Below are 72,089 nucleotides of genomic sequence, written 5' to 3'. Positions count from 1 at the left end.
CAAAATAAAACAAGCAAAGACTCATATCATACAAGACGCTCCAAGCAAAACACATAGTATGTGACGAATAAAAATGTAGCTTCGAGTAAAATACCGATGGTCGTTAGAAGAAAGAGGGGATGCCACTCGGGGGCATCCCCAAGCTTAGTTGGTTGCTCATTTTTGGATAATAGCTTAGGATGCCTGGGCATCCCCAAGCTTAGGCTCTTCTACTCCTTATTCGTTCATCCATCGTAAGATAACCCAAAACTTGAAAACTTCAATCACACAAAACTCAACAAAACCTTTGTGAGATCCGTTAGTATCAGAATAATAAATCACTACTATAAGTGTTGTATCAAACCAATTAATATTTTGTTCTTGCATTATATCTACTGTATTCTAACTTTTCTATGGCAAAACCTCATCAAAGAAAACCATAGAGCCATCAAAATAAGCACACAACACAAAGAAAACAGAATCTATCAAAATAGAACAGTCTGTAGGAATCTGACTATTTCGAATACTTCTGTAACTCCAAAAATTCTGGAAAATTAGGATGACCTGAGTAATTTGTATATTGATCTACTGCAACTGGAATGGGTATTTTATCGCTCTCTAGTTAAAAATAAGAATTATTTTTGTGAGCGCAAAAGATTATGTTTTTCAGCAAGATCAAACAACTATCACCCAAGAAGATCCTAAAGGCTTTACTTGGCACAAACACTAATTAAAACATAAAAAACACAATCATAAAAGTTGCATAATTGTTCTAACACTCAAGAACAGAAAGCAAAAATAAAAAATAAATTTTATTCATTGGTTTGCCTCCCAACGAGCGGTATCATTTTAGCCCCTAGCTAGGCATAATATTTCAATGATGCTCACACGAAAGATAATAATTGAAACACAAAGAGAGCATCATGAAACATGTGACAAACACATTTAAGTCTAACATACTTCCTATGCATAGGAATTTTATAGGAAAACAAATTATCTAGCATATGCAAAGGAGAGGAATAAAACATTGACAATCTCAACATAACGAGCGGAAATTTAATAACATGATAATTTCTACAACCATATTTTCCTCACTCATAATAATTACATGTAGGATCATACTCAAACTCAACAATATAGGAATCATATAAAATTTTCTTTTCATGATCCACATGCATAAAAGTCTTATAATCTTCCAAGATAGTGGGATTAATATCAACTAAAGTCGTGACCTCTCCGAACCCACTTTCGTCAAAAAATTCATAAGATTGAACACTCCCCAAATATGTGGTATTATTTTTACCTAAAGTTGATGCTCTTCCAAACCCACTTTCGATATTATTGCAGGCATTATTATCAATATCATATTCATCGTGAGGCTTAAATAAATTTTCAAGATCATAAGAAAAATCACCCCAATCATGATCATTACAATAAGTAGCGGGCATAGCAAAATTAGCATCCCCAAGCTTGGGGTTTTGCATATTATTAGAACAATTGGCATTAATAGAATTTATAGTAAAATTATTGCAATCATGCTTTTCATTCAAGGAGCTACCATGAATCACTTCATAAATTTCTTCATCACAATTTTTAGATTCATGAATCACAAGCAAAACTTCATAAAGATAATCTAGTGCACTCAACTCACTAGCAATTGGTTCATCATGATTGGATCTTATAAAAATATTAGCAAGTGGATGAGGATAAATATCAATAGATTTTTAGCAAGTAAAGATGCAATCATATAGAAGGCACATGGCAACACAAGCAAACAAAAGATCTGACGAGAAAAAGGCGAACAAAAAGAGGGCGAATAAAACGGCAAATTTTGGTGAAGTGGGGGAGAGGAAAACGAGAGGCAAATGACAAATAATGTAAATTTCGAGGAGATGAGATTTGTGATTAGGAGCCTGGTATATGTTGAAGATCCCCCCCCCCCGGCAACGGCGCCAGAAATTCCTTTTGATGTCGTTTGAAGCTACGTCTATTTTTCCCCAAAGAGGACGGGATGATGTAGCACAGCGGTGGTAGGTATTTTCCTTAGATATGAAACCAAGGTTATCAAACCAGTAGGAGAACCAAGCAACACAACGTAAACAACACCTGCACACAAATAACAACTTCTCGCAACCCGACGTGTTAAAGGGGTTGTCAATCCCTTCCGGGGTACGGCGCCTCAAGGTAGGCAAACGGACGTGAGGTAAATTTGTAGTAGATTGATAGATTGAACACAAAATAAAATAAATAAGAATAAATTGCAGCAAGGTATTTTTGGGTTTTTGGATTAATAGAGCTGAAAATAAATGCAAAGGAAAAGTAGATCGCAAAGGAAAACATATGAGAAAGAGACCCGGGGGCCGTAGGTTTCACTAGTGGCTTCTCTCAAGAAAAATAGCAAACGGTGGGTGAACAAATTACTGTTGGGAAATTGATAGAACTTCAAATACTCATGACGATATCCAGGCAATGATCATTACATAGGCATCACGTCCAAGATTAGTAGACCGAGTCCTGCCTGCATCTACTACTATTACTCCACACATCGATCACTATCTAGCATGCATCTAGTGTAGTAAGTTCATGGGGAAACGGAGTAATGCAATAAGAACAATGACATGATGTAGACAAGATCTATCTATGTAGAGATAGATCCCATCGTTTTATCCTTAGTAGCAACGATACATACATGTCGATTCCCTTTCTGTCACTGGGATCAAGCATCGTAAGACCGAACCCACTACAAAGCACCTCTTCCCATTGCAAGATAAATAGATCAAGTTGGCCAAACAAAACACAAATGTCGGAGAAGAAATACAAGGCTATAAGAGATCATGCATAAAAGAGATCAAAGAAACTCAAATACTTTCATGTATATAAAAAGATAGATCTGATCATAAATTCAAAGTTCATCGATCCCAACAAACACAGCACAAAAGAGTTACATCATATGGATCTCCAAGAGACCATTGTGTTGAGAATCAAGAGAGAGAGAGAGAGAGGAAGCCATATAGCTACTAACTACGGACCCGAAGGTCTACAAAGAACTACTCACGCGTCATCAGAGAGGCACCAATGGAGGTGGTGAACCCCATCCGAGATGGTGTCTACATTGGATCTGGTGGTTCTGGACTCTGCAGCGGCTGGATGAATATTTTGTCTACTCCCCTAGGGTTTTGGGAATATTGGGGTATTTATAGAGCAAAGAGGTGGTCCGGGGGGCACCCGAGGTGGGCACAACCCACCAGTGCGCGCCTGGGCCTCCTGGTGCGCCCTGGTGGGTTGTGCTCCCCTCAAGGCACCCCCAGGCGCAACCAGGGCCCATTGTGTTCCTTCTAGCCCATAAAAAATCTCTGTAAAGTTTCGTGGCATTTGGACTCTGTTTGATATTAATTTTCTGTGATGTAAAGGAACATGGAAAAAACAACAACTGGCACTTGGCACTACGTCAATAGGTTAGTACCAAAAAATGATATAAAATGATTATTAAACATCCAAGATTGATAATATAACAACATGGAACAAGCAAAAATTATAGATACGTTGGAGACGTATGACACTTCACAAAAATTTGCCGTTTTATTCGCCCTCTTTTTCATTCACCGTTTTCTTGCCGGATTTGTTTTTGAGTGCAATCTTGTTGCGTAGTCACCATGACTCACGAGAACACCAAGTTGTGTGATTTCTCAAATACCAACAACAATTATTTTATTGGCACTCCGATTGCTCCCACCACTAGTGCGGAATCTTGTGATATTAATACTGCTTTGCTGAATCTTGTTATGAAAGATCAATTTTCCGGTACTCCTAATGAGGATTTCGGGTCCCATCTTAACACATTCATGGAATTATGTGATATGCAAAAGAAAAAAGATGTGGACAATGATGTTGTGAAGATGAAATTGTTTCCGTTTTCTTTGCGTGATTCTGCAAAAATTTGGTTTTCTTCTTTGCCTTGCTATAGTATCGATTCTTGGAATAAGTGAAAAGATGCCTTTATCACTAAGTATTTTCCTCCCGCAAAAATTATTTCCCTTAGAACCCAGATCATGAATTTCAAGCAACTTGAACATGAGCATGTTGCACAATCTTGGGAAAGGATGAAAATGATGCTAAGGAATTGCCCAACTCATGGGTTAAATCTTTGGATGATCATACAAAAAATTTATGCGGGGTTGAATTTTGTTTCTCATAATCTTTTAGATTCCGCCGTGGGTGGTACTTTTATGGAAATTACTCTGGGTGAAGCAACCAAATTGCTTGATAATATTATGGCAAATTATTCACAATGGCATACCGAAAGAGCTCCTACCAGTAAAAAAGTTAATTCGGTTGAAGAAATTTCTTCCTTAAGTGAAAAAGTTGATGCTCTTATGAAATTGGTTGCTAGTAAAAGTGCTCCTGTTGATTTGAATGATATGCCTTTGTCTACTTTTATTGAGCAAAATAGTGATCCTGTAGATGTGAATTTTATCTCGCGAAATCATTTCAGTAACAATGCTTATAGAGGTAATTTTAATCCTAGGTCTTTTCCTAGTAATTCCTCTAATAATTATGGTAATTCCTATGGAAATCCTTCTTAAAATAATAATAGGAACAACTCTGATCTTGAGAATAATATTAAGAAAAGTTATCAACACTCAAAAAGTTTTCAATACTACAATAGAAGAAAAGTTGAATAAGATTGATGATTTGTCTAGAAGTGTTGATAGAATTTCTCATGGTGTAGAAAATCTCAAGATGAAATTTTTTGTGCCTAAGGTTGAAGAATCAATTAAAGCTCTTTATGTTTCTATGGATGAAAGTAAGAAAAGTACCGCTATGCTTAGAGCTAAAAGAGAATTTTTAGAAAAAACGTTTTCTAGTGATTATTTTCATAAAAGTGATGAAGATCTTAAAATTATTGGTGTTTCTTCTATTGATTCCTTGTTTAGTAAAATTAAGATTAATGATAAAGGGACCGGATAAGAGTCAACTTTATCTAGAAGGCGTCCCGATAATTCGGAGGGTGGAAATCTTGTTGAGAAAATTGATAAAAGTGGGTTTGAAGAGGACAAAACTTTAACTAGTGATGTGCCCACTCTTTTGGATTACAAAGACTTCAATTATGATAGTTACTCTTTGATTGATTGTATTTCTTTGTGTGCAATCCATGATAAATTCACCCCATGCTTATGAACAAAATAAAGCTTTTACTAAGCATATTGTTGATGCTATGATGAAAGCTTTTGAAGAAAAGTTGGAATTAGAAGTTCCAATCCTAGAAAATTATATGATGAATGGGAACCTACTATCAAAGTCAAGATTAAAAATTATGAGTGTTTTGCTTTATGTGACTTGGGTGCTAGTGTTTCTACAATTCTGAAATCTTTATGTGATGTGCTTGGTCTTACCGATATTGCAGAGTGTTCTTTAAATTTGCACTTGGTGTATTCTACTATTAAAAAGCCTATGGGAAGCATTAATGATGTTCTTATTCTTGCAAATAGGAATTATGTGCCCATAGCTTTTATTGTTCTTGATATTGATTGCAATCCATCTTGTCCAATTATTCTTGGTAGACCTTTTTTACGCACTATCAGTGCCGTGATTGATATGAAAGAAGGCAATATTAAATTTCAATTTCCATTAAGGAAGGGTATGGAACACTTTCCTAGAACAAAAATTAGGCCATCATATGAATCAATCATGAGGGAACCTTATGGATCTAAGAAGAAGGATGACAAAACTTAGATCCTTGCTTTATGCCTAGCTAGGGGCGTGAAACAATAGCACTTGTTGGGAGGCAACCCAATGACTAAAATTTATTTTTGCTTTTTGCTTCCTGTTCTTGAGTGTTAGCACAATTATGCTACTGTTATGATTGTGTTTTTTGTGTTTTAATTAGTGTTTGTTCCAAGTAAAGCCTTTAGGATCTTATTGGGTGATAGTTGTTTGATCTTGCTGAAAAACAAAAACTTTTGTGCTCACAAAAATAATTTTTATTTTTAACCAGAGCGTAATAAAATATCACTTATTTTTGCAGAAGATTTATGTACAAATTTCTCAGGTCGTCCTAATTTTTCAGAGTTTTTGGAGTTATAAAAGCATTAGAAATATCCAGATTGCTACAGACTGTTCTGTTTTTGACAGATTCTGTTTTCTTTGCGTTGTGTGCTTGTTTTGATGGTTCTATAGTTTTGTTTGAAGAGTTTTTGCCATAGAGAAGTTGGAATACAGTAGATATAATGCAATAATAAAATATGAATTGGTTTGCAACAGCACTTATAGTAGTGATTTTTTTTCTTATACTAACGGATCTCACGAAGGTTTTGTTGAGTTTTGTGTGATTGAAGTTTTCAAGTTTTGGGTTATCTTACGATGGATGAAGGAATAAGGAGTAAGAAGAGCCTAAGCTTGGGGATTCCCATGGCATCCGAAGCTATTATCCAAAGAGAAGCAAGCAACTAAGCTTGAAGATGCCCCGAGTGGCATCCCCTCTTTCTTCTAACGACCATCGGTATTTAACTCGAAGCTATATTTTTATTCGTCGCATACTATGAGTTTTTCTTGGAGTGTCTTGTATGATAAGAGTCTTTGCTTATTTTGCTTTGTGTTTTAAGTCATGAATCCTTTCTGGACACACATATTTGAGAGATCCAAAATTATGCCATGACTTGTTAGAATTGCTCTCTATGCTTCACTTAAATCTATGAGCTATGGAATTGCTCTAGTGCTTCACTTATATCTTTTTGAGCACGGTGTGCTTTAGTATTTTTCAAGAAATTCTCTCTTGCTTCACTTAAATTAGTTTGAGAGACAGAAATATTATGCTCATGATCTTCACTTATATTTGTTTGAGCTTATCAAAAGCAACACATGAAAATTAGTCCCAAAGTGATAGATATCCAAGAAGGATATAATAAAAACTTTCATGAAGATCATTAAATAAACTTGATTCTTTGTAATAGTTTTAAGATATGATGATGAGATATGTGAGTCATGTTGATGAGTAATTGTGCTTTAGTAAGAATATTGGTGTTAAGGTTTGTGATTCCCTATGCAAGCACGAAAGTCAATAGTCATGCAATGAAATTACATCCTACTTGTGGTGCATTATTCGGTGTTAATTATGCTTAATGCTCGCTTATGAGATTATTCATTTCTTGGTTGGTCGCTTCTCAATCTTTTGCTAGCCTTCATTTTTCACTAAGTATGATCACTACTTGTGCATCCAAAATCCTTTTAACCAATTTTTCCACATGAGTCCACTATACCTACCTATATGCGGTATTCTTTTGCCGTTCTAAGCAAATTTGTATGTGCCATCTCTAATATTCAAAATAAATTTCTCTTTTGTGTTGTCGTACTGCTCGCGAGGCGGTGAGGGGTGGATAATATTTTCCATGCTAGATGTGTTATTCTCACGATGAGTGCTTATTCACTTGTCATTGCATGAGAGTAAGGCAAAGGTATTAGGGATGCCCAGTCTCGAAATGAAAAATGAATTTACTTTATGTTGTCAAATAATAAATTCCTTGGAAAGTGTTGGTATGGAAGGCACCCGTGGATATGGTTAGCCATGGAAAGTGAAAGTATGGTGGAAAAAGGAATAAACATTATTTTCTGTTTGGGAACCGCCTATGATATATCTAGCATGGAAAGTGTTGGGAACTCTAAGTCATTTTCGTTGGTGGGAAAAGTATGCCTCTCAAAATGTTTTTTCTCTTAATTTTCGCTTTGAGCTCTGGCACCTCTACACATCCCTACTTCCCTATGCAAAGGGACTTTCTTTTAATTTATGCAATTTTTATTTTTAATTTGAGTCTCCATCTTCTCTTATAGAGCACCAACTAGGGGGCACTATGATCGTACTTGAGCATTGGGTGTAGTTAATATGCGAGTGTGTTTCATGAATGGATCAATGATTGAGCATGATGGGCTAGGGATAACTTTTTCTAGCGTTGATATTATTAAAGACATGGTTGCTTGTTGGTATGCTTGAGTATTTAAGTCTCATGTCAAAACTAGACTATTGCTTTGAATCGTATAAAAGTCCAAATGTCCATGCTATAAAGAAAAGAATATGAGATGACATGTTAGGCAGTATTCCACATCAAAAATTCTGTTTTTATCATTTACCTACTTGAGGACGAGCAGGAATTAAGCTTGGGGATGCTGATACGTCTCCAACGTATCTATTATTTTTTATTGTTCCATGCAGTTATATTATCATTCTTGGATGTTTTATAATCATTTTATAGTCATCTTATATCATTTTTTGGTACTAACCTATTGACATAGTGCCAAGTGCCAGTTGCTATTTTTTGCATGTTTTTTACATCGCAGGTAATCAATATCAAACGGAGTCCAACGCAGCGTAACTTTTTGTGGATTTTTTGGACCAGAAGACATCCAATGGGCCGGAGAAGCGCCTAGGGGTGCTCCGAGGGGAGCACAACCCACCACGGTGCGCTTGGAGGCCCAGGCGCACCCTCGTGGATTGTGCCCACCTTGGGTGCCCCCCGGACCGCCTCTTTACTCTATAAATACCGCAATATTCCAGAAATCCTAGGGGAGTCGACGAAAATCAATTCCAGCCGCCGTAGAGTCTAGAACCACCAGATCCAATCTAGACACCACCACGGAGGGCTTCATCATGTCCATTGGTGCCTCTCCGATGATGCGTGAGTAGTCTTTTGTAGACCTTCGGGTACGTAGTTAGTAGCTGATGGCTTCCTCTCTCTCGTTTGATTATCAATACAATGGTCTCTTGGAGATCCATATGATGTGATTATTTTGCGGTGTGTTTGTTGGGATCCAATGAACTTTGAGTTTATGATCACATCTATCTCTTTTTATCCATGAAAGTTATTTGAGTCTTCTTTGATCTCTTATATGCATGATTGCTTATAGCCTCGTATTTCTTCTCCGATATTTGGGTTTTGTTTGGCCAACTTGATCTATTTATCTTGCAATGGGAAGAGGTGCTTTGTGATGGGTTCAATCTTACGGTGCTCGATCCCAGTGACAGAAGGGGAACCGACATGTATGTAGCATTGCTATTAAGGATAACAAGATGGGGTCAATTGATACATAAATAGATCTTGTCTACATCATGTCATCATTCTTATTGCATTACTCCGTTTCTCCATGAACTTAATACACTAGATGCATGCTGGATAGCGGTCGATGTGTGGAGTAATAGTAGTAGATGCAGGCAGGATTCAGTCTACTAATCTTGGAGGTGATGCCTATATAATGATCATTGCCTGGATATCGTCATGATTATTTGAAGTTCTATCAATTGCCCAATAGTAATTCGTTTACCCGCCGTTTGCTATTTTTCTCGAGAGAAGCCACTAGTGAAACCTACGACCCCCAGGTCTCTTCTTTATTATATTTGCCTTTGCAATCTATTTTTATTTGCTTTTATTTTTCAGATATTTTAAACCAAAAATAAAAAACACCTTGCTGCAATTTATTTTATCTGAGATCTATTTATCCTATCTATAATATTTTTATCACGTTCATTTGTCAATTTGTGGCACCATTACCTGAAAGGGATTGACAACCCATTTAACACATCGGGTTGCGAGTATTTGTTATTTGTGTGCAGGTGTTGTTTACGTAGTGTTGCTTGGTTCTCCTACTAGTTCGATAACCTTGGTCTCATCACTGAGGGAATACCTACCGTCGCTGTGCTGCATCATCCCTTCCTCTTTGGGGAAATACCGACGTAGTCTAGCAGACATCATACCTCTTCAAGAGGGTCTGAACCTGGGTAAAACACCATGTCCCTCTTTGTGATGTTATCATCATACCAAGATCACCAGCTTGGGACCCCCTACTCGCCGGATTTAGCTCTGTCAACGAGCCCCACCCCAGTAACATACTAGAGGTCCTAGGATTACATAACTAGGCCGGCTACATTGGAGAAAAAGTCCTTCATGGCTCTGGTATCTTCAAATTGTACTGCAAGTCTTCTGGAATCTTCATGCAATTCGCTACGAGCTTCCCAAACTGGCCCAGGCCAGCACCGCTATAGGTGGTCATATGGCAAGGACCCCCTCGGTCAGGACACTGATGATGCCATTTTTAGTGCCTGATGTTTGCCCAACATAAAACAGAGGAGAACTGGTAGCACCCAAGTCATAATGTATACACTCTTGACCTTCATTTGTCAAGATCATCTTGTATTTATCCTAAAATATGCATAACAATGAAAGAACCATCCCAAAATTAATACGATTAATGTGTATGGGACAAACAAAGCAAGCAATCCACTGGTGTATGCAAGAAAAAGAAGCAAAACCTATGTCTGTGTGTCTAGGTCAACCATTTCATCGAACAGTATGTGGGCATGCCTAGCGTCGATGTTTCTCGGCATTGTCTGTGACCGTCAGATTTGCGATGAGTTGTATGCCATGTCATCGGTGGTATCCGCTTACTCCTACATCCACACATCCGGATGCCCGACCATTGCAAGGTTGGAACATCGTCGGGCGTGATCAAGGGAAGGCACCTTTTCGTCGGCTAGCGGGCGGAGCAAACGCGATCAAGTCCATGTCGTGGCCTCCTTGTTGGAAATATGCCCTAGAGACAATAATAAATTATTTATTATCATATTTCTCTGTTCATGATAATTGTTTATTATCCATGCTAGAATTGCATTGATCAGAAACTCGAATACATGTGTGGATACATAGACAACGTGTCCCTAGTGAGCCTCTACTAGACTAGCTCGTTGATCAAAGATGGCTATGGTTTCCTAGCCATAGACATGAGTTGTCATTTGATAACGGGATCACATCATTAGGAGAATGATGTGATGGACAAGACCTAAACTATAAACGCAGCATATGATTGTGTCAAGTTTATTGCTATCATTTTTTGCATGTCAAGTATATGTTCCTATGAACATGAGATCATGCAACTCACTGACACTGGAGGAGTACCTTGTGTGTACCAAACATCGCAACGTAATTGGGTGACTATAAAGGTGTCGGATTTCGGGTTCTGGCAGACCCTTGAGGTTCGAACACTGGGGTGCGCACGGAGATTTCGCCTTCTACCTAGATGCACCCCTCCGCCTCGCTAAGATCTAAGCTATGGAAAGAACAGCACAAGAGACACAGGATTTATACTGTTTCGGGCCACCGTTGTGGTGTAATACCCTACTCTAGTGTGTGGTGTGGTGGATTGCCTCTTGGGCTGATGATGATGAGCAATACAAGGAAGAACAGCCTCGCGAGGGTCTGTTCTTGGCTGGGGGGATGAACTGCTAGGAGGAGTTCAGTCACCCTTCTCTCTCTCTCTTCTCGATTCTCTCTCTGATTTCGATCCGATCTCCGATCCCCGATCTTCGATCTCCGATCTTCCCTACCCTGTGGGTGGCTAGTCCTATTTATAGGCAAAGGCCCTGGGCCTCTTCCCAAATATTGAGCGGGAAGGGCGCCAACAATTGGCCATTTTGAAGGGGAACATCTGGTACACTTATCCTGACTAAAGTTGGTCCTTGCCTGCCAAAGGCTCTGGTGGTGACGCTGGCTTGGGCTCCACAATGACTTCCTCCCTGCCGTTGGACTGGTCTTGGTCTCGTTGCACTGAAACGGGTGCCTTTGCTTGATGCTCTCGCCTGCGCTTGCTCCCTTTGGTCATCATGGCTTGCGTCACGGGCACCTCGTGAGGTACCCCGCCTTGATCTCTCCGCCTCCTCGCGAGCCAACCTGATGAGGTCGTGCCTGAGGAAGCTCCGTCTCGTCCGCCCCGCGAGGCTTGGCCCCTCGCGAGGGTCTTGGGTCTGTGTTGATGAAGATGGGCCGCGCTGGGCCCCTCCTCGAGCCACGCCGCAGGCCGCAGGCAGGCAAGTCTGGGGACCCCCGTTCCTAGAACGCCGACAGTAGCCCCCGGGCCCAAGGCGCGTCCGGACTTGGCCGTGCAGGGAGGCGAAAGGGCAAGAGCGAAGCGCCGCAGGCCCTAACAGCCTGCGGCCTTGGGCGCCGCGTGGCGGTTGATTGGACGTGTGCGTCTCCACTTCCCACGGTGCCTCGGCAACTGCACGGACTGGACAAGTCCCTGCATGCAAGCGGGTCATGATTACCTGCGATCGTGGAGGTCGGCGGTTGGCCTTCGCCGGCCATAAGTACGGAACAGCGCGCGCCCTTCCAGTCCATCCCTTCTTGCTTCTCCTTCTTCCCGACCCTTGCTCTGTCTTGATGCGATGGCTCCGATCCGCCGGTTCTCGGCGGCAGAGAAGGGAAAGGCTCCCCGAGAGGAACCAGACCCGCTCCCGCCGAAGAAACGGCTCGCCCTCCGCGGCCGGGGCGAGGGGCCCCATCAGGTGGTGTTGAGGCCCTGGTGCGAGTGGCCACCGCCAGGGTTCCTGCTTCCCTTGTACGCCCACATCGAGGGCTCTGAAGGAGTCGATGCCGATCGCCACGGGCGGCGCCGTCGTCGGTGCCGACGGGTCACGAAGGTGTGGGTCGTCCCCCCTGGGGTCCACACCGAGGGCTCCTCCCGAGAGTTTGTGCTCCACGTCGCCATGCCTCCTCAGTCCTGGATTCGCCTTCCTCCCTTCTTCACCTCCATCATCCCGCAGGGAGAACTCCCGAAGCTTTGGCTGCAGCACGCCGGCTGCAGCACCCTCGCGACCGAGGCAGAGGTCGCGGTCGTTGCCCCGGGCGAGGTCTTCATGACTTGAGGCTGGAGTGAAATCGCCCGGATTTGCAGGACAAGAGGCGCCCTCGCGATCCACTTGGAGCACGACGGTGCTTCGGTGATGTTCTTCAAGGTCTTCAATGCTAACGGGCGTCGGCTGGAGTGCTGCACCGGGAGAGGTGGTCGGGACCCTGCTATGGCGAGGACTGGGCCCGCCGACCGCTCCCTTGGCGGCTCCTCAGGCGGCGGAGGCGTCGGAGGTTCCAGCGACTCCGGCGAGCTCTTCGCGACTCCGGAGACGAGCGACGATAGCTACGAGCCCCCGAGCCGGCGCCGCTCCTGGAGCAGGGCGGGCTCGTCAGGCCGTCACCGACTCTGATCTAGATGGGGTTGGCGCCGGTGCTTGACGGCCCACTGTTGATGATGGCGTCTTTTGCAGGGGCGCGTGTAGTTAGCATCCTTTTAGGATCTGTTCCCTGCGAGGAATCAAAGACGCGTCCCGTGGGGGCTTGTAAGGTGCCTGTGATCCTGTTTTGTTAATATAACCCTTGTCGTAGAATTGTGTGAGTTGCTCATTCCGTCTTAGCTCAGTTCTCCCTTTCGAACCTAACGAGGGCTTGGTGCTCTGCGTCGACAGGTCCCAGTCCCAAGGCGGCTTCAGCCGTCGCTGGTATGCCAGGTCGCGATGCCGTGGTCAAGGCCAGGAGGTGAGCGACCCGGGGTCCGGTAAGAGCCCCTGAGTCGCGATGCTCAGGAGGTCCCCTTTGGCGCTCAAGCAGCCGTCGTTCGGTGAGAAAGGAGAGCGGCGTCGCTAACACGGGATTGCATTAGGTGCATGGATGGTGCCACGGTAGCTGGTGTTTCCGGGTGGTGACTTATCTCGAGAATCAGGGGCCGCTCTCTGGTGTGTCGCCAGGTCCGTGCATCAGCAGGCGTGAGGTTGCCCGACGAGGTCCTCACGTGTCCCTCCCCTCTCACCTTTGCTCCCCTTTCTGTTCTACGTCCTCGGGTCCCGGCCCTCGAGCGAGTCTCAGCCATCGCTGGTATGCCAGGTCACGATGCCGTGGACAAGGCCAGAGGGTGAGGGCTAGAGAGCCAGTAGGAGCCATGAATCGCGATGCTCAGGCACCCCCCTTTAACGTGCAAGCGGTTCACGCGGATGAGAGTGAAGGAGACACCGCAAGGGCCTCGCCTGACGCAGCTCCTTTAGGAGATCCTGTAGACCCATCATAGAAAGAACGAGGGGTTGCCATGACAATTGACAGTCAGCCGTTGGTTGCTTCCGAGGGGCGATGAGGCACTGAAGGCTTGACGAGGTGGCGCCATGCGGGGCTGCCGCGGCCAGAGCTCAGCCATTCAAGTTTGTCGGTGTTGCAGGGACAGACCCATGCGCAAGCGTCGTGCCGTTTGGGAGTAGCTCCGTCAGTTGGCGTCAGTTGAGCGGGCAACTAGGTCAAACACATTAGCCGCGAAGGAGTGGATTCATTCAAATAGATGTCGGGAAGGCGGACATCACTGGGTCAGGCCCGAGCGACTTGGGGATGATGCAGCCCGAGGGGCGCCCCCAACAAGGTAAGCTAACAACATAAAATAAAAGGGATACATGCCGCAGGGACGGACCCATGCGGCCTGGGAATAATGCAGCCCTGGGGGGCTCCCAGCTGGAAATGAAACTTGAAAGATGTCACCTGATGATGTTGAGGATGAAGGAGTGTTGGTGTAGCAGAATCGGTGGGCTGCGGAAGCCGATCCTCACGAGCCCCCAGGCCCAGGGGCCTCGGGAGGCTCCGGAGGCGCTGGTGGCTCCTCGCGAACCATCTCCATCTCCGCCAGGGCTGCGGAACGCCTGGCCTCTTGAGCCTCCATGATGCCCCTCATGAGGCGCTGGTATGTGGCAGCCGCGTTCGGCAAGCCATAAGGCATGCGAACGTAACTGTGGGGTGGACCTTCGCAACACCCCACTCGCGAGGGCCAGAGGCGCTCCAGAGAGGCGACTCGATTGAGCCCTAGTATGTCGATGCAGACGCACAGCTCACCATCCTCGCCTGGATGGGGAGCCACAGCTAGTAGGCGGCGGCCGCCTCTCATAACTCTTGACTCCTGTAGCTCCTGAATGGCCTTGCTGACGAACTCCTGAGGGTCTGGCCCTCCTTGCCTTACTCCTTCTTGAGGGAAACGTGCTTCGAAACACGCCTCCATGTGGTGCCCAAGCGCCTCCCTCGTGACCTTAGCCAGGTCGGTGGCCCTCCAGGGGAGAGCCCCCGAGCCCTGCCTGAGGAGGGAGCCGGGCGCGCTTTCCTATGCGATGGAAGGAGGTTCCCCCTGGGCAGGCGCGGGCCCTGAGGGGCCTGCCTCCTGAGGGGCCGGACGATGTCTTCTTCTTCTTGGGGGCGGTTTCGGGAAGCCTCCTGCTTCCGCGATTCGGGTCTTCCAGCGATGCGGCCTGAAAGGCTCGTTCCAGGGAACACACCGCGTCCTTCTCTTCACAGGGCACCGTGATGACTTCGCCACTTCCTGGCATCTTGAGGACGTTGTAGCCATGGTGAGTACGGCCATGAACTTGGCCAGCGCTAGGTACCCAAGGATGGCGTTGTACGGCAGGCGAATGTGAGCGACGTCGAAATCGATGAGCTCGGTGCGGTAGTTGTCGCGTGCCCCGAAGGTGATAGGGAGGCGGACCTGCCCAATCGGGACCGTGGAGCCGTCGGTGACTCCGGAGAAAGGCTTGGTTGGCTGAAGCTGGTTGTAGGGCACTTGGAGATTGTTGAATGTTTCCACGGACAGGACGTTGAGCCCTGTCCTGCCATCGATGAGGGTCCTGGTGACCACCACGTTGCTGATGATTGGTGAACAAAGCATCGGGAGGACATCGGCTGTGGCCGCACACTTGAGCTGATCTGCTGAGCTGAACGTGATGGCGCACGCCGACCACCTGAGAGGGCGCGTGGCTTCGAGCTTGGGGAGGACTACATTCACTTCGCGGGCGAACTGCTTGAAGATGCGTTGAGAGGCTGGGGCTTGAGCCCCGCCCATGATGCAGGCGATCGCGCGCGGCTCCTGAAAGCCCCCAGCCCCCTCGTCCTAATGGCAGTCCTCGTTTCTCCTTGGTTGCGACGGCAGCGGAGGGAGGCCTGCGTTGCCTGGCGGGCGATCCTCGCGAGGATGATCCCTCCAGTCTCCCTCGCGAGGCGGGTCTTGCCAGCGATCCTCGCGAGGTCGATCGCGCCACCCTTGGCGCGGGCAGCGGTCTTCCCAGCGTCCTGCGTTCCTTCCTCCTCCTCGACCGTAGCCCGGTCACCGCGGTCGGGGCGACGACCGATCCTTCCTTCTCGCACGGCTCGGAGCTCTTGACATTTGTTGGTGTTGTGGGTGTGGAGGTTGTGGTACACACAGTACCGACTGCCCTTGGAAGATTCGGGCTGATCTCTGCCCCGCTTGGTGTCTGGTTCTGCCGCGAGCACGGCAGCCCCCTTGCGCTTCACATCCTTGGCCTTGGGCTTCTTCTCTTCTGGGTCCGCGGCAGGCAGCTCGAGGAGGGAGAGACGCCCTTCTTCAGCCCTGGCACACTTGGTTGCCAAGTTGAACAACTCCAAGGAAGTGCACAGGTCTTCATGCATCATCAGCTCCTCCTTCATCTTGACGTCGCGCACGCCGTCGGAGAAGGCTGAGATGATGGCCTCCTCGGTCACCTTGGGAATCTTGAGGCGTGCGTTGTTGAAGCGCTGGATGTACTTCTGCAGGGTCTCTCCGGGTTGTTGCTTGATGCGGCGCATGTCGCTCACGGCGGGTGGCCAGTCGCGAGTACCTTGGAAGTTGGCGATGAAGCGGGTGCGCATCTCGTCCCAGGAGGAGATCGTGCCTGGAGCCAGGTTCAGGAGCCAGGTGCGGGCCCCATCCTTGAGCGCCATGGGAAACCAGTTCGCCATGACCTTCTCATCTCCGTTGGCAGCTTCGATGCCCAGCTCATAGAGCTGGAGGAACTCCGCAGGGTCGGCCATGCCGTCGTAACGAGGAGGCAGGTATGGCTTGAACTTGCCGGACCACGCGATGCTGCATAGCTCGATGGTGAAGGCACGACAGCCTGCTGTGGCCACGGGAGGCCTTGGGTGACGGAGAGCTTGGTCTTGCATGTCCCCACGCGCTGCAGCTGGGAGCAGCGCGGGGTCTTGACGTGCGGGAGCAGGGAGCACCCGGGCAGCTTCTTGCGGGCGAGGGACTTCTTGGCAGCTCTGCTCTTGCCGCGCTGGCACCTGGCGGAGCGGGTTCCGCCCAGGGGCCACGCGCCTTGGAGCCATGGCGCCTTCTTGAGGAGGAGGCGGCTGGGGCGCCGCCGGAGCTTCGTCGCCCACGCGGGGCGGGGTGCGGTGCAGCGGAACGGACGGTGCAAGAGAGCCCCCTGCGGCGCGGACGAGCTCGGCGACGCGGTTGAGCCATTCTTCGTAGACGTCGTCGACGGGATGGTAGCGCAGGAGCTCGTTTGCCGTGATGAGCGCAGCTCGAGCCTCCATGGGTGCGCGGAGCGCGCGGGACGAAGAACCAGCTGGGGTGAGCGAGGGAGTAGCGGTGCGGCCGTCTTGCCGCACGGACGGATGCTGAGACGACGTTTGCTGCTTGTCCCCCGACGGGCCGGTGGCGGCGTTGACGGCAGGTGACGTGGAACGGCGAGGACGCCCACCGACAGGAGCCGTCTGGGCGACGCGGGAAGCGAGAGCGGCCCGGCGCTCGGCGCGGGCCCGACGAGCGTCAGACATGGACGCGATGGTCGGAGGAGAACGGGGTGGTGGAAGACGAATTCCGGCGCACCCCTACCTGGCGCGCCAAATGTCAGATTTCGGGTTCAGGCAGACCCTTGAGGTTCGAACACTGGGGTGCGCACGGAGATTTCGCCTTCTACCTACCTGCACCCCTCCGCCTCGCTAAGATCTAAGCTATGGAAAGAACAGCACAAGAGACACAGGGTTTATACTGGTTCGGGCCACCGTTGTGGTGTAATACCCTACTCCAGTGTGTGGTGTGGTGGATTGCCTCTTGGGCTGATGATGATGAGCAATACAAGGAAGAACAGCCTCGCGAGGGTCTGTTCTTGGCTGGGGGATGAACTACTAGGAGGAGTTCAGTCACCCTTCTCTCTCTCTCTCTCTCTCTCTCTCTCTCTCTCTCTCTCTCTTCTCAATTCTCTCTCTGATTTTGATCCGATCTCTGATCCCCGATCTCCGATCTCCCCTACCCTGTGGGTGGCTAGTCCTATTTATAGGCAAAGGCCCTGGGCCTCTTCCCAAATATTGAGCGGAAAGGGTGCCAACAATTGGCCATTTTGAAGGGGAACATCTGGTACACTTATCCTGACTAAAGTTGGTCCTCGCCTGTCAAAGGCTCTGGTGGTGACGCTGGCTTGGGCTCCACAATGACTTCCTCCTTGCCGTTGGACTGGTCTTGGTCTCGTTGCACCGAAATGGGTGCCTTTGCTTGATGCTCTCGCCTGCGCTTGCTCCCTTTGCACCAAAGAGGAAAGGAGGACACTGCGTGGCTGGCGCCCGCCTGACGCCTTTGGTCGTCATGGCTTGCGTCACGGGCACCTCGTGAGGTACCCCGCCTTGATCTCTCCGCCTCCTCGCGAGCCAGCCTGATGAGGCCGTGCCTGAGGAAGCTCCGTGTCGTCCGCCCCGCAAGGCTTGGCCCCTCGCGAGGGTCTTGGGTCTATGTTGATGAAGATGGGCTGCGCTGGGCCCCTCCTCGAGCCACGCCGCAGGCCGCAGGCAGGCAAGTCTGGGGACCCCCATTCCTAGAACACCGACAAAAGGTGCTCTATAGGTATCTCCGAGAGTGTCTGTTGAGTTGGCATGGATCAAGACTGGGATTTGTCACTCCATATGACGGAGATGTATCTCCGGGCCCTCTCGGTAATACAACAACACAAGAAGCTTGCAAGAAATGTGACTAAGGAAGTTAGTCACGGGATCTTGTATTACGGAACGAGTAAAGAGACTTGTCGGTAACAAGATTGAACTAGGTATGGAGATACCGACGATCGAATCTCGGGCAAGTAACATACCGATAGACAAAGGGAACTACATACGGGATTAGCTGAATCCTTGACATCGAGGTTCGACCGATAAAGATCTTCATAGAATATGTAGGAGCCAATATGGGCAACCAGGTCCCGCTATTGGTTATTGACCGTAGAGGTGTCTCGGTCATGTCTGCATAGTTCTCGAACCCGCAGGGTCTACACACTTAATGTTTGGTGACGATATAAGTATAGTTGAGTCATTATGGTGGTTACCGAATGTTGTTCGGAGTCCCGGATGAGATCCCAAACATGGCAAGGAACTCCGGAATGGTCCGTAGGTGAAGATTGATATATTGGACGAAGGGTATTGGAGTCCGGAAGTGATTCGGGGGTACCAGGTTATGACCAACATGACCGAAAGGGGTTTCGGGGGCCCGGCGAGTGTTGGGGGGCCTCATGGGCCAAGGGGAGGGAGCACACCAGCCCACTAAGGGGCTGTGCGCCCCCCAAGCCCCCTTCCCATGTTGCCAAAGGAGGTGGGCCGCCTCCCTAGGGCAGCTCACCCCTTTGCCTTGGGGGTCAAGTCTCCTAAGGGGTGGGGGGCCAAAACCCATCTAGGGTTTTCCCTTGTTGGCTGCCACCCCCTAGATTGGATCTAGGGGCGCCCCCTCCTCCTTCCTTCCCCCTATATATAAAGAGGTGGAGAGAGGGCAGCCGCACCCATACAGATCTATTCGTGCCACGACGTTGCCCCTCCTCTCCCTCATAGCCATCTTCTTCTCCATAGTGCTTAGCGAAGCTCTGCCAAGATTTCTCCACCACCGCCGCCACCACGCCGTCGTGCTGCCGGAGGACTTGAGCTACTACTTCACCATCGCTCGTTGGATTGAGAGGTGAAGGCGTCATCAAGCCGTACGTGTGTTGAACGCGGATGTGTCGTCCGTTCGGCGCTAGATCGGAGTTCGCGGGATGGATCGTGATTGAACCGTGAAGACGTTCGACTACATCAACCGCATTTCTTGACACTTCCGCTTAGCGATCTACAAGGGTATGTAGATCTAATCTCTCCTCTCGTAGATGGTCATCTCCTAGATTGGATCTTGGTGAGCATAGGAAATTTTTTGTTTCCCATGCAACGTTCCCCAACACTCCTTCCCTGCAGTTCGCGGACACGCTATAGGGTGCATCGCTCCCTCTAGGAGATGGTCTCCGGGTTGCTCGCGACTACTAGGCCCCTCATGGACTCCGTCGAGCCATCGTCCATGGTGAATGAGGATGTGATAGTGGGCGTTGACATCTAGGACGATGGACGAGGGGGGCGGCACAAACGCAAGTAATAGTGGAGGAGGCGACGACTCAAAGCCAGGAAAGGAAGGAAAACCGTGAGAGCAGGGGTGCGATATTTTTTTCCGAACCGGGCTGCACCCCTTTCATTGCAAATGAACGGAAATACAATAGTTCCAAAGACATCAGGAGGAGGGAACGTGGGGAGCGAGTTCAGACACTACTAGGAAACCCACCACACTGGCCCGCCATCGAAACGAGTGCTGCGGGGCGAAAACCTGATAGCACCAAATCAAAGTTCAAGCTAAACTACAACCTATTACACAAAAAGTCCAGCCAGGTGAAAAGTGAGACCACTCTCCAGTCCAACCACAAGGAGACCAAAACATCATCAGCTATCGAGGGAGCTTCCACCAAAGAAAGATCACTGACCCGCTTCCGCCTATTTGCTCTTGATCGGTCGGCGCACCGCATTGCACATCTTCATCAGGTTCATTGTACTTGCCCTGATCATCTCTGCGCCTCCCCGCAGCTCCTTGGCTCCTCCGTCACTCTGAAGACCTGTCCAATAAATGAGAAAGGAACACATGGAGAAAACAATCTCGGAAGGTGTTTTGATTTGTTTTTTCTCAAAAGTAGCCCAATTGCGAGCAAGTAGATAGCCCAACACGCGGCAGCCAAGCCGAGGGTATAATACTTCTCTCCGACAGGGAGAAAAGTGTTGCACCAAGAGTAATATTGCCAGTAGTTGTTTGGACAACTATATGTGCCCAATGTCATCCCAATACAACTCCACACAACTTTAGCAACAAGACAAGTGAAGAACAAATGTTGGGATGTTTCTAGGTTGTTACAAAAAGAGCAACTAGTATTATCAGGCCATCTCCTCCCTTTCATGACATATCTAGTAAGGACAGCATCCTGGGACAGCTGCCACATAAATATTTTGATTTTGAGGGGAATTTTAGCTCTCTAAATCCATCTATAATGACACCCACTAAGGGGTCTTTCCAACCATTTATACATGGATTTAGTAGAAAATTTTCCATTGCTTGTAAGCCCCCAGGTCACTTGACCATCTTCTCGGGTCAGTGGGATACTTGCAATGGTATTTCTCATGTCTTTCCACTGACCCAGCATTTCGAGGAAAGTCTCCTACGAAAGAATGTTTGTACATCGATATGGCCAAACTTATCCACAATACAGTCTTGATTGTTGCAAACGTCAAACAACAGGGGGTATTTGTTCTTGAAACGGGCTCCGCTCACCAATAGGATCTTTCCAGATCCTCGTGAGGTTCCCTGATTTGGTATTGATCTTCCTAGCCGCCATATATAGCGTTTTGACTTTGGGAAGAGCTTTCCAGCAAGGGGAGTCTGAGAACCTGGGCTCAACCGAGGCCACTGTTTATTTATTCAGGTACCACGCTCGTACAATATTCTGCCATAACCCTTTCTGGATTTCCAATTTCCACCACCACTTAACCATTAAGCTGATGTTTTGTTTCCTAAGGTCTTTAACCCCCAAACCCCCATTTTCTTTGGATCTACAGATTCTGTTCCACCTGACAAGGTGGTATCTCTTTTTCTTATTACACCCCCACAATTTTTTCCCTCTGTGTTTATCAAGCTTCTCAATAAAAGTTCTGTTCATAAGCCACATGGACATGTGATACAGGGAAATTTGTGTGACAATAGAATCTAACAAGGTAAGCCTCCCTCCTATGCATGGAGGCTGCATTCCCAATCCAGGCCTCAAACCTTTTGAGATACTTAGCCATAATAAATCCCCAATCAAAATTCTTAAGGGTAGTATAACTAACTGGCATGCCAAGATATTTGATAGGGAAATTGCCAACGCCGCAATTAAACAGGTCAACATATTGTTTTGTAATACTCTTGTCCCCCCCCCAACTATACGGATCTCACTTTTTTGAAAGTTAACTTTGAGCCCTGACATCATTTCAAACATATACAACAAGAGTTTCAAGTTTACGGCCTTGTCTATATCATGTTCTAGGCAGATGATGGTATCATCGGTGTATTGTAGGACTGCAACCCCGTTCGGGATGAGATCAGAGGCTAAGCCCACTAGCATATTGTTCTTCTGGGCATTAATGATCATCTTCGCGAGGCAGTCAACGGCTAGATTGAACAAAAAAGGGGGAATGCGGGTCCCCTTGCCTGACCCCTTTGGCACTTTGGAAGTAGGGTCCCACACATTTATTAAGCTTGATACTCACCGTCCCATTATGCAAAAAAAATTTAATCCAACCACACTAGGTTTCATTAAAGCCTCGCTGCTTATGACATTCTAACAGGAACTCCCAATTCACCCTGTAGTAGGCTTTTTCAAAGTCGAGTTTTAGTACTGCCCCCACCCTTTTCTTCACATGAGTATAGTTCAATATCTCATGCAGAGAGAGAACACCATACATGATATTCCTCCCTTTAACAAAAGCATTTTGGGTCGAGCTAATCAACTTATTGGCATACTTCTCCACTCTACGGTCTAGCACTTTACTGATCATTTTATATGGGCACCTAAGGAGACAGATATGTCTAAACTGTTTTATTTTGTCTGCCCCAGCACTCTTAGGCAACAGTGTTATCACACCGTAGTTAAGACGTTGGATGTCGAGAGTCCCTTTATGAAAGTGTTCAAATAAAGACATAATATCTTTTTTAACTATCTCCCAACAAATCTGATAAAATTCAACATGAATATTGCCAGGGCCGGGGGCTCTATTAGGGGCCATGGAAAACAACGCTTCCTTCACCTCTTCTTCTGTGAACTCACGGCATAAACCAGCGTTCTCTCTTGCATCCTCATCAGACCAGGTATTAGGGTCAAGATGAAACATATTACTAGGTTCAGGACCAAATAAGTTTTTGTAAAAGTCTGTCACATGAGCAATCAGATTATCTATGCATTCAATCTCCACATCACCCACTCTAAGGGAGTGGATTGTATTTTTCCTCTTATGACCATTAGCAATTTTATGATAGTAATCAGTGTTGAGGTCTCCTTTCAATAGCCAGCGTGCATGAGACTGCTGCAGCCAAAATATTTCTTCATTTATCAGCAGCTCGTGCAGCTCTGTGCTCACATCTATCTTAATACTGTACATTTCAGGAGACAGGGGCCCATTCTCTTCCAGTTCCTCTAGCATAGAAAGTTCAACCCTAAGCTCTTCTTTCCTCCTCTTGTCGTGGCCAAATTTATTAGACCCCCACCCTTTGAAGTAACTTTTGAATCTCTTCAATTTGATATTTAAAATGTCAATGGGATCAGATGCATGAACTTTCCTAGCCCAGATCCTACTGACCGTGGGAAGAAACATCTCATCTTTAATTTATGCAAGGTTAAACCGAAATTCACGAGGTTTAGGAGCCTCACGCCCCTCCTCACCAGACGAAAGTAAGAGAGGATTGTGGTCTGAGATCTCCCGAACCAGTTTTCTTACAGACACCATTGGGAAAAGATCCTCCCAGTCCTCGGACATCAGGATACGGTCTAGTTTCTCTAGTGTGGGGTGAGCCTGGTTGTTTGTCTAGGTGTGTTTTCCCCCATTAGTGTGGATTTCTCTAAGAGCAAGTGCATTGATGATGGAATTGAAAAGATTAGTAGATCTACTACTATTCATCTTTTTATTCTTCTCATTTTCGTGCCTAAGGATATTAAAATCCCCCCACCCACCCACAATGTAGGGTATATTCATGTTGCCACATATAGCAGCCAACTCGACTAAAAACTCTTCTTTGAACTCCTCACGGGCTGAGCCATAAACCAGCAGCAGCCGCCAGTCTTTTTTCTTTTTCTTGTCATGGATATTCAACTGTAGGATATATTTACCTTTACAACGGGAAGTAATATTCATGGTGTCTTGTCTACCCCCCCCCCCCCAAGGATACCACCCGATTTCCCCACATATGGGATTCACTCCCAATGAAACAGGCCAAAAAGGGTCAATTCTTCTAAGGCACTTAGGGGTGAAGTCCTTTTTCATAGTTTCTTTCAAGCCAATGAAATCCAAGGAATGATCACTGATCAGGTCAGAGAGGCAGATGGCCATTCCTTTCTTGCCTGCCCTCCCGTAGTTCCAAATGAGGCCTCTCATTTGGAACTTTTTTTTTATGAAATTGAGACCGAGTAGCCCTACCAGGAGGCATAGGAGGGCTACAGCGAGGTTCCTCTAAGAACATTGGATTTTTTTTCCTGGCTTCTATTCATAGGTCTGGATAGCTTAACATTGGATTTTTTTTTCTTAGGGTTTCCTTTTTTTTGTTTGCTAGCAGAGATCAGCTCATGCATAGCCTCTTCCTGATCTAGCCAGGTCAAAATGACCTGGGCTGTTTTGCCAAGGCCATTGGTAATAATAATGTCCTCATCATACTCCCCAGGATTATCCCATTTTATTTCTTTTTCATCTAGATTTTCCCTAACCTTTTCAAGTTCTCTAAGAACATTAACATATGTAAAATCATTGTCAGGAACGATAACACCCATCTCCGCAGCTCTATTCATCAGTTTAGTATTTGATAATGAATCGAAAGAACTTTTGCAAGATTTTTGAATATTACATCCCAGGTCTCTCTGTTGAGCGAGACGGATGGCCTTGGCTTCAATGTTCTCATGCACTTCACGAGCATTGAGTTTACTGAACCTCAGAGCTGCTTCATGCGCAAGCGGAGGAGTGAGAATCACCTCATCACCACATTCAGAAAAAGGTAATTGTACCACACAGTCACTGGACATCTTCAGACCTGAATCCACGTCGCCCTTCACCTCCACAATCTGAGCAGAATTAGTAAGCATGGTAGCGTAGGACAACGAGCGACAGACTACATGTGTTTTAATTACCTGAACCTCCTTAGGCTCAATCACAGGCTCCCACAGTTTCCCTGGCACAGCAGAGGTGCGATATGGTGGACTTGATTAAATTGGAGGGATTTGGAGTCGAACCGACATGTCGGATTCGACGTGGCGTACGCGTCCAGGTATCCTATGTCCGCCTCGCATAGGAGCTGAATATGAAGGGTGTCGGACATCCCATACGTTTGACCAGATCTTGAGGGTCTGGTTAGGTGACTTTTTTTGTTTGACAATGTTAAACATATTCGCCCGGTTTAGGAGGTAAGTGGACGGTCCGGTTGTAGATGCTCTTACTTCCGAGCACATGTTAAAACCAACTTATTTTTTAATAAAAAAACTTCTAATATGAGATTTTTGTTTGGATAAGTGCATAGAGTTTCCCTAGAAATGTTTATTCGTGAAACTGTCTTGGAAAAACGGAGGTAAAAGAAGTGCCGGGTCCATACGCCAGAACAAGCAGAAAGATTATCAGGCCGGGTCAGACCCAGAACGCCCTGAGCCACCTCCCACGAACCCAGAACGCTGAACGCTGAACCTGAGGGTTGGACGGGAGCTAGGGTTTTAGCCGCCGGCCATGGCCCTCTCCTCGTCTGCCTCCACACTGCTCCGCCGCCTCCTCGGATCCACCCCCCTCTCATCCTCCCGCTCCTCTGTACTTCGCGCCGCCTTCTGCTCCTCCTCCTCCTCGGGCCCCTCCCCCACCTTGCCACCTCCGTCGACCATCTCCGGCGATGACACCGAGGTCGCCAACGTACCGCCGCTCACCACCCCCAAGCTCTTCGTCAGCGGTAACGATTTTCCTCCCGTCCCCTCCCCTCCCAACCCGCATAGCAGCTTTTTCTCTACCACATCGCTACAAGTTAGTCTCGGGGAGAGGGCGAGCCCATTTTTGGGGATGAATTTGGGGATAGCTTTAGATGTTTACCATGTGTTCTAATCCTGCCCTGGCAAATTAGAGCAATCAATGTAGATGCTCTCCGTGCAAATTAATCTAACTGTACCACTTCTGGTCTAATGATATCTATGTGCATATCAGACGTGTCTTAGCAAGAACAACTGATATGCTGAATTGGAGTAAACCATTGCGCTATCAATTAGATTGGTTTCTGAATTGTTTCATTGGTATGGGCTTCTGCATCGCTGATCATACTACGCCAAAGCTCCTATGTGATATGTCGCATTTGTGTTTGGACTTTAATTGCTGGTCTCAGTAACTAACTGAAACTTTGCGAGTGTAGCCCTGCTTTGCGCTGTTTTTTTTCCACATGCGCATGATCATATATTTTATATGCAATGCAATTGCAGGCCTTTCAAGGCTAACGACAGATGAGAAGCTCAAGAGCGCGTTTGCTCCCTTCGGACAGCTTCTTGAAGGTACAAAGGCTTGCTTTCGCAATAATGTTTCAGTCAATGTTCATTTTCATTGCTCATTGTGTCTTGCTTGTCGCCTTGTGCAGTGAAAGTCATAACAGATAGAGTTTCTGGGAGATCAAAGGGCTTTGGTTTTGTAAGGTACGCGAGTTTACAAGAAGCTGAGACCGCACGGCAGGAAATGAATGCCAAGTTTCTGGATGGATGGGTCATTTTTGTCGACCCTGCAAAACAAAGGGAGCAGAAGCCTGCTCCTCAGCCGGATACTGCTTCCTCCCACACCGGCTTCACGATAAATAAAACTGTAGGATGGTGTGGTTAGTTGCTTAGGCTCTTGAGTCCTACAGATCACCTAGCAAGGGCATGGATATGCTGTTCTCGTGTGTTTAGGGTTATTAATCTGCTGTAAGATGCTTCTGATTGTTGTTCTAGCCATAGAAAGTTAATGGCATTACTACCTGTATTAATACATAAAATGATAACGCTGTTCCTTTTGTGAGATAATAATGTTGCTCTTTGTGGCTTCACACGATTATCTGTGAAAATCTTCCTGTTGCTTAGATCTGTAGAAAGTAGCCCATCTCCACGTTGCTAACATTTTGCCAATTTTAGCTCAGAAATGCATCAAGATGCTGTCCAGCCTTTTGATTATTGTTAAGAGCATCTCCAATAGATGATGCAAATTTGGAGATGTAAAATTAGGTGTTGTATAATTTACATCACCCACAACTGTTGTTTACATCTTCAAAAAAGAGCCAACTCCAACAGATGATGTATATTTGTGATGTAAAACTCCAACTCCAACAAATGATGTATTTGAAGATGTAAAACTAGTGCACTGAACCTACTGTCAAAACTCGAGCGCTCCCGCTGCAGCTTGCCGGGGCTAGCGAGGATGACCGGAACCGGCCGACGATGGAGAGGAATGGGTAGGGGAGGTCGAGAGGAAGCCAAACCGGTTGCGACCCTGGCGAGGATGGCCGAAATCGGCCGACGGTGGAGAGGAATGGGCAGGGGAGGGCGAGAGGAAGCCAAACCGGTTGCGGCAGCACGGGGCGGCACCGGAGCTGCCCGTAATTGGCCGACGACGGTGGAGGCAAAAAGGGGATCGAGCAGGCGGCGGGCCGGTGAGGCAGGCGGTGGGGGACGGGGGGCGAAGTCGCAGCTGGCCCGGCGGCCGCCGGAGAAGCTTCGATTCGGCAACGGCCAAAAGTGAATCAACGACTGCGGTCGACGGGCCGGCGGTGGGGGACTGGGGCCGAAGTCGGGCGTGGGGCGGCGGCGTCGATTTGGTGCGGATTTGGCCAGCAGCGAAGATGGGCGGGTGGCAGCTGGTCACACGGAAGGGAAAGGAACGGCGGTTGGCAGTTGGCGCACGACCAGCGTTTTTACATCTCCTATAGGCGGAGATGCAAATTTGCACCGCGTGGTGTTACTTTACATCTCCGGGAGATGAAGATGTATTTTTTTTTCATCTGCACCATCTGTTGGAGCAGTGTTTTGGGGCCTCGGAGATGTAAAAGATAGTTATTTTTGCATCTACATCGTCTATTGGAGATGCTCTAAGAGACTCAAAGAGCTCAAAATTTTCCACCAAAAACGATCTGCTGACACAACATACTACTGCAACGGACTAACCTCTAAGATCTACAGTACTAAACTGACTTCACAGGCTTGAAATGAGGCACCTAAAGCACTAGGACATGAGAGCATATGCCGCTACATATACGCTACAAAGCCCTATATACAAAGGTCGGGCTTCTAATCATCCATTAGAGAGCATAAGCTACAAAGCCTATGCACTCGGTTCTCCCATTGTAACTTGGTTACTCAAAACCTCGAGATAAGGTGCACTCGGTTCTCCCATCGTAACTTGGTTACTCAAAATCTCGAGATCAGGTGCAGACAGTTCTCCCATTGTAACTTGCTTACTCAAAATCTCGAGATCAGGTGCACTCGGTTCTCCCATTGTAACTTGGTTACTCAAAACCTCGAGATCAGGGTTGACAGCTAATGATTTCTGCATCAATGTTAGGCCCTCGAACATCACCAAGGGGTGTGCCTCTAGCAGTGACGACTTCTGGCAACAGGACAGCAATAGAAGTGCAATTAAATTAGCGCTACTGGAGTGATATCGATGATGTTAGATCGAGCAGGGAAGCCCGGAAACAAAAAGGAAAAGTAGTACTCCCTCTGTAAACTAATATAAGAGCGTTTAGATCATTAAAGTAGTAATCTAAACGCTCTTATATTAGTTTACGGAGGGAGTACGTGATTACCTCTTGATCTGATAAAATGGTGAAGCCAAGTTTCTTGGACCAGATTGGTACCATTTCAGGATCAACGGGTGCCATAAGAAACTGAACATTCAGGGCTGTCAGATGTGATTCGATTTGTCTCAAGAGAAGTCTGAAGTAGCCCTGCACAGAGACAGACCAAAACCTAAGGATATTAGTTGCTACACAGATGCGTTAAATGTTGGTTACATTAAGTATCAAACCAGTACAGTAAAAGCCTTCATTATTTTCTGGTCAATAGAAGAAAAATTGAAGCAAATCTAAGGGCCTAAGTTATAACAACCGCAGGTCCACTTCTAACAGTATATGCTCTAGAATCCGTACAATTAGTTCTTGCTAATACCAGTCTTGATCTTTTGTCTAAACCATATTCCAAGTTATTATACTAACAGAATATTTTTACTCTTCTTTAGTGTTTAAGAACCTCATCATATACAGATGTACATTCTCCAGTTATAGTCCCAGCATCATTCTTAGCATACAGACATAAAAAGAAAAGGAATTACGTCTGATAACTGACAGAGTTCACTATTGTGGACTAGACAATGTAAGTTCATTCCCACCTTTTTTCTGCACTTATTATGTGTAGCGACAAGGACAAGTTCTGCAACTTCTTCCGTGCGCACTTTCAGAATCGCAGCTGACACAACGAGTTTACTGCAATACGACCATACAAAGAAAAAAAGGTATGATTAACCAAAATAGTGTAAATAGAAAATAGAAGCACTTGCTTGCTTGTTCCTCTCCCGATTTCAGGTTCCAGAAACCAAACCATTAGCAGTTTATATTAGTTACACAAACGTAAAGACTTAAAATAGTATTGTCGTTGCTTTGCACAGACCAATTGAGCAAAAACTGCTAAAACAATATACATGACTTGACCAGAAAGGTACCTGCTTGTGGTTAGTACTGCACAATACATTCCTCTAAAATCATTTTTTCCTCCTACATCCGTGCTGCAAAAAATGTGATTTAGTGTATTTATTTGAGTTGACTAGATGGACAGAAAAAATGCAGGCCAGATGCACATTGATGAAACTATTCGTACACGTTGCAGATTTAGTCAAGAACTTACGCAATAACCATATCTCGTATGACATCACCTTCCAGGTCAGCTGTTTCCGGGAACGCAACCTATAAATACAGAGATTAACGTGAGACTTTTGCAGCCTACAAGCAATATGACAGCCATGGTTTGGAAGTTTATCACTGGCGAAACAAGGTTTTAAGAAAAAAAAGCCATAAATCCCTCACAGAAAGAACTTACTTTGAAGATTCCAATAACCTGATCTATGAACTGCTGCACATCACGCCTCGGATTCATTCCACTTAAAAGGTGCCAAAAAACATTGGATCTTTTATGTCTGATCTTTTCTCGCTTATTTAGTTCTTGGTGCAAAGAAGCACGAAGTAACTGACATTTTTTACAGCAGAAGAAGTGACACTGCATGTATTCTCTCAAAACATTCAGAGGTTCCTGAAATAGTCCATACAATGAGTCAGCAATGTCTTTCGCCATGATAAGCTCTCCACCACATATGAAGGAAAGGTTAGTCACATACATTGTTTTCTTGAAATCCACTATTGTAGCATTTCACATGGCATGGTCTCTCACACTGTAGATATGATTATGGCATAAATTTCAAGACAATGTTCCAACAATCAAAGACGACACTAACGAGAAAAGAACTTAGCAGAACTAACCTGGTTACAGAAGATAATCATGTCTTCGCTGATTATCCCAATAGTCGTACAGGCATCGCTGTCAAAAAAAGATGCAGAGTTTCATATGAAGGATAATCATGTGAATTCAACAGTGTGCATAATCTAATTCTTACCCACATAAATGGCAGCTCTCAGTATCAACAACTCTTCCTTGTAATGTCCGTTTCAATGGAACAATGAGAAGTCTACTGGTGGTAGAAGGTTCTTTCCTACAACCTGTAATAACGCAAATGATTGTCACAAAGATTGAGGACCATAAATTGTTTACTCATATTACTCAAACATGGAGTCCATATGATCATTGGTTCCCTGTCTGAAGGTAAATCATTCAATATTGGTACCACAAGCATCCAATTGAATTTGGGTTCTATTACTATTACCATGTGTACCACCCCCTCCCCCCCCCCCAACGAACAATAGAGACACAGAGTGTGTGAATCTCAAAGTACAAAGTCACAGTGGATCTAGGAGTGGGTAGACATCACCAAGGAAGGAAAACAAGTCATGCAGTCCAGTACATGAAGGAAATGTGCAACTACTCATTTTGCTGTCACGTCCTACAGTTTTCCTTAAATAAAATACGCTGCTCATTTATAAAAAATTCTGAAATCGGTTCTATCCTTGCAACAAAACATCGTAGTACTCTCTAAAAGTTAAGAGTACAATGTGCAATGCACATAAAATGGAGTGCACAGAAGTGATGCATGCAGGGGGGTGGGGAAATGATAGAAAAACTGGATGGCAGAAAAAGTACGCTTGGATGAATAGAATCACAAATCAACAGAAAACCCCCAACTGCCTTTCCAAAACAGAAAACCCAACTCCGCAAGCTCTTGCACAATAAGAACAAAGCCTTAGAAAGCAAAAGAGTGAAGGATGAGAGGGGTGAACCGTACATGTACATGAGACCCCTGGCCTGAAGGCCACACTGCCTTTCCAAAAGTTGCAATATTCCACTACCCTACTGTTCTACACTGCTGTGTCCAGATAACATTAGAGAAGTGCATCGCCTTGCCTAGTCACTACCCAAGTTGCCTAGAGTTAATTTTCGACAGAAAAGATCCTAGAGGTATGAATTAGTGCCAGCTTTGCAACAGTACTGACTCCAAGGAAACATTATTTTCCTCATAAAACGTGATGTCTGTTTACCATACCTTGATCTTTGTAGATATTTGGATGACAGATCACAAGTCACAACAGTCCTGCCTTGGAAAATCTACATGAGGCAATAACCTAACATGCATGGCGCAGTGGTAAAGCTGCTGCCTTGTGACCATGAGGTCACGGGTTCAAGTCCTGGAAACAGCCTCTTACAGAAATGTAGGGAAAGGCTGCGTACAATAGACCCAAAGTGGTCGGACCCTTCCCCAGACCCTGCGCAAGCGGGAGCTACATGCACTGGGGCTGCCCCCCCCCCCCCCCCCCCCTTTTTTTAGCTTATACTAGCACACTGCCCGTGCGTTGCTACGAAACCGTAAAAAAAGAGGAATTACCACTGGCTTAGGGGGTCATCAAAAGATAATGGTGTCTTGCGGCTGTTGCATGGTTCATGATTAAAAAGAGAGCGCGGATATAATAAAAGATCATGTTGCAGTCGCCAAAGAGTCTTGAGCGGCCTTAGTAGGTCCTTTGCAAGATTTATAGTGAGATACCATTTTGAATTTGCAACATAGGAAAATGGGTGTGAGTAAGTTGAATGCACAAGATCATGGATTAGGTAGGAGGACAACATCTATCGCCACGTTGAATTGCAATTTGTTTGCCATCTTCTGCTATGACATGGAACCGAAAGAATTGGAGTGGCATACTTGCATTTATAATTTGGGTGTTTACAAGAGTGTTATTCTCACATTAGGGTCGTGTTCTAGTTTGCATTACACCTCTACGACATGGTGACTGTTGGTCCTCAAGCAAACTCTTAGCTCTCAGCTCCTATGAGTCTAAAGCTAACTTAAAAAGGACACTACGCTACCAAATAGGTCAAACTGTGGGGAGTAGGCTAACCTCATTTGAACAGGGCAGCAAGGTAACATTGATTAATATGTGTAACATTCACAAAGGTCACATTCTGACATTTAGAGAAATAAGGAAGATAGCCCCTCAAAATACAACATATAAACAGAAGAAAAGCTTAACAGCACATTGCCACTGGGTCTTATTCAGTGAAAATAAACAGCATCTTACCTGAAGTAGCAATGTTATGAGGGTCATCAATGTCAGAGAAATCAATGCTGCTGACTCCATTTGAATTTAAACTGTCTTGCAGTTTTAGTGCCAGTTCATGAAGTGTCAATCCTTCTGAGGTATAAATGTTGCGATACCTGAAACAAAAATATAGGCTCCATGTAAATGAATTAAAGATCCGAGATATCATTTTGAGATGGAACTTTTACAAACACTTTCATGAATGACACTTCAAGAACTTTTAACTCTTGTGAGTCAATAAATTTAAGCTAGACCCAGTTTCCATGTAAAATTGTGGTACTTACGGTTGTCGTCTTTTCCCCATTCCAGCATGGTCTTCAAACTGGGAAGGAGTAAGCTGAAGTCGAAAGAGAACAACACAACCATCCATTGGTTATTGGTTATTGAACATAATAATAAATGCATCCTAAAAACAACTTTATTGATAGCCAAGTTTAAGATAGTTACCTCTTCATTGCAGCAATCACAGACTATACCTGCCCCCCGTTTATAGCCTTGCTTTAGAACCTAAAATCAGAAGTGTGAGTGGTCTTAAGAGTCTTTAAAAATTCTGCAAGTGTGGAAAAGGGCTAATGTAGTCCATGCAACATCTAAAAGACCTCTCCGTGCTTCAACTTGTAAGTCAACAAAGTAAGGTCTGGAAGGCCGCCTTCCTTGAAAACCAGCGGGTGCAAGGAGTTATCCCTGAGGCAAAAATAAGACACATATCGATGATTATGCATCACTTCCATCTCATGGCATGCGAATGCACAGCAAGATCCCCTAAATGTGACATGTCAAGAAAATGCTGAAGCTTGACCTTTTACCTCACTTTTGTTCGCCGCGGTTCTTTCTTCTTTGAGTCCATGTGGTGACTCACGGGTGGCTCTTGAACAATTGAAGCTGAGCTTGATAAAGCAAATGCTAGATCTATGGGATCACACTCTGATGAGGTCGACATTACTGCAGCATCTGCTGCCAAATTAGGCTTTATATCCTCAGGACTAAGAGGATCTGCAATGTTCTCACTAGGAATTTCTACAGTGGCACTTTTCATTGAAGTGCATGTAGATAGACCCGAAGTTCCTTTCTCGGGGCTTTTACTCAAGGTTGGAGCTGAAGTTTGAGTACTTCCTCGCTTATATTGCCACCGTGGCCTCCTGAATGCACTCCAGCTCAGGTTTGAGATGTGATTGCTAGTAGATTTTTTCAAGGAATTTGCTGAAGTAGTGGCTAAAGTTCTATGGCTTGTCACTCCTGCAGCTGACTCCTGCAAACTAGCAGTGAAGTTTGAATGAAAGCTGAAGTCAGTCTGGTGTTCTGATGGTTTATGACACTCAAAATGCATGTACTTACAAAAGCTTATATTAGGAAGTACACATATAAAAATGGTAAAGACCAAGGAATGAGATCGTTCCAAATTAGTACGATTCTGCTGGGAATTTAGAGTAGCTTATAAATTATAAAGATAGCATAAATTTAGTCCCATCTGTACTGACAAATATATAGCATCGAGTTATATTTCCTTGGTTTAAATTAAGGGCTTATTCAGAGTTCAAGCCCCCATCACCCCCAACCCCAACCCCACCCCAATGTGTAAATATCAGATAACATAACAGAGCTCTTGGAAATATTAAGGAAGGAATGGGTTTTTATGCAATCTGGATACAGGCCAATGAATTTGTGTGCGCACAGTAACTTACCATTGGGTTGAACAAGGATGTGAAGGCGCATCAACAAAACCATTATTTTCCACTTGAAAAGAAGCTGAAATCGTCACAATACAGAGAAAAGATAGACCAACATAAAGATTATCAGATCCTGAAATACAACCAAAAGTAAGAAAGCTTTGGGTCCTCAATGAAAATACCTTTCCACTTTCCATATTCAATCAGATTTGGAGTGAGACCAGTCTGTTCTTCAATCAGGTCCCCAAGCAAGTCAAGTCTTTTATATTTAAGTACTTGTATCAACTTATACAGCGAAATTCCACTGTCCAAAAATATATGATCATTTTGGTTGTTTGTTAACTGGCCAGCATGTTGCTCAAACTCACATGCATTCATTATCTACAATTGATCAAGCATCCCAAGGTCAGGTTTGATTTTTCAGAGAATTCACAGGTACAGATATACAAGAATAACAATGTGTGCAGTGCCGCAGTCAAGATAACAGAATGCTCACATTACTGTAATCACATTGCATACAACCACAGGAATATCTCTGTCCGTCGATACACCCAGTCAGCTCCACCTAAGGACCGTCAAATGAAATTTATATGAATTAAACTATATAGGTTTTCAATCACCATTCCATGCTGAATCTACAACTAAACTGCCTGAAGAAATAGCACTCACCCCATTCTTCTTGTAGGTCACCCTGAAACCTTCAAGAAGCCCAGTGGACAGCAATCCTCTGACATCCTTAAGTAAACTCTCTGGCTTGTACTTGGTTTCTGATGTTCGCACTGACTGATACTTCGTTTCCATCACTTTCACTTTCACATGGGTGGCTGTCGACAAGCCAATATCCCTAGGTCGATCACCAGTTGTAATCCTTACCTCGACCACACCAGGCATCTCATGGTCACCACGGGCTGCATTCTCAATCTGTTCTGCGGCGTCTATCAAACTCAAGCTGTGTTCCGTAGAAGGCCATTCAATGCCATCCATGGGTTCCACTTCGGTGGCTGGATTATTTCCCCTGATAAAAAGGAAGCATTATGACTGAACAATCCTGCAATGAGTCCCGGACTTCTAGTTTTACCACCCCAAACATCATGATTCGTCAATCTGGTCACTATTCTACAACTCTATCAGACTGCTATCGATTTGATGCAAGGGAAAAGGCCTATTGTACCTTTGCTATGAAATGACACGAGTAGACAGAGTTCCAAACACAAATCAGTCAGCGGAATTGCTAACCTCAAGTCAAGAAGAGACAAGCCGGCATTCGCCTCTTCGCTCGTAATATCGAAGTTGAAAGCCTGCTGCGCCGGCGCAGCCCAAGCAGGCTGCTCCACCATCACGTGGCTAGCCTGAAGCAATTCCGGCTCCCTGCTCGCCGGCTGACCCTGCGCAAGGGACGGACAGGTGGCGGCGGCGGCGGGCACCGTCATTGGCACCCCGGCGGCCTCACGGAAAGCCGCTGGGAATCTCTCGGCGGGCACCTCCCTGAGCGTGTGGAAGAGGTCGTAGAGCGAGGTGCCGTTGGGGAGGAAGATGTGGCCGTTCTGGTTCTTCGATTTCGCCCCCGCGTGCTTCTCGAACTCCAGCGCCGACAAGACCTGCGCGCGCAAACGAAACGAACCCCTCAATTTTCGCCCAAATCGGGCGGATCCTCCTCTCGAGACGGGCGGGGGTCGCGCGGCACTTACCTTGCCGCTGCGGCGATAGGCGCAGGACGAGTCGCAGGCGCAGGCGTAGCCGCGTTCGGTGACGAATCCCTCCAGAGAAGCCTGCGCGCGGCGAGTTTTTTCAGTGAGAATCCACGGGGAGGGGACGGGGCTGCGGAAGCGAGACGGGGGGCGGCGGCGACGGCGAGCGCGCTCGAGTCGCGGGGTGTCGAGGAGAGAGAGAAGCGGGCCTTGGGCGTGGGTTGGACTGGCGAGGGGACTACTCACGTTGTGCTTGGCGAAGCGGTACGTGACGGTGACGCCGCGCAGGAACGGCAGGAGGTCCGCGACGCAGTTAATTCTAACGGCTGCGCCGACTGCGTTTGCGCCGCCGCGCTGCTCCGGCTGCATCTCGGCGGCCTTGGCCTCTGCTGCGTCGTCGCCTGGGCGGTGCTGGTATAGGCTGTGCGCTACTTTCTCGGCGTCGTTGCTCTCGCCGGCTGAGATTTCATCCGCTGAATCGTTTATTTCGTGCAAATCTCTTGTTCGACCGTGCTTCAAGCAGACTCTCTCGTGCAGATTGCAGAGGAAGAGCCTGACATCGTAATGAGTCGTCGATTTTTTTTTTGCTTCGTCACAACTTTTTTTAAGGCAAACCAAACTGTGATTCTGATTGGATGGTTGGGATAACAGTGATATCCTTGTCCATTAGTGTTCAAGTCATAAGGCCAACTTCACCACGCGATCCTATCCTGTCCGGCCCTATTCGTTTGAGGTAAAACGGACAAAGCAGGTGGCCCAGCGCGCGACGGCCTGGACCCATCTTATCTGTTTTGTGTCCGGGCCGACCCATTTCGAGCGCAAACTTGCGGCGAGTTTGGGTCGCGACGGACAACAAACGGACGCGCTCTCGTCCGCGTCGGGGCCACGTGGCAGGCGGCCACCCACCTCCCACCCGCCCACATCAATGCGCACGAGCGGGCGGCCCCACCCGTCATCCGCACGTCGAACGGTCGCCGTCCTTCTTTAAGTGGGAGGCGTGGACGGGTCATCGTCCACACTGCCCCACGCCACCCCGTGGCCTCCTCGAAACCCGACAGCGGCTGCTCCTAAACCCTAGCCAAGACCTCGCCGGCCGGCCACCCGCAGCCATGGGCCTCTGGAACTACGACCGCAAAGGCAAGCACGACCGCGAGGCTGGTTCCTCGCCGGGACGCCGTCGCGGCTCGATGAAGAAAGAGGAGCCCACCTCGCCATCGCCACCACGCCGGGCCCCCGCGCCGCCCGCCTTCTCCATCGCGCCCACGTCCGCCGGCGAGCGCGACCGGCATTATATCCGCGCGTCGGTGTGCCGCCGTTATTAGGAGACGAGGACGCCGCTCCCCTGGAGCGACGTCCATCTTCCCAATAACTGGCATCTCTCCGTCGACCGGGTCCCGATCCCGCCGGTCCCGACGAGCGGCCGTGCGCGCGACGAGGAGATCGAGCGCCGCCGCCGCCTCCTCCCCGACGACCTCTTCTACGACCTCAGGTACGCCCCCGACTTCGGACTCTGGGACACCTGGTTTTGTGATGAGCACGACACCAGGCGCACGTCCTTCTTCGCCGGCACCTCGACGGGGCCGCGGCGGCCACGACAGGAGCGCGCAGCGCCTGCTCCCCAAGAGCGCGGGCATAGGCGGGTGCGCGGCGTCACGCCCACACCGTCGCCATCGCCGTCTCCGTCGCCCCCTCCACCTCCTCGCATGACAGCGGAGGAGGAGGCCCGTCTCCTGCAACGTGTCATGGACGACTCCATGTACACGCACGACGAGCGGCAGTGGGACGGCCTGGAGGAGACCATGTCCCTCTCTGCTGCCGGGGACGTCGCCTTCCCGAAGCTGCAGATGGTGGCCGTGGAGGAGGAGAGGAGGGAGGACCCGCCGGCCGCGTTCCAGCAGCTGCTGGGTCAGGGGTGGGGCTGGTCCTGCACTGCTCTGAAGATGGCCGCCGGCGTGGGCGTGAACTGGTGCCCCACTCCGCCGCGGTCACCGGAGCGGGAGGCGTCGCCACGGGAGGAGGTGGTGCAGGCACCTCCGGCCGTCCAGCCCGCCCCCGTCCACCACGCACCTCCGGCCCACCTCTGGACGCCGCCGGCCTACGTCGACCTTGTCAGCGACGACGACGACACCGGCGGCCAGTGAAGACGGCGACGGCCACGGCACCGACGGGCGCGGCAGGAGCGCGCGGGAGGCGTTTTTATATTTTGTTTTATATGTTAATTATGAAACTGGGCCTTTTAAGTGGCCGTGGAAACTGGGCCATTTTGTGGCCGACCCCTATATATGTTTTATGTTTTTAAATGTGTTTATTTATTTTTTTTAGTTATATTTAAGTGGCCGTGGAAACTGGGCCGTTTTGTGGCCGACCCCTATATATGTTTTATGTTTTTAAATGTGTTTATTTATTATATATAACTAAAAAAAATAAATAAACACATTTAAAAACATAAAACATATATAGGGGTCGGCCACAAAACGGCCCAGTTTCCACGACCACTTAAAAGGCCCAGTTTTATTCATGTCCATCCCGGACACGATTTGGGGTGCGGTCGCGCGGTGCGCGCACGCACGACCCATCTGACAAAGCTGGACACGGGCGAACCCATCGGCGCTCCAAAGGGACAAAATCCGGCCAATCCGGACGTCCATTTGGGGTCGTGCGGTGGAGTTGGCCTAACTGTTTATGAGCATCTGCTACTGTACTGTATTTAGAAAAAAGCTTAAAAAACACGCAATCTTTTTCTTGAATTTACACGAGTGTACATATCATATATTAAATAAGGAAATGCATAGAAAGCCTCCACCTATCATTTACAAGTGCGATGATTTCTCACACATATATACAACTCCACTCCACCTACTACAATTCAGGCTACTCCTCCCCACTGCTCCACCGCACTAAACCTCCAAACACAAAGTCAACGTTGCCTTTCATAAGTCCAGATAGCGACCAAATCCTCCCTTCCGATTCAATTTTCTGCATGAGACAACTGATCGATGGGAAGGCACCATCAAACACAACTGCATTCTTATGTTTCCACAACTCCCACATCGTCAGTAGCAGGAAAGTGTGGAGATCTTTTCTGGTCATGGTGCTTAGTCCTTGTTTGCTGCGAAGCCATGGTTGTAAGGCATCGTGCGGAGTTGGCGTCCAATCGGGCTTCCCCAACGCCCGACAGACCTCCGCCCAAATCGTTCTGGCAAAGACGCATATTAGTAACACATGGTCTATTGTTTTTTTCCTCTTGATCACAAAGAGGACACTTGTCTTGATGCGGCAACCCTCTCCTAGCAAGTCGATCGAACGTTCAACATCCGTTGCGTAGTGCAAGCCAAGTAAAGAACTTGCATTGTGACGGAGCTCGCGATTTCCAAGTCAACTCCGTTGTGGGTATAACCTCCCTGCCCCAGAACTTGGCTGTGTACGCTGATCTTACTGTGAACTTGCCATTCGTCTCCCATGCCTAAGTTAATCTGTCCAACATTCTTCACCGGCTCCCAAGTCTAGACCCTCTACCAAAGCCGTAGGAACTCTTGTAGGGTGTCCACACTCAACTTGGGGCTGATGCATGCAGCCCACACCCCATTATCCACCACCTGACGAAGCAAACGTGCGTGTTGAACACGGCGCGGTATCATGCCATAGATGGCCAGTGCAATCTCATGTATCCTCCTCCCGTCCAGCCACCAATCTTCCCAAAACAGAGTGTTTAGTCCATTCTGTGCATTGCATCTGGTTGTTGCTTGGAAATTTTTCATCGATTCATCCGACACTTTAATTGAGAAGTCACTCCATGGTCTGCTACTATCTGTCCTTTGTAGCCACGGCCATTTGGCCTGCATAGCCACATTCATCCATCTCGGGTTAGGCACTCCTAGACCTCCTGCCCATTTCGGGGCACACACAACATCCCATGCCATGACATAGTTTCCACCGTTTGCCTCCGCTTTTTGGCACCTCTGCCTACCTTATTCATTGTTGCAATCATTTTGATAGGGAGATCCAATGCCATCATCGCATGTATGGGCATAGCGCACAGAACAGATTGAACCAACGTAAACCTACCACTTTTAGGCATAAGAGAAGCCTTCCACTTCAGCAAGCAATTCGCCATCTGGTCCATAAGATACTGAAGTTGTGTTGCAGATTGCTTCCTTAGGGACAAGGGCATCCCAAGGTAACGAACCGGGAACGAACCCACCAGGCACCCAAGCTCCTCGCTGGCCATAGCCATGCTTTGGTCCGAACACCGTATCAGCAGCGCAACCGATTTGCTCATGTTTATGTGCTGGCCCGACGCCTCACCAAATAAGTCAAAGATGCATTTGCAGATAGCAAGGTCCATTGGCTCCGGTTTGACAAACAAGACTACATCATCCATGAAAATCGAGAGCCTTTTCTTCATCCCTGTTGTCGCCAAGGGCCACAAGAACCCTCGGTCAACGGCCCATTCGAACAACCTTTGCAATGGCTCCATGGTGAGGATAAAGAGCATCGGTGATACGGGGTCACCTTGTCGCATGACTTTGTAGTTGTATATAGTGTCACTAGGGTCACCGGTTACCATTATCTTTGTTGTAGAAGTAGCTAGAATTCCACACACCCATGATCTCCACCTTGGGCCAAAACCAAGCCGCTCCATAACTTCAAGAAGAAACGGCCATTGAACCGAGTCGAACGCTTTAGAGGTGTCGAGCTTTAGAAGGACCGCGGGGTTCTTCAGAGCATGCAAACGTCGAGCCATGCTCTGAACTAACATGAAGTTTTCGTGCAGCGATCTTCCTTTGACGAAAGCACTTTGATGGTTTCCAACCAGGTTTGGCAGCTCCACCACAAGCCTAGAAGCAAGCACCTTCTCAAAAATCTCAACAGCCCCATGCACAAGGTTTATTGGGCTAAAGTCCCCCACATCTAGTGCCCCATCCTTCTTCGGTAGGAGGGACACTAGAGATTTGTTGATTGCCCCGATTCCTCTTACATCTCCATTGTAGAAGCAGGTCATTACCACCATGAAATCCTCCCGTATGATATGCCAACATGTGACGTAAAAACGTCTCGTAAAGCCATCCGGCCCTGGTACTTTATCCGGAGGCATGGACTTGATCACCTTCTCTACTTCTTCCATCGTGAACGGTTCCTCTAAGTTGAGTGCATGCCTCCTTACTTCGCATGATCCAAAAGCTTCGCCATAATAGTCATTCACTGCTGATACTACTTCATCTTGGCATGTGAATAGATTTCCATTGTGTCGCACAGATCGAATAGTATTCTTTCGCTGCCTATGGCTTGCTTGTTGATGAAACAACCTTGTGCTACCATCCCCTTCCCTCAATTACAGCATACGTGACCGCTGCCTAGCAATATTCCGTCCAAGAGAGCATAAAGCCAAGAGTTTTCTTTTCAAACACTTGCGAAGCTCAATCTCTGCAGCCGTCAGTGCTCGAGATTCCATTGCAATGTCCAGTCTGTTGATCACCTCAAGTGCTATGCGTATTTGCATTTTTCACATTACCGATCCACCGGTCACTCCATTGCTGGAGACACCTAGTCGTGGCTCTTAGCTTATTGTGAAGCATAAGGTAAGCATTCGACGCCACCGGCATGGAGCTCCACACCGCCTGCAACGTTTCCATGAAGCCCTCCGCATTGACCCAGAAGGATTCAAACTTGAATCTTTTCCGCGTGCAAACCTCCATGTTCATGTCAAGCATCAGTGGTCAATGATCCAAAATGGCCGTCCCCAAAGCTGAAAGGAAGCATGTGGGGAATGCCTTGCCCCACTCGTTCGAAACAAAGGCATGGTCTATCTTCTCTAGTGTTGCATGCTGCCTTTCATTAGACCAAGTATAGCGCCGACCATTGAGATATAACCCCTTCAACTCAAGCAAGTTTAGCTTTGTACGAAGGCTGCTCATCATTTTGTGGTTGATCAAAGCATTTCTCTTGTCCTCCCGATTCACCAGTAGGTTGAAATCCCCTGCCACGAGCCACGGTCCAGCGTGGAGGTCCCTAATTTCCACAAGTTCCTGCAGGAATTCGACCTTCTCCCTCTCATCCCGAGGGGCGTAGACACACGTGAGCCACCATTCCTCCTCACCTAGTGTCTTGACAATCACTGTGAGCATGTTATTAGTATAGTGGGGGTTTGACAGTTGGGTGATAGATTCATCCCAAGCCACCAAAATCCCCCCACGAGTCCCTGCAGCCGGCAAGTAGAAGAACTTCCCAAATTTATTACCCAGGCATTGTTGTACAACTGCCACCAATACATCCTGTAATTTAGTTTCCTGCAAGCACACAATGGCCGGGTTTGACAGTACTACTACTTGATAGACTGCACTCCTCTGGATTGGAGTGTTGAGGCCACGAAAATTCCACACAATCACTTTTAGGGGGTGTGCATTCATTTGGATATCCTACCAAACCACCTTGCCACCCGCCATCCATCTACACTGCGACGGCCCCCTCCGCTAGTGGTAAGGTCGGCGAGTCCCGACAAAGAGAGCAAGCACGACAACAATTTGCACCTTCGAGAGGGGGCGAGAAAATAGATCCACGTACATGCGAAGAGCTTCCTCCAAGATCACCTCACCCTCATGCGTTAAGCATAGCTTCCTTATGATTACTTGTTGTTGCCTTGTGGTCACATGCTTTGAAATCCTAGCAGTCCGCCTGGTTGGCGTCGCATCCAACCTCCTTTTATTCCTAGGGTTACCACCTTTAGTAGCCGGAGCCCGACTCACCGGCCTCACCAAGATGGGTGGGAGTTACCCCCGCATTTCCTCGCAAAGAGCTGCCACGTTGTCCTGCAAGGGGCAAGGCGTATCCTGAGCCAATGGCATGCATGGCACTACCTCTGCTACCTGTGTGTCCCCTTCCTCTGCCTGAGCCCCATCCGGCCACGCATTCATCATATTGCAGCCTAGCTCACCAAGTTGTGACATGCATGGGCGTGTTGTTGGGGAACGTAGTAATTTCAAAAAAATTCCTACGCACACGCAAGATCATGGTGATGCATAGCAACGAGAGGGGAGAGTGTGATCTGCGTACCCTCGTAGACCGACAGCGGAAGCGTTATGACAACGCGGTTGATGTAGTCGTATGTCTTCACGGCCCGACTGATCAAGCACCGAAACTACGACACCTCCGAGTTTTAGCACACGTTCAGCTCGATGACGATCCCCGGACTCCGATCCAGCAAAGTGTCGGGGAAGAGTTCCGTCAGCACGACGGTGTGGTGATGATCTTGATGTTCTACCGTCGCAGGGCTTCGCCTAAGCACCGCTACAATATTATCGAGGAGTATGGTGGAAGGGGGCACCGCACACGGCTAAGAAAACGATTACGTGGATCAACTTGTGTGTCTAGGGGTGCCCCCTGCCCCCGTATATAAAGGAGCAAGGGGAGGAGGCCGGCCGGCCCTAGGGCGTGCCAAGGAGGAGGAGTCCTCCTCCTAGTAGGAGTAGGACTCCCCTCTTTCCTACTCCTCTTTCCTACTCCTACTAGGAGGGGGAAAGGAAGGGGGAGAGGGAGAAGGAAAGGGGGGCGCCGCCCCCCCCCCCGCCTCTCCTAGTCCAATTCGGACCAGAGGGAGAGGGGGCGCACGGCCCACCCTGGCCGCCCCTCTCTCTCTCTCCACTAGGGCCCATAAGGCCCATTACTTCTCCCGGGGGGGTCCGGTTAGCCTCCGGCACTCCGGTTTTCTCCAAAATCATCCGGAACACTTCCGGTGTCCGAATATAGCCGTCCAATATATCAATCTTTATGTCTCGACCATTTCGAGACTCCTCGTCATGTCCGTGATCATATCCGGGACTCCGAACTAACTTCGGTACATCAAAACTCATAAACTCATAATATAACTATCATCGAAACCTTAAGCGTGCGGACCCTACGGGTTCGAGAACAATGTAGACATGACCGAGACATGTCTCCGGTCAATAACCAATAGCGGAACCTGGATGCTCATATTGGCTCCCACATATTCTACGAAGATCTTTATCGGTCAGACCGCATAACAACATACGTTGTTCCCTTTGTCATCGGTATGTTACTTGCCCGAGATTCGATCGTCGGTATCTCAATACCTAGTTCAATCTCGTTACCGGCAAGTCTCTTTACTCATTTCGTAATACATCATCTCGCAACTAACTCATTAGTTGCAATGCTTGCAAGGCTTATGTGATGTGCATTACCGAGAGGGCCCAGAGATACCTCTCCGACAATCGGAGTGACAAATCCTAATCTCGAAATACGCCAACCCAACATTTTACCTTTGGAGACACATGTAGAGCTCCTTTATAATCACCCAGTTACGTTGTGACGTTTGGTAGCACACAAAGTGTTCCTCTGGCAAACGGGAGTTGCATAATCTCATAGTCATGGGAACATGTATAAGTCATGAAGAAAGCAATAGCAACATACTAAACGATCGGGTGCTAAGCTAATGGAATGGGTCATGTCAATCACATCATTCTCCTAATAATGTGATCCTGTTAATCAAATGACAACACATGTCTATGGTTAGGAAACATAACCATCTTTGATTAACGAGCTAGTCAAGTAGAGGCATACTAGTGATGTTTAGTTTGTCTATGTATTCAAACAAGTATTATGTTTCCGGATAATACAATTCTAGCATGAATAATAAACATTTATCATGGCTTAGTCAACGGGTCTGCAACATTCGGATCCATATGTATCTTGCAAATCTCTATGTCTCCTACCTGGACTAGATCCCGGATGGAATTGAAGCGTCTCTTGATGTGCTTGGTTCTCTTGTGAAATCCGGATTCCTTTGCCAAGGTAATTGCACCAGTATTGTCACAAAAGATTTTCATTGGACCCGATGCACTAGGTATGACACCTAGATCGGATATGAACTCCTTCATCCAGACTCCTTCATTTGCTGCTTTTGAAGCAGCTATGTACTCTGCTTCACATGTAGATCCTGCCACAATGCTCTGTTTAGAACTGCACCAACTGACAGCTCCACCGTTTAATGTAAACACGTATCCGGTTTGCGATTTAGAATCGTCCGGATCAGTGTCAAAGCTTGCATCAACGTAACCATTTACTATGAGCTCTTTGTCACCTCCATATATGAGAAACATATCCTTAGTCCTTTTCAGGTATTTCAGGATGTTCTTGACCGCTGTCCAGTGATCCACTCCTGGATTACTTTGGTACCTCCCTGCTAGACTTATAGCAAGACACATATCAGGTCTGGTACACAACATTGCATACATGATAGAGCCTATGGCTGAAGCATAGGGAACATCTTTCATTTTCTCTCTATCTTCTATATTGGTCGGGCATTGAGTCTTACTCAATTTCACACCTTGTAACACAGGCAAGAATCCTTTCTTTGCTTGATCCATTTTGAACTTCTTCAAAATTTTGTCAAGGTATGTGCTTTGTGAAAGTCCAATTAAGCATCTTGATCTATCTCTATAGATCTTAATGCCCAATATGTAAGCAGCTTCACCGAGGTCTTTCATTGAAAAACTCTTATTCAAGTATCCCTTTATGCTATCCAGAAATTCTATATCATTTCCAATTAGTAATATGTCATCTACATATAATATCAGAAATGCTACCGAGCTCCCACTCACTTTCTTGTAAATACAGGCTTCTCCAAAAGTCTGTACAAAACCAAATGCTTTGATCACACTATCAAAGTGTTTATTCCAACTCCAAGAGGCTTGCACCAGTCCATAAATGGATCGCTGGAGCTTGCACACTTTGTTAGCTCCCTTTGGATCGACAAAACCTTCCAGCTGCATCATATACAACTCTTCTTCCAGAATTCCATTAAAGAATGCAGTTTTGACATCCATCTCATATTTCATAATCATAAAATGCGGCAATTGCTAACATTATTCGGACAGACTTAAGCATCGCTACGGGTGAGAAGGTCTCATCATAGTCAATCCCTTGAACTTGTCGAAAACCTTTTGCGACAAGCCGAGCTTTGTAGACAGTAACATTACCGTCAGCGTCGGTCTTCTTCTTGAAGATCCATTTATTCTCAATTGCTTGCCGATCTTTGGGCAAGTCAACCAAAGTCCACACTTTGTTCTCATACATGGATCCCATCTCAGATTTCGTGGCTTCAAGCCATTTTGCGGAATCTGGGCTCACCATCATGATCTAGTAGCATGACTTCTAGAATAGGATTACCGTACCACTCTGGTGCGGATCTTACTCTGGTTGATCTACGAGGTTCAGTAGTATCTTGTTCTAAAGTTTCATGATCATCATCATTAGCTTCCTCACTAATTGGTGTAGGTGTCACAGAAACCGGTTTCTGTGATGTACTACTTTCCAATAAGGGAGCAGGTATAGTTACCTCATCAAGTTCTACTTTCCTCCCACTCACTTCTTTCGAGAGAAACTCCTTCTCTAGAAAGTTTCCGAATTTAGCAACAAAAGTCTTGCCTTCGGATCTGTGATAGAAGGTGTATCCAATAGTTTCCTTTGGATATCCTATGAAGACACATTTCTCCGATTTGGGTTCGAGCTTATCAGGTTGAAGCTTTTTCACATAAGCATCGCAGCCCCAAACTTTCAGAAATGACAACTTTGGTTTCTTGCCAAACCACAGTTCATAAGGCGTCGTCTCAACGGATTTTGATGGTGCCCTATTTAATGTGAATGCGGCTGTCTCTAGAGCATAACCCCAAAACGATAGCGGTAAATCAGTAAGAGACATCATAAATCGCACCATAGCAAGTAAAGTACGATTACGACGTTCTGACACACCATTACGTTGTGGTGTTCCAGGTGGCGTGAGTTGCAAAACTATTCCGCATTGTTTCAAATGTACACCAAACTCGTAACTCAAATGTTCTCCTCCATGATCAGATCGTAGGAATTTTATTTTCTTGTTACGATGATTTTCAACTTCACTCTGAAATTCTTTGAACTTTTCAAATGTTTCAGACTTATGTTTCATTAAATAGATATACCCATATCTGCTTAAGTCATCTGTGAAAGTGAGAAAATAACGATATCCGCCACGAGCCTCAACATTCATCGGACCACATACATATGTATGTATGATTTCCAACAAATCTGTTGCTCTCTCCATAGTACCGGAGAACGGTGTTTTTTGTCATCTTACCCATAAGGCACGGTTCGCAAGTACCAAGTGATTCATAATCAAGTGGTTCCAAAAGTCCATCAGTATGGAGTTTCTTCATGCGCTTTATACTGATATGACCTAAACGGCAGTGCCACAAATAAGTTGCACTATCATTATCAACTCTGCATCTTTTGGCTTCAACATTATGAATATGTGTGTCACTACTATCGAGATTTAATAAGAATAGACCATTCTTCATGGGTGCATGATCAGAAAAGATATTACTCATATAAATAGAACAACCATTATTCTCTGATTTAAATGAATAACCGTCTCGCATCAAACAAGATCCAGATATAATGTTCATGCTCAACGCTGGCACCAAATAACAATTATTTAGGTCTAATACTAATACCGAAGGTAGATGTAGAGGTAGCGTGCCGACCGCGATCACATCGACTTTGGAACCATTTCCCACGCGCATCGTCACCTCGTCCTTAGCCAATCTTCGCTTAATCCGTAGTCCCTGTTTCGAGTTGCAAATGTTAGCAACAGAACCGGTATCAAATACCCAGGTGCTACTGCGAGCATTAGTAAGGTACACATCAATAACATGTATATCGCATATACCTTTGTTCACCTTGCCATCCTTCTTATCCGCCAAATACTTGGGGCAGTTCCGCTTCTAGTGACCAGTCTGCTTGCAGTAGAAGCACTCAGTTTCAGGCTTAGGTCCAGATTTGGGTTTCTTATCTTGAGCAGCAACTTGCTTGCTGTTCTTTTTGAAGTTCCCCTTCTTCTCCCTTTGCCCTTTTTCTTGAAACTAGTGTTCTTGTTGACCATCAACACTTGATGCTCCTTCTTGATTTCTACCTCCGCAGCTTTCAGCATTGCGAAGAGCTCGGGAATAGTCTTATTCATCCCTTGCATATTATAGTTCATCACGAAGCTCTTGTAGCTAGGTGGCAGTGATTGGAGAATTCTGTCAATGACGCAATCATCTGGAAGATTAACTCCCAATTGAATCAAGTGATTATTATACCCAGACATTTTGAGTATATGCTCACTGACAGAATTGTTCTCCTCCATCTTGCAGCTATAGAACTTATTGGAGACTTCATATCTCTCAATCTGGGCATTTGCTTGAAATATTAACTTCAACTCCTGGAACATCTCATATGCTCCATGACGTTCAAAACGTCGTTGAAGTCCCGATTCTAAGCCGTAAAGCATGGCACGCTGAACTATCGAGTAGTCATCAGCTTTGCTCTGCCAGACGTTCATAACATCTGGTGTTGCTCCAGCAGCAGGCCTGGCACCCAGCGGTGCTTCCAGGACATAATACTTCTATGTAGCAATGGGGATAATCCTCAAGTTACGGACCCAGTCCGTGTAATTGCTACCATCATCTTTCAACTTTGCTTTCTCAAGGAACGCATTAAAATTCAACGGAACAACATCACGGGCCATCTATCTACAATCAAACATAAACAAGCAAGATACTATCAGGTACTAAGTTCATGATAAATTTAAGTTCAATTAATCATATTACTAAAGAACTTCCACTTAGATAGACATCCCTCTAATCCTCTAAGTGATTACGTGATCCAAATCAACTAAACCATGCCCGATCATCACGTGAGATGGAGTAGTTTCATTGGTGAACATCACTATGTTGATCATATCTACTATATGATTCACGCTCGACCTTTCGGTCTCCGTGTTCCGAGGCCATATCTGTATATGCTTGGCTCATCAAGTATAACCTGAGTTTTTTGCGTGTGCAACTGTTTTGCATCCGTTGTATTTGAACGTAGAGCCTATCACACCCGATCATCACGTGGTGTCTCAGCACGAAGAACTTTCGCAACGGTGCATACTCAGGGAGAACACTTCTTGATAATTAGTGAGAGATCATCTTAAAATGCTACCGTCAAACAAAGCAAGATAAGATGCATAAAAGATAAACATCACATGCAATCAATATAAGTGATATGATATGGCCATCATCATCTTGTGCTTGTGATCTCCATCTTCAAAGCACCATCATGATCACCATTATCACCGGCGCGACACCTTGATCATCATCGTAGCATCGTTGTCGTCTCGCCAATCTTATGCTTCCACGACTATCGCTACCGCTTAGTGATAAAGTAAAGCATTACAGCGCAATTGCATTGCATACAATAAAGCGACAACCATATGGCTCCTACCAGCTGTCGATAACTCGGTTACAAAACATGATCATCTCATACAATAAATTTAGCATCATGTCTTGACCATATCACATCACAACATGCCCTGCAAAAACAAGTTAGACGTCTTCTACTTTGTTGTTGCAAGTTTTACGTGGCTTCTACGGGCTTAAGCAAGAACCAATCTTACCTACGCATCAAAACCACAACGATAGTTTGTCAAGTTGGTGTTGTTTTAACCTTCGCAAGGACCGGGCGTAGCCACACTCGGTTCAACTAAAATTGGAGAAACTGACACCCGCCAGCCACCTGTGTGCAAAGCACGTCGGTAGAACCAGTCTCGCGTAAGCATACGCATAATGTCGGTCCGGGCCGCTTCATCCAACAATACCGCCGAACCAAAGTATGACTTATATCGCCCACAACTCACTTGTGTTCTACTCGTGCATATAACATCAACACATAAAACCAAGGCTCGGATGCCACTGTTGGGGAACGTAGTAATTTCAAAAAAATTCCTACGCACACGCAAGATCATGGTGATGCATAGCAACGAGAGGGGAGAGTGTGATCTACGTACCCTTGTAGACCGACAGCGGAAGCGTTATGACAACGCGGTTGATGTAGTCGTACGTCTTCATGGCCCGACCGATCAAGCACCGAAACTACGGCACCTCCGAGTTTTAGCACACGTTCAGCTTGATGACGATCCCCGGACTCCGATCCAGCAAAGTGTCGGGGAAGAGTTCCGTCAGCAAAGTGTTGGTTTTCTCCGAAATCATCCGGAACACTTCCGGTGTGCGAATATAGCCGTCCAATGTATCAATCTTTATGTCTTGACCATTTCGAGACTCCTCGTCGTGTCCATGATCATATCCGGGACTCCGAACTAACTTCGGTACATCAAAACTCATAAACTCATAATATAACTATCATCGAAACCTTAAGCGTGCGGACCCTACGGGTTCGAGAACAATGTAGACATGACCGAGACATGTCTCCGGTCAATAACCAGTAGCGGAACCTAGATGCTCATATTGGCTCCCACATATTCTACGAAGATATTTATCGGTCAGACTGCATAACAACATACGTTGTTCCCTTTGTCATTGGTATGTTACTTGCCCGAGATTCGATCGTCGGTATCTCAATACCTAGTTCAATCTCGTTACCGGCAAGTCTCTTTACTCATTTCGTAATACATCATCTCGCAACTAACTCATTAGTTGCAATGCTTGCAAGGCTTATGTGATGTGCATTACCGAGAGGGCCCAGAGATACCTCTCCGACAATCAGAGTGACAAATCCTAATCTCGAAATACGCCAACCCAACATTTTACCTTTGGAGACACCTGTAGAGCTCCTTTATAATCACCCAGTTACGTTGTGACGTTTGGTAGCACACAAAGTGTTCCTCCGGCAAACGGGAGTTGCATAATCTCATAGTCAAAGGAACATGTATAAGTCATGAAGAAAGCAATAGCAACATACTAAACGATCGGGTGCTAAGCTAATGGAATGGGTCATGTCAATCACATCATTCTCCTAATAATGTGATCCTGTTAATCAAATGAAAACACATGTCTATGGTTAGGAAACATAACCATCTTTGATTAACGAGCTAGTCAAGTAGAAGCATACTAGTGACGTTTAGTTTGTCTATGTATTCACACAAGTATTATGTTTCCGGATAATACAATTCTAGCATGAATAATAAACATTTATCATGATATAAGGAAATAAAATAATGACATTATTATTGCCTCTAGGGCATATTTCCTTCACGTGTCCCATCTGCATGCAGGTCACCATCCTCCGATAGACTCACTTGGAACGTATTGCATGCCATGATTTGTCCTGCAGTGGGCCCGCAAGAAAAACTAGGCCCATCCTCCCTGGTCAGACCAGGCAGGTCTACCAGATAGGAGTCCACTTGAATTGACGCTCCACGATGTGTTCCACCACTGGGCACCCAATCTGAACAACCGTTGGTACATGTAGTCTTCCGGTTCAAACCCCCAGATCCATTCAGCAACTGCCATCTGGAAAGTTGTACTGATGCAGGGGAGGCAGCGGGCCCTGCCGCTTGCAGCGTTGGTCGAGAAGCCGCGGACGACGCCACATGCAGACAGGGGGTTCTTGGGTGAGCCGCACTTTCCACACCATCTTCCTGACCAACGTCCTCCCTTGGCAAAACACGTCCACTAGCGAACGGTTGGTCGCCCCACTCCTCCATGACCGGGCTGGTCCCAGCTACCAGCCCTGATCCTATGATGGCAACCACACAGCTACTGCTAATGTGCCCACTAATGTTGGAGCTAGCCGGATCTGAGACAATTTGAATTCATGCCTGCCTGCTCGATGGCGGCACCGCCGTTGAGGACCCGGTCATGCTTGCTGTGGCCCCACCGTTCCAAGGCCGGCCCCCACCCGTGCTAGACTGCCAGTCGTCATCTCCCATGGGCGGTGATGGCGGCGGCGATGGCCGAGCTTCCATGTTGTGAGAATCCACCAGTGTAGGCTCCGCTAGAACAATAAAGTCGATGGGGTAGCAGAGGGCGCTAGCACACCGGCCAGCCATCGCACCCGTCCAGAGAGTGCGCCTCGGCTCATCAATGAAGAGCAACCAGCATCGCGGAATCATCCTTGCCTAGTCCGTACGCAGCCAGACTCTGAAGTCCGCATGTTGAAACGGCGCGCAATGCTATCGTCCACACCCACCACATAGCCCAGTCCACGTAAGATCACACCTGCCATCCTCTGGCTCCAGGCATACGCAGGAACGCCCCGCGGCGAGACATGGACAAGGAATGGCAAGTGCATCATCGTGGCGTGCGCTTGTCGAATCCATGGGCGAAGCTTTGGCTCAAACCAGGAGGAAGACGCCTCGCCAGCGCACACCATGCGCTCACGGACTGCCCCATCCTGGCAGAGCACGAGGAAATCCTCAGGGTAGAACGGATGGATCAACATGTCCACTGGGCCGATGTTGAACTCCGCGTGAAGCGCCTTGGCCGCAGAGGCCAAATCCACTATGGGGCGGGTACCGGTGACGGTCACGAGCACCGCGCGAGTGAGCTCCGCCTCCATTCTCTAGATGTCATCCGATGCCTCCAAGAAGCATGCCTCCACCGGCTTCGCATGAGTATGCTCCATGCGCCTCGGGGTCATGCCGACTGGGTCGAAAGGGACAGAGAACTCCGGACCATGCCCGGGGCCAGAGACCACCAGCGTCACATGCGCAGCAGACGCAGACGGTGCCCGCACCACATCAGTCCACAACCTGATGGCGCCCGGCACCGGAGGGCTTGGAGGGGGCGGTGGCAGGACAAATGCAAAGCGCCGCGGCGAGGCTGGGGGCGAAGAGACGGACACCACGGCAGCAGAGGCCCTAGAACAAAGAGCCAGCAAGGGGCGCGACGGCTGCTCCACCGGAGACGGGCTGCGGGGGCGGGTACAACCCCGCGAGATGTGACCTACCCCACGGCACCGGACACAGAAGCTGGGGTTCCGGCACTCCGCCGGGTTGTGGCCATCATCCTTGCGGCAGTTATAGCAGCAGCCAAACAACATCGCTGGCACCATGGACTTCGGCGGAGGATGAGGCGCAACCAACACGCAATGAGCATGGTGACGCTGCTAGGGGAGGGATGGGCGGACAGGCGGTCCTCTTGGACGACGAGTCCTCTGGGTCTGCCATCCAACCTCCACCTGGGGTGGGTGAGAGGGACCCGCCCCACCACCCTGGACTAGCGAGCCGAAGGTCGTGCCCACCACCGATGTGACGATGATGGACCTGAGCTGCAGGCGGGGGGCATGGCAGGACAGGGGAGGGGAGCTCACGGTGCGGCGTCGACGAGGAAGCAGGGGAAGAAAGCTCAGACAATGATGAGCCAGACAGTGAGACCCGCGAGGCCATGGCGAAGCAGGGGAGGAGAGTGTCCGTCGGCCTCGGAGTGGAGCACAACACGGGGAGTAGCCGTTAGAGCCGGAGTGGCGTCCAGCGCGGAGCGCTTCAGGTGTTATGAGTTCAAAAGGACCCCCCCCCAAAAGAAAAATACAATCCAATCATGGAGAAATCCTCCATTGTAACCATCCCACACATGCTGATGGTGTGCCCAGTTTGTTACCGATAGAGCTCTTTACCACTGCCGGAACTAAGAGAGCACTATAAATGTAGGCAACTAAAGTTACCGATCTCTACTGGGAAGTGTCGCCGACGTCAACCCCGAAGAGTGCACGACCCGAAGAAGATCACTCCGGGTCGATTATACGTAGATGTCCGCCCGAGTCGATGTCTTTGTCACAGAAGCATCACCGGCCCGACAAAGACACAACCAACTTCCCCGTTTTGTTTTGACAGGGAGAAACGCAAACATGTCCACCCGATCTCGTTGCTAGATCTGCACTGCCAAATCCAGACGAAACTTTATTGAACATTGTCACCACCACTGCCAGAAGAGATGAAGTCGCGGACAGCGAAGACCTACCTGTCCACCCAATCTTGTCGCTGGATCCAGCGGCAAACTGTAACGCCCGGGACATGCCCATCAGTGGTCGTTACTCCTGGTGGGATCTAGACTGGCCCCACAGATCAATACTAGTCTTTCCTGCGCACTTTGTCCTCACTCAAGCGCACCCTAGACCAACTTCCCGATCGCTCACCCATCCTCAAATTACTCCAAGCTGATCATGCTTAACTTGGGAGTTCTTTTCGAATGGGCCCCCGGAAAAGAAAGAATTTCTTATTGATATGAGTAGTCTATCATCCCTATTAAGTCAGGCTATCACATACAACCCCACTCAGAGGAACCGACGTCCTCGTCGGGCCACAGGAACGCTCCCTCTTGGCACATACGTGTATGCATCCAGTTTGGTACATGTGCCATGTCGTGTGCCACAACGGGTCACAAACGTCATGAACAACATGACCGCGCACCTGACCTGCAAACATTTGTGTAACCACGACGGTCAGCTCTAATACCAACTTTTAATGCCCAGACACACCCTCCGGTGGTCGTTACACCTGGTGGGATCTAGACTGGCCCCACGGATCAATACAGTCTTTCCTGCGCACTTTGTCCTCACTCGTGTGCACCTGAAACAACTTCTTGGTCGGTCACCTGATACGTCCATTTTGCATCATGCTTTTATATCGATATTTATTGCATTATGGGTTGTTATTTCACATTATGTCACAATACTTATGGCTATTCTCTCTTATTTTACAAGGTTTACATAAGGAGGGAGAATGCCGGCAGCTGGAATTCTGGGCTGGAAAAGGAGCAAATATTAGAGACCTATTCTGCACAACTCCAAAAGTCCTGAAACTCCACGGAATACCTTATAATAAATAATGAAAAATCCTCGCCAAAGATGAAGACCAGGGGGCCCACACCCTTTCCACGAGGGTGGGGGCTCCCCCCCTAGGGTGTGCCCCCTACCTCGTGGGCCCCCTAGTGGCTCTCCGATGACCATCTTCTGCTATATGAAGTCTTTCGTCGAGAAAAAAAATAAGAAACCACCTTTCGGGACGAAACTCCGCCGCCACGAGGCGGAACCTTGGCGGATCCAATCTAGAGCTCCGGCAGAGCTGTTCTACCAGGGAAACTTCCCTCCCGGAGGGGGAAATCATCGCCATCGTCATCACCAATGCTCCTCTCATCGGGAGAGGGCAATCTCCATCAATATCTTCATCAACACCATCTCATCTCAAAACCCTAGTTCATCTCTTGTACCCAATTCTTGTCTCCAAGACCGGGATTGGTGCTAGTAGGTTGCTAGTAGTGTTAATTACTCCTTGTAGTTGATGCTAGTTGGTTTAATTGGTGGAAGATTATATGTTCAGATCCTTTATGCATATTATTACCCCTCTGATTATGAACATGAATATGCTTTGTGAGTAGTTACGTTTGTTCCTGAGGACAAGGGAGAAGTCTTGCTATTAGTAGTCATGTGAATTTGGTATTCGTTCGATATTTTGATAAGACGTATGTTGTCTAGCCTCTAGTGGTGTTATGTGAACGTCGACTACATAACACTTCACCATTATTTGGGCCTAGAGGAAGGCATTGGGAAGTAATAAGTAGATGATGGGTTGCTAGAGTGACAAAAGCTTAAACCCTAGTTTATGCGTTGCTTCGTAAGGGGCTGATTTGGATCCATATGTTTCATGCTATGGTTAGGTTTACCTTAATACTTTTGTTGTAGTTGCGGATGCTTGCAATAGAGGTTAATCATAAGTGGGATGCTTGTTCAAGTAAGAACAGCACCCAAGCACTGGTCCACCCACATGCCAAATTATCAAAGTACCGAACGTGAATCATATGAACGTGATGAAAACTAGCTTGACGATATTCCCATGTGTCCTCGGGAGCGCTTTTCCTTATATAAGAGTTTGTCTAGGCTTGTCCTTTGCTACAAAAAGGATTGGGCCACCTTGCTGCACTTTATTTACTTTTTTTACTTGTTGCTCGTTACAAATTATCTTATCACAAAACTACCTGTTACCACTTATTTCAGTACTTGCAGAGAATACCTTGCTAAAAACCGCTTATCATTTCCTTCTGATCCTCTTTGGGTTCGACACTCTTACTTATCGAAAGGACTGCGATAGATCCCCTATACTTGTGGGTCATCAAGACTCTTTTCTGGCACCGTTGCCAGGGAGTGAAGCGCCTTTGGTAGTTGGAATTTGGTAAGGAAAAATTTATATAGTGTGCTGAAATTTACTGTCAATTGTTACTATGGAAAGTAATCCTCTGAGGGGCTTGTTCGGGGTATCTTCACCCCGACCAGTAGAGCAAAGAGTTGCTCCTCAACCTACTGAACCTATTGAAAATGAAATTCCTGATGAGTATCCTTCGGGTATGATAGAAAAACCGCTAGCTAATCCTTTTAGAGGAGATGGAACAAAGCATCCTGATGAACATCTAATATATGTGGATGAAGTTTGTGGATTATTTAAGCTTGCAGGTATATCCGATGATGTTGCTAAGAAGAAGGTCTTCCCTTTATCTTTGAAGGGAAATGCATTGACATGGTATAGGCTATGTGATGATATGAGATCATGGAACTATAGAAGATTGAAATTGGAATTTCATCAAAAGTATTACCCTATGCATCTTGTTCATCGTGACTGCAATTATATATATAATTTTTGGCCTCGCGAAGGAGAAAGCATCGCTCAAGCTTGGGGGAGGCTTAAATCAATGTTATATTCATGCCCCAGTCATGAGCTCCCAAGAGAAATAATTCTTCAAAAAATTTATGCTCGGCTTTCTGAAAATAATCGCACCATGCTTGATACTTCTTGTGCTGGCTCTTTTATGATGAAGACTATTGGATTTAGATGGGATTTATTGGATAGAATTAAATGCAATTCTGAAGATTGGGACCTCAACAATGGTAAGGAGTCAGGTATGACACCTAAGTTTGATTGTGTTAAATCTTTTATGGATACCGATATTTTCCGTAAGTTTAGCACTAAATATGGACTTGATTCTGAGATAGTAGCTTCGTTCTGTGAATCCTTTGCTACTTATGTTGATCTCCCTAAGGAGAAGTGGTTTAAATATCATCTCCCATAGAAGTAAAAGTAGCTGCACCTATTAAAGTTGAAGAAAATACTGTCACTTATAATGATCCTATTGTTCCTACGTGTTATGTTGAGAAACCACATTTCCCTGTTAGGATAAAGGATCATGCTAAAGCTTCAACTGTGGTTCATAAAAGCAATATTAAAACATATACACCTCCCGAGCAAGTTAAAGTTGAACCTAATATTGCTATTGTTAAAGATCTCTTGTCTGATAATATAGATGGGCATGTTATTTACTTCTGTAATGAAACTGCTAGAATTGCTAAACCCCGTGATACAGATAAACCTAGACCCGTGGTAGGCATGCCTGTTATTTCTGTTAAAATAGGAGATCATTGTTATCATGGCTTATGTGATATGGGTGCTAGTGCTAGTGCAATACCTATTGACTTATACAAAGAAATTATGCATGACATTGCACATGTTGAGTTAGAAGAAATTGATGTTACTATTAAACTGGCTAATAGAGATACTATTTCACCAATGGGAATTGTTAGGGATGTTGAAGTCTTGTGTGGGAAAACTAAATATCCCGCTGATTTTCTTGTTCTTGGTTCCCCACAAGATAGTTTTTGTCCCATTATATTTGGTAGACCCTTCTTAAATACTGTTAACGCTACCATAGATTGCACTAGGGATGTTGTTACTGTCGGCTTAGATGATATGACTCATGAATTCAATTTCTCTAAATTTAGTAAACAACACCGTGAAGAAGAATTGCCTAGTAAGGATGAAATTATTGGTCTTGCTTCTATTGCCGTACCTCCTAATGATCCTTTAGAACAATATTTGCTAGACCATGAGAATGATATGTTTATGAATGAAAGAAGGGAAATAGATGAAGTATTCTTTAAACAGGAACCTATTCTGAAACACAATTTGCCTGTTGAAATCCTAGGGTATCCCCCTCCACCTAAGGGTGATCCCGTGTTTGAGCTTAAACCGTTGCCTGGTAATCTTAAATATGCTTATCTTGATGAAAAGAAGATATATCATGTTATTATTAGTGCTAACCTTTTAGAGCATGAAGAAGAAAGATTATTGAAAACTCTGAAGAAGCACCGTGCTACTATTGGATATACTCTTGATGATCTTAAGGGCATTAGTCCCACTCTATGTCAACATAAAATAAATTTGGAAGCAGATGCCAAACCAGTTCGTGATCCTCAACGACGTCTGAATCCTAAAATGAAAGAAGTGGTAAGAAAAGAAATACTAAAGCTTCTGGAGGCAGGTATAATTTATCCCGTTGCTGATAGTCAGTGGGTAAGTCCTGTTCATTGTGTCCCTAAGAAGGCAGGTATTACTGTTGTTCCTAATGATAAAGATGAATTGATTCCACAAAGAATTATTACACATAATAGGATGGTAATTGATTTCCGCAAATTAAATAAGGCTACTAAGAAAGATCATTACCCCTTACCTTTTATCGATCAAATGCTAGAAAGATTATGCAAACATACACATTACTGCTTTCTAGATGGTTATTCTGGTTTCTCTCAAATACCTGTGTCAGCTAAAGATCAATCAAAGACTACTTTTACATGCCCTTTTGGTACTTTTGCTTATAGACGTATGCCTTTTGGTTTATGTAATGCACCTACTACCTTTCAAAGATGCATGATGGCTATATTCTTTGACTTTTGTGAAAAGATTTGTGAGGTTTTCATGGATGACTTTTCTGTCTATGGATCTTCTTTTGATGATTGCTTGAGCAATCTTGATCGAGTTTTGTAGAGATGTGAAGAAACTAATCTTGTCTTGAATTGGGAAAAGTGCCACTTTATGGTTAATGAGGGTATTGTCTTGGGGCATAAAGTTTCTGAAAGAGGTATTGAAGTTGATAAAGCCAAGGTTGATGCTATTGAAAAGATGCCATGTCCCAAGGACATCAAAGGTATAAGAAGTTTCCTTGGTCACGCCGGATTTTATAGGAGGTTCATTAAGGACTTCTCAAAAATTTCTCGGCCTCTGACTAATTTATTACAAAAAGATATACCATTTGTCTTTGATGATGATTGTGTAGAAGCATTTGAAATACTTAAGAAAGCATTAGTCTCTGCACCTATTGTTCAGCCACCTGATTGGAATTTACCCTTTGAAATTATGTGTGATGCTAGCGATTATGCTGTAGGTGCTGTTTTAGGGCAAAGAGTTGATAAGAAATTAAATGTTATCCATTATGCTAGTAAGACCCTAGACAATGCTCAAATAAATTATGCTACTACTGAAAAATAACTTTTAGCAATTGTATTTGCTTGTGATAAGTTCAGACCTTATATTGTTGATTCTAAAGTAACTATCCACACTGATCATGCTGCTATTAAATATCTTATGGAGAAGAAAGATGCTAAACCCAAACTTATTAGATGGGTTCTCTTGCTACAAGAATTTGATTTGCATATTGTTGATAGAAAAGGAGCTGAGAACCCCGCTGCAGACAACTTATCTAGGTTAGAGAATGTTCTTGATGACCCACTACCTATTGATGATAGCTTTCCTGATGAACAATTAAATGTCATAAGTACTTCTCGTAGTACCCCTTGGTATGCTGATTATGCTAATTACATTGTTGCTAAGTTCATACCACCTAGCTTCACATACCAACAAAAGAAAAAGTTCTTCTATGATTTGAGACATTACTTTTGGGATGACCCACATCTTTATAAAGAAGGAGTAGATGGTGTTATTAGACGTTGTGTACCTGAGCATGAATAGGAACAGATCCTACGCAAGTGCCACTCCAAAACTTACGTAGGACACCACGCGGGAGATAGAACTGCACATAAGGTATTGCAATCCGGTTTTTATTGGCCTACTCTCTTCAAGGATGCCCGTAAGTTTGTCCTATCTTGTGATGAATGTCAAAGAATTGGTAATATTAGTAGACGTTAAGAAATGCCTATGAATTATTCACTTGTTATTGAACCGTTTGACGTTTGGGGCTTTGATTATATGGGACCTTTTCCTGCCTCTAATGGATATACACATATTTTAGTTGATGTTGATTACATTACTAAGTGGGTAGAAGCTATTCCAACTAGTAGTGCTGATCATAACACTTATATTAAAATGCTTAAAGAAGTTATTTTTCCGAGGTTTGGAGTCCCTAGATATTTAATGACTGATGGTGGTTCACATTTTATTCACGGTGCTTTCCGTAAAATGCTTGCTGAATATGACATCAATCATAGAATTGCATCTCCGTATCACCCACATTCTAGTGGTCAAGTAGAATTGAGTAATAGAGAACTCAAATTAATTTTGCAAAAGACTGTCAATAGGTCTAGAAAGAATTGGTCCAAGAAACTTGATGATGCATTATGGGCCTATAGAACTGCATATAAAAATCCTATGGGTATGTCTCCGTATAAAATGGTATATGGAAAAGCATGTCACTTACCTCTTGAACTAGAACATAAGGCATATTGGGCTATTAAAGAGCTCAACTATGATTTTAAACTTGCCGGTGAAAAGAGGTTATTTGATATTAGCTCACTTGATGAATGGAGAACCCAAGCTTATGAAAATGCCAAGTTGTTTAAAGAAAAGGTTAAAAGATGGCATGACAAAAGGATACAAAAGCGTGAGTTTAATGTAGGTGATCATGTATTGCTATACAACTCTCATTTAAGATTTTTTGCAGGTAAACTTCTCTCTAAATGGGAAGGCCCCTATGTTATCGAGGAGGTCTATCGTTTCGGTGCCATAAAAATCAACAACTTCGAAGGCACAAATCCGAAGGTGGTAAACGGTCAAAGAATTAAATATTATATCTCAGGTAATCCCATAAATATTGAAACCAATATTATTGAAACCGTAACCCCGGAGGAATACATAAGGGACACTTTCCAGAACGTTTCAGACTCCGAAAAGGAATAGGTATGTGGTACGATAAGTAAACCGACTCCAAAACAATTTTTAAGGCAATATTTCTCCGTTTTGGAATATTTAGAAAAATAGAAAATTAAGTAGCAGTCCGGGAAGGACACGAGGGCCCCATGAGGGTGGAGGGCGCGCCCCCTACCTTGTGAGCTCCTCGTGTGCCTCCCGGACTTCGTTTTCTTGCACGATACGTATTTTGGTCGGTAAAAATTCACTATATATTCTCCCGAAGGTTTTGACTCCCGTATCACGCAAATATTCTCTGTTTTTGTTTCGAGCTATTTTTCTAACAGATCTAGATTATCATGATGTCCCCAGGTATTTCCAAGGACAAGTTCTTCGAGAAGGTCATCAACCCTTACCTCGCGGAGGTGCTGCGACACCCTCAAACCATTGAGATGCGTGATGGGTTGCTGCACATCCGCGATGCTGAGGGACCAAAGGGAACCGGAAGCGTGGAGACGAGGCTCGAAGAAATGGAGCAACAAGTTTTCAAGTGCCAGGGGATGGTGGAGCGTGGAATCAACGCTAGCCACACAATGCTCGTGGAGTTCACTAACAACTACAAGCCAGATGCCAAGAACACCGAGGAGGCCATCTTCAAGCTACACGAGAAGATCGAGCACCTCCAAGCCCAAATCTATGACCTGCAAAACCAAAACTGTGGGTATGAATATAGATTCAAAAGAATGAGTTTGGCTGCAGGTTCGAGGATTCTGGAGACTCGATCATCCTTCTATGATGGTGAACCTATGCCTTGGAAGATGGATGACAAGCCTACATCATCAACAACACCTCCACCTTCTTCACCAACCAAGGAGATATAATCACATGGGTATGGGCACTCCCCTTGGCAACTGCCAAGCTTGGGGGAGGTCCCCGGTATCGTATCACAATCACAACTCCTATCTTTACCGTTTTCCTTAGTTTGATCCTATTAGTAGTATTTTGATCTAGTAGAATAAAGTTTATGACATGATCTAGTTGTGAGTTTTGCTTTATTATCCTTCTATGTAATCGAGTTCGTGAGCTATATAATAAAGATTAGTGTTGAGTCAAGGGCTTGATTTTCTTGCTATGATCTTGGGTGAATAAAAGAAAAGAGAAAAAGAATAAAAAGAAGCAAAAGTTCATATTGATCTTATTGATAGTAATGACTTCACATAGAAAGAGTGTGATGATTAAAAGTTGTTGGGAGTTGGCAGACATAGCTTTGGTCATCGTTGCAATTAATAGGAAGTAATAAGGAAAGAGAGGTTTCACATATAAATATACTATTATTGGCATCTTTTATGATTGGGAGCACTCATCAAAATATGACATGCTAAAGAGTTGATGTTGGACAAGGAAGACAACGTAATGGGTTATGTTTTCTTATATATGAGATAAAGTATGTTGTCATGGATCATCCAACATGTTGAGCTTGCCTTTCCTCCTCATGCTAGCCAAATTCTCAGCACCAAGTAGAGATACTACTTGTGCTTCCAAATACCCTTAAACCAGTTTTGCCATGAGAGTCCACCATATCTACCTATGGATTGAGTAAGATCCTTCAAGTAAGTTGTCATCGGTGCAAAGCAATAAAAATTGCTCTAAATATGTATGATTAGTGTGGGAGAAATAAGCTTTATACGATCTTGTGATGTGGAAGTGATAAAAGCGACGGACTGCATAATAAAGGTTCATATCACAAGGGGCAATATAAAGTGACGTTCTTTCGCATTAAGATTTTGTGCATCCAACCATAAAAGCGCATGGCAACCTCTGCTTCCCTCTGCAAAGGGCCTATCTTTTATTATTATCTTCTACCTTATGCAAGTGTCATGGTGATCTTCACCTCTCCCTTTTTCATTTTATCCTTTGGCAAGCCCAGCATGTTGGAAAGAGCCTGATATATATATATATATATATATATATATATATATATATATATATATATATCTAATTGGATGTAGGGGGGCATGAGTTATTATTGTTGACATTACCCTTGAGGTAAAAGGTTGTGGGGCGAGACTATAAGCCCCTATCTTTCTCTGTGTCCGATTAAAACTCAGTAACCACAAGTATTGTGCGAGTGTTAGCAATTATGAAGGACTAGATGATAGTTGAGTATGTGGACTTGCCTTTTAGCTCTGACATAGACTCTTTCTGATGTTATGATAAATTGCAATTGTTTCAATGACTGAGGTTATAGTTTGTTGGTTCTCAGTAAGGTTTCTAATTCATACTTTTGCATTGTGAATAGATCATCACTTGAACATAAGTAATCATATGACAATATCTATGCATGTTGCTGTTATGAGAATAATCATGATGCCTTCTTGTCCGTATTGTATTTTATCGACGCCTCTACCTCTAAACATGGGGACATATTTATTGTTATCGGCTTTTGCTTGAGGACAAGCGAGGTCTAAGCTTGGGGGAGTTGATACGTCCATTTTGCATCATGCTTTTATATCGATATTTATTGCATTATGGGCTGTTATTTCACATTATGTCACAATACTTATGGCTATTCTCTCTTATTTTACAAGGTTTACATAAGGAGGGAGAATGCCGGCAGCTGCAATTCTTGGCTGGAAAAGGAGAAAATATTAGAGACCTATTCTGCACAACTCCAAAAGTCCTGAAACTCCATGGAATACCTTATAATAAATAATGAAAAATCCTCGCCAAAGATGAAGACCAGGGGGCCCACACCCTTTCCACGAGGGTGGGGGCGCCCCCTAGGGCGCGCCCCCTACCTCGTAGGCCCCCTGGTGGCTCTCCGATGACCATCTTCTGCTATATGAAGTCTTTCGTCGAGAAAAAAATAAGAAGCCACCTTTCGGGATGAAACTCCGCCGCCACGAGGCGGAACCTTGGCGGATCCAATCTAGAGCTCCGGCAGAGCTGTTCTGCTGGGGAAACTTCCCTCCCGGAGGGGGAAATCACCGCCATCGTCATCACCAACGCTCCTCTCATCGGGAGAGGGCAATCTCCATCAACATCTTCATTAGCACCATCTCATCTCAAAACCCTAGTTCATCTCTTGTATCCAATTCTTGTCTCCAAGTCCGGGTTTGGTGCTAGTAGGTTGCTAGTAGTGTTAATTACTCCTTGTAGTTGATGCTAGTTGGTTTAATTGGTGGAAGATTATATGTTCAGATCCTTTATGCATATTATTACCCCTCTGATTATGAACATGAATATGCTTTGTGAGTAGTTACGTTTGTTCCCGAGGACAAGGGAGAAGTCTTGCTATCAGTAGTCATGTGAATTTGGTATTCGTTCGATATTTTGATAAGACGTATGTTGTCTAGCCTCTAGTGGTGTTATGTGAATGTCGACTACATAACACTTCACCATTATTTGGGCCTAGAGGAAGGCATTGGGAAGTAATAAGTAGATGATGGGTTGCTAGAGTGACAGAAGCTTAAACCCTAGTTTATGCGTTGCTTCGTAAGGGGCTGATTTGGATCCAAATGTTTCATGCTATGGTTAGGTTTACCTTAATACTTTTGTTGTAGTTGCGGATGCTTGCAATAGAGGTTAATAATAAGTGGGATGCTTGTTCAAGTAAGAACATCACCCAAGCACCGGTCCACCCACATGTCAAATTATCAAAGTACAGAACGCGAATCATATGAACATGACGAAAACTAGCTTGACGATATTCCCACGTGTCCTCGGGAGCGCTTTTCCTTATATAAGAGTTTGTCCAGGCTTGTCCTGTTGAGGCATATCTCTCTCGATGTGGTTTTGGTGATTGATGACAACGTGTTTGCAGACTAATCGTGTGCTTTGAGCGTTTCAGAGATTCATCCTTGGCACGAGACGATTTCCTCCCCTCGGAGTGTCATTCAAGATGGTGTAGCTCTTTCGTTTCTCCTTCGGTGGTCTAGTTGCGTAGTGGGCACCGTACTATCGAGAGGGGGTCCGTTGTGGTTTTGCTTGGGTGGAATCAACACGTACACTTCCGCTTCTCACCCTCAGAGCTCTTCCGCTTCATTGGCGAGATTTGTTCTCTCTTGTGTGTCTTGTCTGCGTCCCAGCGGTAGTACCATGCTACCCAGCGGTAGTACCGCTGAGGGGTCACAAGTGGCAGTACCGCTCCGCAGCGGTAGTACCACCGGTGACTCCGCAGCTGTACTACCGCTGGCCTGCCTGGCCCTACCGCCTCGACTTTCACTTCAATGGAGAGATCTTCTCTCTCTTTTGTGTCTTGTCTGGGCCGCAGCGGTAGTACTGTGCTACCTAGCGGTAGTACCGCTGAGGGGTCACAAGCGGCAGTACCGCTCTGCAGCGAAAGTACCGCCGGTGACTCCGCAGCTGTACAACCACTCGCCTGTCTGGCTCCTACCGCCTCGACTCGAGGGCTCTTTTTCTCGTGTCAGGTTTTGCGGCACTAGTTGCGGTAGTAGAGGCAGTAGTACTGCTTCTCAGTGGTAGTACCGCCCTTACCATCGCGGTAGTACCGCTTTGGGTCCAGGTCCCTGCTTCTTTCCTCTGCGCGGCAGTACAACTAGCTAGAGCGGCAGTACCACTGGCTCAACGGTAGTACCGCCCCCCCCGAAGCGGTAGTACCGCCCTCTGCGGGGCTGGTTGGTGGGACAATGGTTGGATTGTTGCCCCCACTATAAAAGGGGGTCCCCTTCTTCCCCGTTTACCCACCTCTTCCCTATCAAGCTCCATTAATGCTCCAAGCTCCATTTTCGCCCGATCTATCTGTCTAGCCAATCAAACTTGTTGATTTGCTCGGGAGTGGTTGAGAAGGCCCCGATCTACACTTCCACCAAGAGATTTTCGATTCCCCCACCTATCCCTACCGGATCTTGTTACTCTTGGGTGTTTGAGCATCCTAGACGACTGAGGTCACCATGGATCCATAGTCCATTGTGGTGAAGCTTCGTGGTATTGTTGGGAGCCTCCGATTAAGTTGTGGCGTTTGACCCAACCTTGTTTGTAAAGGTCCGGTCGCCGCCTTCAAGGGCACCAATAGTGGAATCACGACATCTCGCATTGTGTGAGGGCATGAGGAGAATACGGTGGCCCTAGTGGCTTCTTGGGGAGCATTGTGCCTCCACACCGCTCTAACGGAGACGTACTTCCCCTCAAAAGGAAGGAACTTCGGTAACACATCCTCGTCTTCACCGGATCCACTCTTGGTTATTTCTTACCTTTACTTGTGCAAGCTCTTTAGTGTTACTTCTCTTGCTTGCTTGTTTTTAGTTGTTATTGCATCATATAGGTTGCTCACCTAGTTGCACATCTAGACAACCTACTTTGATGCAAAGTTTAATTTGGTAAAGAAAAGTTAAAAATTGTTAGTTGCCTATTCACCCCCCTGTAGTCAACCATATCGATCCTTTCAATTGGTATCAGAGCCTCATCTCTTTATTAAGGACTTTACCATCCGAAGAGTATCGTTGATACCGTAGACGGTGTGGAGGAACACTCTGGTGTGAATCCGATCTCATCTACGGGCGATGGGGGAACCTTGGTCTCTCGTGAGGAGTTCAATGTGGCCTTGGAGACATTGAAAACCTCCATGACGACCGAGGTTGAAAGCATGTTTACAAAATTCCTTGAAGGGCTTAAACTATCCACCGCACCGTTGAAAGTGGGTAATCCCACCGACAAGGTGACGGATGCTACCTCCGATAAGGGGGAAGCTAGTAGCAAAAAGGCTCCTTCTTCTAGTGGTAAGAATGGCACCGGCATCTTTGCTCATGTGGAACCACCACTTGTTTATGGTGGACCGGTTCCTTCCACTCATTTGAATCATGCCGGTCCTCCCCCTAAGATTGTGAAAAATGAGGACTTTGATTCTTGGGTTTACCGCTTTAAACGTCATTTAAATCATGTGAACACTAATCTTTGGAGAATCATTGAAGAAGGTTTCTATCCGCATGATCCAAGCAACTTCACTCCTCGAGAAGCCATGGATAATCAATTCAATGAGAATGCCCTCTTCATCATTCAAGATGCAATTCCACCCGAAGATCTACCTCATCTTCGGCCCTTCGCCTTGGCCAAAGACGCATGGCTTTGTGTTGTCTCACTCTACCGGGGAAGTGCAAGCATTCAATGCTCCAACTATGAAGTGGTGCAGGATGAGGCCGATGAGTTTGCAATGAAAGAAGATGAAGACCCTCATGAGCTTTATCAGAGAGTAACCAAACTCGCGATCTCACTCCGAGATCACGGGAGCAAGGACACGAATGACAATTGGATCAAGCGCAAATTCCTCAAGGCAATGATGCCCTACCACAAGTCCATGTCCTCCGTCATTCGTCAAAGGCCGGACTTCCACACTTTGACCTCAAGCGAAGTGTTGGATGAGTTTGTGGCCATGAACATTTTGGACAAGACCGCCAACAATGTGGTGCTTCATTCTCAAAGGGCAAAGAAGCCCAACCTTGCATTGAAGGCCAAGCTCTGCGTTGAAGAAGAAGAAGAGGAAGAAGAGGAGAGCAACCCCGAAGATACAAAGTATGCATATCATGAACACATGCACTTGCTTCAAGGAAATTTTGGAGCAAGAAAAACTCAAGGCCAAACTTTAACAAAAACAACTCAAGTGGCACGAAGAGCAAGCAACGTGTAAGGACTTGCTACAATTGTGGCAATGTGAGTCATTTTGTTGCGGAGTGCCCGTATGAGAAGAGGGAAGACAATGGTGGCAAGCTCATCCGAAAGGACAATGCCAAGTCATTCCCCAACAAGAACAACTTCACCAAGAAGACTCGCCCAAGGCATTGGTGGTACAAGAAGAGTACAATGAGGATGATGACTGTCACATCCCTAGTTCTGGTATGACCTAGACTAGCTAGTCATTTGTGCATCATGTTTAAATTCCATTTAAATTTGAAATGAGGATTTGTGAAACCCTCAGAATCATTTCTGGAAATGACCCAAATAAAAAATTGCTCCAAAAAGGTCCAAGAAAATGCTCATGTTTCTCTCTAAAAATATTGGACAAAGATGAAAATCAAACCAATATTTTTAAGAGCTCGTAAGTATTTATTTTGGGCATTTGGAATTAATCCAGTAATTAATTGCTTTGGATATATATTGTTATATATATATATATATATAATATTGTCCAAAAATTATGCTAGTAGTTGAGGAGCTCTAGAATAATACCACTAACCCCTACAAAAATTGGCATAAGAAAATAAAATGGTTTAGTATTTTTATTAAACCAAACAAATGTCAGAAAAATAGGAAAGAAAACAAAAATAGAGAAAAGCTTACCAGGGTTACCTGTGGCCTGGCACTGTGCAGCCGGCCTGGCCCAGTGGCCCAGCAGGCCGGCCCAGCCAACTGGCCGCGCCAGTCGTCTCCTAGCTCATGCCAGGAAGACGAGCGCGTGGCTAGCGCGCGCGAGCACGTGCCTCGGCCAGCTCCTGCCTGCCTGCCTGCATGGACGCCGCAGAAGAGCTCACCGCAGACGTCTGGATTGAGCCGATGCCGCTCACTCTCCCCTCGCCCTCTCCCCCGCTCTCTCGCGCGAATGGCTGAGCGCTGCCGTCGCCGCCGTTCATCGTAGCTGCAGCCACCGCCTCCCCCTCGCCCTCTCTCCGTGTCTGCAAGCTCCGCCACGCCTCCGTCTACCTCCTCGTCGAGCCACGCGCCTCGGGAGGCCCTGGAGCGCCTCCATCACTGTCGTCTTCATCTCCGGCCGTCGTGGATCCCCATCGCCACACTGTCGACCTCAGCGCGTCCCCGAGCTCGCCGTCAAGCCCACCACGATCGTTGTGAGCTCCTGCTCCTTCCCCCTCTCTCCGGTTAGCCATTCATTCACTGTAGCCCCGTCCACCACCACGGCCGTAGCTCCTCGCCGCTGTTCATGTTGCCACCGTGGCCACTATCACCTAGGGCCACGACCGAGCACACCACCGTGCTCAGTGCAACGCCAGGAGGCCGTCGAGGCACTCCGCAGCCCCTGCCGTGCCCCGCAGCTCGATTCTGCCCAAACCCGCGTGCCGGCCGCCGCCTTGAGCTCCGCTCCGGTGAGCTCCGGCCGTCCCCGCCTCTCACACTTGCCCCAGAAGACGCGGACGAGCTCTGGCTCCTCGCCCGTGGCCTCCGCCGCCCAAATGGTCGCCGGAAGGCGAATCCCGTGCCCCTCCGCCGCATTCTGCCTCACCGGCAGCTAAACGCCAGCGGGATTGACCGGGTTTGACCCCTTCTGACCAGGGTTTGACTACCCTGGGTCACTGACGCGTGGGGCCAACCCCATTAACTAAACTAGTTTAGGTTTAATTTAATTTAGGATTAACCACAGACACTGACGTGTGGACCCCACACGTCAGGTTTAACCCGGTCAGCGCCATTGACCTGCTGACGCAGGCATGACGCAGTGCTGACGTAATTAATCATTTTCTGGATTTTAATTTATTTAGGAAATTCCAGAAAATGTTCAAAACTTCAAAAATTCATAGAAATTCAACCATAGCTCAGATTGAAATAATTTATATATGAAAAATTATCAGAAAAAATCAATCTATCCATCTGTACCATTTTCATGCATGACAAACCAACCTATACATGCTATATATATGAAAACACACTTATGGCATTTATAAAGACTTAATTTAGAGTTGCATTTGAACCTTTGGTTTAAAATGGACCTCTTCCAAATAGAATACTAAATGCATTAGCTCAAAACACATCACATACTCATGCCATGTTCATGCATCATATTGTTGCATATGATTGTGTATTGATTGCCGACACTGTTCCTTCTCGATAGGTCCTGCTCCAGAGACCGATCCAGAGTACCTGTCAGAGGAGCAGTGCCCCCCTGTTGATCTACCAGGCAAGCAAAACCCCTTGTTCATTCCGATACAATCCTACTCTCTCGCTCCTGCTCTCATTTATTGCATTAGGACAATAACGATTCAACTGCTACTTTATGCTGCGGTAGTTGAACCCATTCCTCTGCATGACCTGTCATTGCCATAGTAAATAGTTAAACCCCACTAGTATGTGTTGGAGTTGATTGAGCCATGTTGTGTTCCTACCATGCTTTGCCTGCTATTGCTTAGAGTATGTCATGTCTGATTCATTGGGAATGAATTGGAGTACAATGCTATGTTCCGATGTTGAGAGTTAAGTGTGTGAACACGATTTGGTAAAGGTAGAGGTGAGAGGCCATGTAGGAGTACATGGTGGGTTGTCTCACTAGAACCGTCCCTAAGAACTGAGTTCTGTGTATGTTGTCCAATGACTAGATACTACCACACATTGGGTTCCGGTAACTCGACCCCTCTCGACTTATTAGCCAACTCGATCTCTGTCCAGGAGTTGCAAATAGTTTCTGGTGTTTGCAGGTAGTGCTATTTTTCTACCGAGTGGCACCCGGGAGGGTGGACTTGGGATAGACTAGGCACACGTGGCCCGGTGTACCGAGTGGCACCCGGATGGTGGGCTCGGGAACCCTGTACACATCGTTTGGGGCCATGAGCGAAACCCCGGCCGGATCTCCTTGCGGATGGAACCCGAATAGGTGATAAACCTGGACTAGAGTCTTGTGTGGTTAGTCAAGTCGTGGCCGACACCCTCGCCAGGCTTCCGCTTGAAGGTTGCCAAGATACATGACGTGTACATGGTGATAAGTGGCGAGAGCGTGTGTGAAGAAGTACACCCCTGTAGGGTTATCATGATCTATTCGAATAGCCGTGTCCTCGGTTATGGACTTCTTGGATGCTTACGTGGTACATAGACAACTTAAAATGGATACTCTAAAATGCTCAAGACAAGTGTGAGTGCTATGGATGGCCTTCTCGTAGAGAGACGGGGATGAATCCATAGTAGTGTATTGATGTGGTGATTAGTGGACTCGTGTGCGCTGCCTCACCTCAAAGAAGTTTCTCGTTGTCGTAGAAAAGGATAGCCATTGAGTCAAAGCTGGCTTGCTGCAACTAAACCCCGCATTACCTTCCTGATACAAATGCATGTATGATAGGATCTGATGTAAGTCTTGCTGAGTACCTTTGTACTCAAGTTTGCTTTATTTATGTTTTGTAGGTGAGACATCTGTCTCACTAGTAGTACCGCTTGGACTTCGACGAGTAGCTTGTTACCTCAGCTACGATCTTGCACCCTTGGGAGGGACTTGTAGATAGTCCGGCTTCTCAGCCTTTTTCTTTTGTAGTTGTCTGTACTCAGACATGTAATGCTTCCATTGCTTGTATGCTCTGAATGAAGGGTCATGTGACCCCTGTTTGTATTAAATGCTATGTGGCTCTTCTGGGCCTTTATCTATATGAGTTTGAGTTATGTTGTGATGCCATGTTGTACAACACATACTTGCATGTTATCCGTACGTGTGATGTGTATTGCCATGTGTGGGATCCGACAACCTAGTTGTTTATCCTTGGTAGCCTCTTTTATGGGGAAATGTAGTCTAGTGATTCCACCGAGCCATGGTAGTCCGCTACAGCCCGGTTTACCCGGAGTCCTGCTAGCCCAGCACTACTGCTCCAGAACACATAGACTGGCCGACATGTGATTCACTTTGTTCCTGTGTCTGTCCCTTCGGGGAAATGTCATGCGGTGACATCCGAAGTCCTGCCTAGCCTGCTACAGCCCGGTTCACCGGAGTCCTGTTAGCCCAGTGCTACAGCCCGGATTCGCACGCTGCTGACCGACATGCTCGATGTTGACTCATGTATGCATGTCCCCGTAAGTTAGTGCCACTTTGGGTTCACGACTAGTCATGTCGGCCCGGGTTCTCTGTCATGTGGATGCTAGTGACACTATCATATACATGAGCCAAAAGGCGCAAACGGTCCCGGGCCATGGTAAGGCGACACCCGTGGGAATATCGTGCGTGAGGCCACAAAGTGATATGAGGTGTTACATGCTAGATCGGTGTGACTTAGAATCGGGGTCCCGACAACTTTGGTATCAGAGCCTTACTGCCTGTAGGATTACCAAGCCAACCTGGTCGAAGTTGGGTCTAGAAATTCTTTAGCTATATAGGGGAATTGGTTGTGGAAGGGAACGTAAGGCTCTTTTTACTCCTTATACCTCATGCCTTCTAATCTGAGTCATCCTATCTTTCCTACGAGGTTAAGGAACTAGGCTTTCTCTTCTGTCTATCATGATCACGTGTTACTACTCCGTAGTCTCTAAGGATTGGTTGATCTGAGTCATATCCCAGTTCGAGTACCTCCGGTGTAGCCTGTTTAGTAATATCTCAGAACCTTGAGTGATGATGTTGAGTTTGGTGCTACCCCGTCTTTTGCAGAATGTTTCACTTTAAGCATTTTACTGCCGTTATGCTGCCGGAATTGTCCTAGGAGTTCGAGAGATACTAATTTCTTGTGCTACCTTCTGCATCCTATAGTTGGTGCTGAATCCATCCTTGTTTTCCCTGGTTTCGTTCTTCAGGATGTTGCCAGTTAACCGAAGTTCTGTTGCTCATAGTCGAAACCATGGAGATGGTAGGGATGAGGATCCTCCCGACCAGTCTTCATTAGCAGAGTTCATGTTAGAGATGGAGAGGAACAAGCATGAGTCTAACCGCTTGTTAGCACGTATCGAGAAGAACACCGCACCCCAATGCAAAGAGTCAGCGACCGTCTATGA

At 46.4% G+C, this 72,089-nt stretch overlaps 2 protein-coding genes across 2 annotated transcripts; one reads left to right on the top strand and one right to left on the bottom strand.

The window, feature by feature from the left end:
* The first annotated feature begins 25,265 nt into the window (after positions 1 to 25,265).
* Positions 25,266 to 26,685, top strand: LOC123085473 (organelle RRM domain-containing protein 2, mitochondrial). Its single transcript, XM_044507107.1, has 3 exons — positions 25,266 to 25,575; positions 26,093 to 26,161; positions 26,245 to 26,685. Exons 1-3 carry the CDS (start codon positions 25,362 to 25,364, stop codon positions 26,478 to 26,480), a joined length of 519 nt encoding a protein of 172 aa, XP_044363042.1. The 5' UTR covers positions 25,266 to 25,361; the 3' UTR covers positions 26,481 to 26,685.
* Positions 26,686 to 27,673: 988 nt separating this feature from the next.
* Positions 27,674 to 36,269, bottom strand: LOC123085472 (uncharacterized). The gene is made up of 21 exons (XM_044507106.1): positions 35,987 to 36,269; positions 35,741 to 35,821; positions 35,289 to 35,650; positions 34,722 to 35,067; positions 34,549 to 34,617; positions 34,235 to 34,433; positions 34,068 to 34,131; positions 33,192 to 33,641; positions 32,985 to 33,069; positions 32,833 to 32,892; positions 32,670 to 32,722; positions 32,365 to 32,501; positions 30,294 to 30,396; positions 30,160 to 30,217; positions 30,018 to 30,071; positions 29,723 to 29,932; positions 29,531 to 29,589; positions 29,349 to 29,411; positions 29,019 to 29,112; positions 28,438 to 28,578; positions 27,674 to 28,238 (listed from the first exon to the last, which is right to left on the bottom strand). Exons 1-21 carry the CDS (start codon positions 36,107 to 36,109, stop codon positions 27,954 to 27,956), a joined length of 3,096 nt encoding a protein of 1,031 aa, XP_044363041.1. The 5' UTR covers positions 36,110 to 36,269; the 3' UTR covers positions 27,674 to 27,953.
* Positions 36,270 to 72,089: the final 35,820 nt, after the last annotated feature.

Source organism: Triticum aestivum, chromosome 4A (assembly GCF_018294505.1).
Source record: "Triticum aestivum cultivar Chinese Spring chromosome 4A, IWGSC CS RefSeq v2.1, whole genome shotgun sequence".
NCBI classification, from domain to species: domain Eukaryota; kingdom Viridiplantae; phylum Streptophyta; class Magnoliopsida; order Poales; family Poaceae; genus Triticum; species Triticum aestivum.
This window is presented reverse-complemented; position numbering and strand designations above follow the sequence as displayed.

What these genes read in the sequence shown, in the direction of transcription:
- LOC123085473 (XM_044507107.1), top strand. Translation starts at nt 25,362, where the DNA reads ATGGCCCTCTCCTCGTCTGCCTCCACACTGCTCCGCCGCCTCCTCGGA. An exon ending in CCCCAAGCTCTTCGTCAGCG is followed by an intron (nt 25,576 to 26,092) that starts GTAACGATTTTC and finishes ATGCAATTGCAG; the next exon opens with GCCTTTCAAGGCTAACGACA. An exon ending in CTTCGGACAGCTTCTTGAAG is followed by an intron (nt 26,162 to 26,244) that starts GTACAAAGGCTT and finishes CGCCTTGTGCAG; the next exon opens with TGAAAGTCATAACAGATAGA.
- LOC123085472 (XM_044507106.1), bottom strand. Translation starts at nt 36,109, where the DNA reads ATGCAGCCGGAGCAGCGCGGCGGCGCAAACGCAGTCGGCGCAGCCGTT. An exon ending in ACAAGTTGAAGCACGGAGAG is followed by an intron (nt 32,893 to 32,984) that starts GTCTTTTAGATG and finishes TTCTGATTTTAG; the next exon opens with GTTCTAAAGCAAGGCTATAA. An exon ending in GCAGTACTAACCACAAGCAG is followed by an intron (nt 29,113 to 29,348) that starts GTACCTTTCTGG and finishes GTCGTATTGCAG; the next exon opens with TAAACTCGTTGTGTCAGCTG.